Source organism: Cryptomeria japonica, chromosome 7, assembly GCF_030272615.1.
Source record: "Cryptomeria japonica chromosome 7, Sugi_1.0, whole genome shotgun sequence".
Classification (NCBI taxonomy): domain Eukaryota; kingdom Viridiplantae; phylum Streptophyta; class Pinopsida; order Cupressales; family Cupressaceae; genus Cryptomeria; species Cryptomeria japonica.
In genome coordinates, this window is record NC_081411.1 from 629,183,487 (window position 1) to 629,255,575 (window position 72,089).

The following is a 72,089-nucleotide window of genomic DNA, read 5'->3' on the forward strand; positions in this document are numbered from 1 at the left end:
CCTCATTCACCTTATCAATAGGTATTACATTATTATCAATAAATTTGGACAATGTGTCCAATTTACCTAAAGAATCAGTAATGTGATCTATTTTACAATTTGGTGCAATCAACTTAAGAATGGGTAGTATGTTATCAATTGCCTTATAGGCCAATGCATTGCAATTTTTTATCTTCTTAATTGAATCCAAAAGTACCTCTATAACATTGGTAGGCCTGAATTCACCTATAGATGTGCCAGATGTTTGACCAATTGTTTTTATTACCTCTTTTCTCCCATTAGATGTGTCAATTTTTCTTGTATTTTCTTTTGGTGAATCAGTCTGTGTTTGCATCTCAACCTTTAAAGGTTTCATAGATGGTTTCAATGTTTCTGTGATTGTCGGTTTCTCAATCTTCATGTGCACCTCTACCTCAGTTTATTTCTCTATCATTTTCTCTGTCTCCAGTGGCCCTGTGCTAGTACCTTTATCTTCAGTGGGTTTTTCAGTCTGTGCCAGTTGCTCTATTTGTGTTGATGTCTCAGTTTCAATAGTTTGTACTAGTTCCTCTTCTATGTTGCTATTGTCAATATTATCTGACTTAACTTCAAAGGTTTCCTTATCCACAACAATGTTTACCTCTTGAGTATCCACATTCACTATAAAAGGTATCTTCGACTCAGGATTAGTATCATCATGTCTTATTCCTTCAGTGTCAATAACCGGTGGATCTTCTGAGTGTACCGGTGCAGTATCCAAAGGTGGCGGTGGAAGATTGTCAGTATTCTTAATGTTTGGAACTCCACCAATTTTTCCTTTACCTTTGTCCTTTTGATAAACCTTAAATGTCTTCTTGGGTTTGTTCATTTCCTCTTGTTTTTCCATTTCTACAAAGAATATATCCCATTTATCCACTATTTCTTTTGCAATTTCCTTCACTCTTCCAGCCATCAGGCTCACTTGCCAGTGTCCACTAGCAAATACTGATTGGTTAGCCTCATAAATAAGTTCATCTATTTCTTCTTTGAAGTTAACCGGGTGAACAACCAAGAGTGCTTCAACTTTCAATTTCTTATCCAATTCTATCACAGATAACCTTTTAGCTTCTAGTCTCATGTAGAGATCATTTGGTAGCTCATCAATAACTTCAATCAAAACTTTCTTATAAATGTCTAAATGGAGAACAATGCTTTCTTCAATAGTTTCCCCATTAGTGTTATTGAAAGAATGATATAACTTGTTCACATTTGACAGATTAACTTCATGTGTAACCTCATTAAGTAGAAAATTCAGTGAAAGGGTAACTAGTGTCTGTTTTCTCTTTGGAGTAAGCTTCTTCTTTGGTTCCCTAACCACCTACTGTTTCTTCCTTAAAGTTCTTGTTTTCTTCGAGGTAGGAGAAGGTATTGGTGAGGCTTTTCTTTTCCTTTCCACTCTTTTGAACTCAACTATCTTCACACTATTATTGTTAGAAGATGTGTCAACCACTGAAATATGTGCCTCCTGTTGAAGTCCTTTTAGCTCACTAGCTGATATGCCACTAAGATTCATGACATTTTCTTTGATTTGTTGTGATTTCTTGGATGCACCCCTAATGAATTTGTCTCTTTTCTTCTTATTTTTCTTCATTGACACTTTACTAGCTATGGTTTCAGCACTTCCAAATATTTCCTCAGATGGTTCTCCAGGCACTTCAAGTAGTTCTTTTGCATATGTTTCTAGAATATATAGATCAACCTCATAACCTATTTCAGTAACCCAAATAGATCTAGGGCTTACTGCTTCCATCCAAGTTTCATCTCTTTTAATGACAAAATAGATTTTCTTGTCATATTTCTCAACTATGCTCTGAGGGATCCTTTCCCTAGCTCTCATCTTAGATTGGAAAGTTTTCAAGTAATTTGTTATGATTGTGAGATTTTTCCAAGATCAAGAGGCAATGGAATGCACAAATAAGAGAGACAAAATATATGATAGAAATAAACTATATTCTATCAAGATGAAAATACTGATCAACTAGATCATCAATCATTACATACAATGAATATGAGCCTGCTTATATAGGCAAGGCTATGTGGATATGTGAGCACACAAACATGACATGTGGTTCAATAAGAAACAAGGGTACATAGGAAATAGGTGTGGGTAGGTAGGAGAAACAATATAATATTCCACATGAGGTGGATCACTTGCTGAATGTGGAGTGTAACAACAAGATCGCACCATAAAAGGTGGAAATTCTCCTACACACACTAACCCAATGTGGCACAAACACCCAAGTGTCTCATACCCAAACTACTATGAAATGCATATACCTAAGTAGACTTAAGTAAGGTGTAATAATATCCAAGATGAATAATTATTTACACCAACACCCCCCCTTAAGTGCAACTTAGGGGAATGCACTTAGGTCTACAATGCAATTAAAAAATGCAAGATGGGTCGCAGCTATGAGGCCATGTTAGGTACCCATGTACAAATGTAAATGCATGAAAACCAATACAAGGAAATCTCTCACAAAGTGGGGAAAGAGAGAAGAACCCAATGGGAAAAAACCCTCCCCCAAAAGAGAGATGAAAACTAGATACAAAGAACTCTCATAGAAGTATGTGAAGGACAAAACCCCATGTGAGGAAAAAGTCCCCCCAATATGAGAGAAGAAGAAGAGAGACTAGGAATCCCCCCCTCAATATGGAATCTACACCAATGATAGAAGATCAAAGATGAATGAAGAAACTGATCCATGAATGTCGAACAACATTCCTCCCCTTAGGAAGAAACAAAACCAAAGGTGTATCCATGAAGTCTCTCCAACCATGAAGGGAAGATGAAGCAAAATTACTCATGATGAAAGTAATCTCTGAAAACTGCTCAAGTGTCCCCATGTTGATGCTGAAAGGTACCCCCTCCAAAGGTGGTAAACTATGCCACACTGCTGAAAAAGGCACTCCAAGATCTAGTGGAGATGAATGTAGAACAATATCCAAAGACTCATATGTCTCCTCAAAAGATAAAGAGACCTCATCCAAGTGTTTTACAAAAGTATCCAAAATCATGTCAACCTCTAAAGATTGATCATGTAGAGAATGCACAAGAGGGTGAGAGTTATCCCTCGCAACAATCAAAGAAGGATCATATTCATCAAAGAGAAGATGAATGTCATGAATGGTGTCTCCCAAATCTGCAATGTAGGACTCCACAAACAAACCTGCAATGTTTGTCAAGTAGGCATCCCAATCAAATGAAGCTAGATCATAAGAAGGCAAAACTGTCGCACTAGCTACATCATCAGGTGCAATAGGTGGTGTGATATCAATAGAAGGAGATGAAATGCAAGGCTCAAGATGGGGTCACATGTGAGAATCCCCAAGTTAGAATGCCCAAAGTTCTCCTCAAAATATGAATCATTAACATAGGAAGAACCAACCTTATCAATAGGACCAAAATCTGAAAAAGAGTACAACCGAGATGCATGATCAACTATCCCAGTCGCAATGATAGCTCCACTCTCCAAGTCTCTAATGATAACTAAATCAGGTGTGAACTCCACAATTTTCCTAGTTGCCCCATGTGTGATTTGATAGATGGAAAGAAGATTATTTGTCAAGTGGGGTACACACAACACATCATTGAAGGAGTTGTCCCCAATGGAAATAGATCCTTTCCCAATCACATCCATGTATGTATGATTGCCCATCAAAATCTGTGGCATGTGGCAAGGCTCAAATGTAGAAACATAGATTGCAAAGATGCCATATGATGAGAAACCCCTAAATCTAGAAGCCATCTCCCTAAATCATGACTTGTAGTAGCACAAAGAGCTTGTCCCTTTCCTTTATCTATCCCAAAAGAGTGATCCTTTCCTTTATCCTTGGAAGAAGAGGCCGATGTAGACATTCTAGAAGGTAGGTTGATTCTATTCTTCTCAAGAAGATTCTTCAACTCATCAATATCCTTCTTATAACAATGATGTTCATCATGTCCTGACTTTTTGCAATATCCATAAAAAAGATTGTCCTTATATGATTTCCTCTTAGGTGAGAATAGTGAATCACCTTGTTGTGGAGAGGAAGATTGTGCTCCATCTTGTTGTGGTTTTGACTTAGGTTGCTTTTGATTCTTGCCTTTTCCTTGACTACTTTGATTCCCTTTGTTAGCCACCAAAGCTTGTGACTTTGAAGTATTGAGAATCCCCATTGTGGTCAACTTAGATTGCTCAAGTATCAACATCTCTGTGAATGAATAAAATGAGGGAGAAGTGTATGAGGAACCTTGAGCTAACTTATGGGTGTGAAAGCTAGATACAAAGGTCGCATACTCTAAAGGAAGCTTTTCCAACAAGTTATAAATCAATTGAGAATCCTTTTTATCAATTCCACAATCCTTTAGCTTTTCTCTTAGCTCAGTTTCTTTTGTGACATAATCTTGGATTGTATCAAAATCCTTGGGATCCAAAGTTGTGAGTTCACTATCAAGCTTGTAGCTCTTAATCTCATCAACTTGACCATACAATTTTTGAAAAATATCCCAAGCCTCTTTAATTGTTGTACACTTATCAATGTGAAAAATGAGGTCATCTGATACATACTTTCTAAGAGTTCCAAGTGCCATAGCATTCTTAGTAAGCCATTCAATTTGAGCATTAGTATCAGCCTTAGGATCAGGTGGTGTTGTAATAGTTTCATTTACATAATGAATGAGTCCTTTTTCCATTAGTTTACTGCATGCCTTAATTTTCCATGATGCATAATTATGAGGAGTTAAAAGTGGGAATTTAGGAGAACCCATAGCACCAAAATGAAAAAATTCAAGATAGAGAGAGGCACAATCACACAAGACACCCCCCCCCAAAATACTCAATCAAGAAATCCCCCCAAAATGGTGATTTTGGCACTTCATACTTAGTGCGTATACAATGGGCCACTTGCAAAACAAGGCAAAGTGGACTTTTGATTTCAATTTACAACTTCTCAAAATGAGATCTAAGAGACTTCAACAAATACTGCTAGTTGTGAAAACTCTATTGCAGTTACTGATTATCAACCTCCTATCTTTAATAGATTATTTGATCAACAAATATTGGAAAAAAACACAACTACATCTTCACAAATAAAAATAGGCAGAAAGAAATATGTAACACAATGACACGATATTTCTAGACAATTGTCCCTAGAAAAACCCTGAAGGGAAAACCAGTACTGTAGATGAGGAATATATATTAACTATAGCAAATCAAGAGATACAAATATTGCTTACCTGTTACCAGCAGAGCTTCGACGACCTCCCAATTTCTCCTGTTGAGATTCCACCCCGCTACTATCCCAATGCTATCACTGCGCCCTTGCTAACACTGCAAGTTCTTCACACAATTCATTTATTCATTCATTCATTGTTTCCCAAATGCCCCCTAACCCCCTTATATACTACTCTCATTGGAAAACCAATGACCGAGATTAATTCTCAATCAATGACTGAGATGAAAACAACTAAACAACCCTAACCAAATTGGTTTCTAGAAGTTTCTAAAAAGAGTCAAATAATTAATAAGAATTGTTTGAACTCTAACTACATTTGTTAGCAAACAATTATTTACTAATTATTTAGCAAATGGACAAACAATTGTCCAAGCTGACAAACTAACAAACTAACACTCCCTCTTAATGAGGAAGTTGTTCTGCATGACACCCAACTTCTCTCTAAAGAAGATGAATTTTGCCTTCCCCAATGCCTTTGTCAGAATGTCTGCTACCTGCTGATTTCTAGGTATAAACTGTAGCTGAACAACTCCACGCAGTACACAATCTCTGATGAAGTGATACCTGATGTCTATATGTTTTGACCTATCATGAAACACTGGATTCTTAGTCAACTCAATGCAACTCTGATTGTCACAGTGTATCACTGTAGTCTCCACCTTTTGACCAAACAAGGCTACTAGCAACTTTTGAAGCCATATAGCTTCACATGTCGCCATGCTAGCTGCTATGGATTCTGACTCTACAGAACTCAGAGCCACAAACTTCTACTTCCTACTGAACCAAGAGACAACTCCTGAACCCAAACTAAAACAACACCCTAAAGTGCTTCTCTTGTTTGTTGTACTGCCTACCCAATCTACATCAATATAACCCATCAACCTAATTCCTTCACCTCAAGCATATCTAATCCCATACTCGATTGTACCTCACAAATAATGCAACACATGCTTTGCTACTATCCAATGCACTCCCTTTGGCTCAACCATGAATTGACTAAGAGAGTTAACTACAAATTCTATATCTAGCCTGGTATTGACCAAATACATGAGAGAACCAATCAACTTCCTGTATAAGGTGGGATCTACATCCTTCTCTCTGGATGTGTCTACCTTCCTCCAATTTGTGATCATAGGTGTAGACATGGCTTTGCAATCTTCCATCTTGAACCTCTTCAAGATTTCGATGCAATATTTCCCTTGCCTAAGGAAAATATCTCCATCTGTCTACCTTACCTCCATACCTAGAAAGTAGTGCATAAGTCCCAAATCTTTCATCTCGAACTCCACTGCAGGGTCCCTCTTGCACTCCTCTATGAGTCCTAGTGAACCAGTTAGAAACAAGTCATCCACATATAGGACAAGAATGAGAATCTCACCCCCAACCACCAAGTAGTAGAGGTTAGCATCCGCCTCACTCTTCACAAAGCCCATTTCTTGAAAGTAACTATCAATGCGTTCATACCATGCTCTGGGAGCCTGCTTGAGTCCGTACAAAGCTCTCTTTAATCTACACACGTGGGTCTCTTTGCTGTGTGCTACAAAGCCTTCTGGTTGTTCTATGTATACCTCCTCTTTCAACTCACCATTGAGGAATGTTGTCTTGACATCCATTTGATGGATCTGCCATCTCATTTGTGTTGAAATTGAGATTATAGCTTATATAGAAGTATACCTGACAACTAGAGAAAATGTCTCTTCATAGTCTATTCCCTCCTTCTGAGAGAACCCTTTTGCCACAAACCTTGCCTTGTATTTCTCGATGCTACCATTTGTACCATGCTTGATCTTATAGATCCAATGTGATCAAACCACAGCTCTATCCATTGGTCTAGGCACTACCTCCCAAACATCATTCTGCATAATTGAAGTATACTCCTCAACTATAGCATCTTGCCACACTTGATGTTGTGCAACCTCCTGATAGCTAGAAGGTTCACTATCTACCAACTAACTAACTAATGTAACATAGTCATCAAACTTGGTTGGTTGTTTTCATTGTCTACTACTCCTCCTAGGAGTACCCACTAACTTCTGAGTATTTCTTTGTGTCTGTTGAACCTTACGGTTGTTGCTGCCAACTGTAGAAGATGAAATATCAACCTCCATGTCTTCTTGATGCATCTCTTCTTGCACCTATTGCTCCATACTCTGAGAACTCTCACCTCTTGAGCCTATGCTTGTACTAGTAACTATACTAGAGCTTTGCTGACCTTGATTCGGTTGAGTGATCCTTGGAGCTTGTGTTGGCTACTCACTCTGATCATCTGCTAGCAAATCTCTAGACCTTCTAAATGCCTTGTCCTCCATGAACTTGACATCATGTCGAACAATAATTTGCCTAGTCCCTGGAATGAATATCCAATATGCCTTTGAGGTTTCACTGTACCCCACAAAGTACCCTCTTTCTGTAGTCTGATCTAACTTGGTATGTGTATCCTTTGGAATGTGACAATATGCCAAAATCCCAAAGATCCTGAAGTGACTAACATCTAGCTTCTTCCCAGTGAATGCTTCGTCTGGTGTCATCTTCCCTAGCACCTTATGTGGAACCCTATTTTGTATGTATACTATCGTACTACATGCTTCTACCCATAAGTAACTGGGCAGGTCCTGATCATGTAGCATAGCCCTTGCTGCCACCGATATGGACCGATTCTTCCTCTCAACAACCCCATTCTGTTGCAGGTTGTAAGGAGTAGTCCACTCTCTCTTGATTCCTTCCCTAGTACAAAACTCTTGGAATTCATTCCCTTTGTACTCGCCTCCACTGTCTGACTGAAGAACCTTTATCTTCCTTCCTATCGAGTTCTCCACAAGAGCCTTGAACTCTTGGAAGTGATTGAAAACCTCATCCTTGGTCTTCAAGAAGTATATCCAGGTCTTCCTAGAGAAATCATCAATAAAAGTACTAAAGTACTCATACCCTTTGAGAGATTTTGTCGACATTGGTCCACATACATCTAAATGTACTAGATCAAGAACACCCTTGGATCTAGTGTCACTCCTTGGAAAAGGTGCTTTCACAAAATTCCCCAACACACATCCCTTACATACATCATCATGCTCTGTGCTCACCTCTAGAACACCTGTCACAGTCTCATGAAGCAATTTAAGTGCTCCATGATGTATATGGCCCATCCTCCTATGCCATAGCTCTCCAAGATCTCTAGGATTACTGCTGCTCATGAGTGCCTTAGGAGTATCGAACTGCAACCTATAATGTCAACCCCTCCTAACTCCAATAGCTATGGGTGATTTCCAATCCTTATGCTTAATCAATACATGTGCCCCTCTAAAGAGTACATTGTACCCTTTATCGCGAAGGACAGATACAGAAATCAAATTTATCCCTAAGCCTGGAACATGCAACACATCATGAAGAGGAATCATCTTACCATTCTCACTCTAAAACTGAACAGTCCCTTTCCCAATTGAGTTGAGTTTGGACATGTTTCCCATAGAGATCTGGATTTTGGTGCTCTCCTCCTTATAACTAGAGAAGTATTCTCTAACTCCTGTCATATGAAATGACACCCCACTATCTATGTACCAAACACTCTGTGAGGTTGAGCTAACCATACACGCTATGAGTGCAAACTCATCTTCCATTCTATTCGAGAGCTCATCTGCACTTGCTGAAGCTGCAACTTGCTTCTTGCCTTTCTTGTCATTCTTCTTCCTTTCTAGGCAATCACTGACATAGTGGCCATACTCGTGACAGTCGTAGCTCTTGATCTTCAACAAGTCATTCTTCTTCTTCTCACCTTGTGGATTTGATCCTTTGTTGGACCCCTTCTTTGCTTTTCCTTTACCTACTAGGGCAACTTTCTCCTATTCTGCCTCACTTTTCTGACTCTTATTGTTGGCTCCTCCCGAGTGAAGTCACTCCAAAGTTGATCCCAACTTGGTAAGGTGTCTCGTCCATTAACAACTTGAACAAAGACATCCCATTGCTTAGAAAACCCATTTAGGGCTATCCGTACTAGCTCATCATCACTTGGTTTATCTCCAATAGCCACTAACTCATCCTTGACAAGTCCGAGACTAGTGAGGTAACTCATCATGTCTTCTTGCTTATTCATTCGGGTATTCCTCAGCTTTTCTTTGAGAATCAGCTTCCAATTAGTGGTAGCATTCTGGTATAGATTTAGAATGGCATCCCACATCTTCTTTGCAGTATCTAACTCTACAATATGTGGAACTATATGGTCCTTGACACCATCAAGGATTAGCCTCCTCACCCTAGAATCATCCTTCTTGTATGCTGTAAGTTGTGTTGCATTTGTAGGTACAGTCACAACAGTGGTAACATATTCCTTGATACCATTCTCTTCTAGCAATAAAGAAATTTTGGCTTTCCAGACACAAAAATTAGAGGCTCCATCCAATCTGTCCTGATCTCTTAAACCAACTAAGGCCATCTCAAAAGTTAAAGCAAATAAAAATTATAAAGAGGTGAAACTAGGTTTTATAAACCCTTATTTTCCTTCACCTAGGGTAAATCTCTTCTACCCTTAATAAAGCTTTGATACCATGTGAAAACTCTATTGCAGTTACTGATTATTAACCTCCTATCTTTAATAGATTATTTGATCAACAAATATTGGAAAATAACACAACTACAACTTCACAAATAAAAATAGGCAGAAATAAATATGTAACACAATGACACGATATTTCCAGACAATTGTCCTTGGAAAAAGCCCAAAGCGAAAACTAGTACTGCAGATGAGGAATATATATTAACTACAACAAATCAAGAGATACAAATACTGTTTGCCTATTACTGGCAGAGCTTCGACGACCTCCCAATTTCTCTTGCTGAGATTCCACCCTGCTACTATCCCAATGCTATCACTGTGCCCTCGCTAACATTGCAAGACTACTTGCTAACACTGCAAGTTCTTCACACAATTCATTCATTCATTGTTTTCCAAATGCCCCCTGACCCCCTTATATACTACTCTCATTGGAAAACCAATGACCGAGATTAATTCTCAATCAACGGCTGAGATTAAAACAACTAAACAACCCTAACCAAATTGGTTGCTAGAAGTTTCTAAAAATAGTCAAATAATAAATAAGAATTGTTTGAACTCTAACTACATTTGTTAGCAAACAATTATTTACTAATTATTTAGCAAATGGACAAATAGTTGTCCAAGCTAACAAACTAACAAACTAACACTAGTGATCTAAACTAAGATCCAAGCAAAATCCAAGTACCAAATATGCTAAAAATGGCCAAATACTGAAAGTACAATTTCTACTTAAAATCACTACAAGCAGATGGTATATTATGAAAGTAGATGAAAAAATATGCACTTTCAAAAAAAATGACACCTAAAAAGGAGTCCATATGAGCCCAAACGAAGCCTCCAAAGTTGTAAAAATTAGGAATTCATGATTTCTAAAAAACCCGTATCCAAAAATCAAAAAAATCCTACACCACTGTATAGATCATGAAATTCTACTCCAAAACCAAAAAAAAATCTCAAAAAACTGATTCCGAATGAGTGAGATATCGCTATTTGAAAAATGCCTACAAAATTATAATTTCTGGAAAATTTCCACCACAGCATCAAACTTCAAATGCCTCTAGATTTGGCATCTGAAGTTCGATTTGGACACAAAAGGTAAAATTGACTTTCTTGATCCTCTTCAATCCAATGGTAACCTCAGATTTGACCCATCAAGCTTCAATAGTAACCTGCAATAGAAAACTCCAAAATACACAACCCCAAATAACATCAAATTTCTCTCAATTAGAAAACCAATGACACTCTAATGGCTCTGAAACCATGTGATATTTTGCCAAGATCAAGAGGCAATAGAATGCACAAATAAGAGAGACAAAATATATGATAGAAGTAAACTGTAATCTATCAAGATGAAAATACTGATCAACTGGATCATCAATCATTACATACAATGAATATGATCCTGCTTATATAGGCAAGGCTATATGGATATGTGAGCACACAAAAATGACATGTGGCTCAATAAGAAACAAGGGTAGGTAGGAAATAGGTGTGGGTAGGTAGGAGAAACAATATAATATTCCACATGAGGTTGATCACCCACTGAATGTGGAGTGTAACAACAAGATAGCACCATAAAAGGTGGAAATTCTCCTACACACACTATCCCAATGTGGCACAAACACCCAAGTGTCTCATACCCAAACTACTATGAAATACATGTACCTAAGTAAACGTAAGTAAGGTGTAATAATATCCAAGTTGAATAATTATTTACACCAACAATGATATTATCTCTATCAGTTTCCATGCCGGTAAAATCTTCCTGTAGTCGTTTTCTTACCAGTATATCATAACCAAAGTCTTTGTTTCCTGTACCGAGGATCTCTTTGGTGAAATATAACATCAAACATACCAGAAGGTTTCCAAAGTGGAAAGTACCCTTTTTGTCTCCCTTAATCTTTTTCAAGTTATCAATAAGCTCATCTTTTAACCATTCACACACATCTATCTTAGCATTGTTGTTTATCATTTCATATGCACTATAAATACAAAGACTGGAAACAAAATTGAGTCTGTTAGCATGTGTGGCTTTGTATCCAAGGACCATACTTACATATCTCACATTAATGTCCTTAATGTCATTTACTCTAAGTGATCTATTATCAAATGTTTTTCTGGTTAGGATTGTCACCATTTTGTTGGGAATCTTCTTTGTCTTATCAGGTCTACTATCGGTTGAGGGTAAACTAGTAACTACCCTAATTGCTTGTTGGGTTATCTTACAAACAAAATCCAACCATAAGAATTCTCCATGTGCTCTACTCAATACAATCCTTACCACTTCCTCTGGAAATTGAGAGATATTTGGTATTCCACAAAACCTAAAGTTTCCACAATCTTATGTTTGGGTTTAAAAATTCCATGTTCATCACAAATGACATTATTAAACATTTTCATTAACTCCTCAGATCCTAGATCTTCTATATTGCAATGTATGTAAATCCTAGGGTCTTCTACAAATGCTACACCCTTAGGTATTTTTGAAAAAGCTCCTACAGAGTCATCTAGCTTTGCAATCTTAGGAATTATTTTGAATACAGGCCTATGGCATTTCACATCCTCCACAAGGGTGGGGTTTAGAATAAATTTAGGAACAGAAGATGAAGCAGCCATTATGAAAAATACCTCTTATCTGGATGTTTGCTGAATGCTTGAAAGACACTTCTCAGACTCGCCTTGAATGCCTTTGCTTGATTTCGCACTCACAAAAAGTTTGAATGTTCAGTGAGTTTGAAATGAGGGTTTCTTGATGCTTTATAGCCAAAAAGTTCTCTAAAACTTCATTAAATGCTTGTCGGTTAAGTGAAAAATTATCACACATGCCAGTAAAGAAGAAATGTATCTTCTCACCATCAACCGAGGGTAGAATGCATGTTTTTCAATTCGCTGCCATACCCCCCAAGGGATTATTCCTTAGTTAGATGAATAGGCTCCTGTCGGTGGAGAGTTACTCTATTCTACCGGTGAAGATATAGTTTTATCAGTTCTCTGATCACTCTTGCTGATCCATTGTTTAGAAAATTCTTGCTTTACTTCTTCTACCTTCTCTTTTCCCTTCAAGCTAGATCTCATACTGTTTGTTGGTGCATTCTTGCTTCTACAAAATTTTGCAATATGTCCAATCTTGTTACACGCATAACAAGTCACATTATTTCTCTGAATAGCCTTTCCATATCCTTGACCAGTTTGTGATCTACATTGATTAGATAAATGGCCAAATCTTCCACAAACATAGCATTTCACATTCATTCTGTAGTTTTCTAAATTATGACCAACTTTGATGCATTTGGAACATTGACCAGTGGGTGAGTTCATATTCCAATTATTTCTAAATCTACACTGATTTACTTTGTGACCATAATTGTTGCAATTGAAACATTTGCCATTAAATTTATAAGCATTAGGTTGTCTTACTGATTTGTTCTGATCTTTATTGTTTCCAGTACCAGAACTTTCTCCATGTTCAAATTCAAGTCCATTTGTATCTCCATTAGGCTTTTGACTTTTCAGCATGTCATCAAGCTCCTCTAAAATTTTCTTGAACTTGTCTTTGTGTTTATTTGCAATAGCCAACTCATTTTCTAGAATTCCAACTTGTCTCAAAAGCTCAGTTTTATCATGTTGCATGTGAATCAGATATGTCTTCAACATATCATTTTCATGACTAAGTCTCTGATTTTCATTTCCAGCATCATTAAATCTCGTAGTCAAGTCTTCTTCATTCTTCTTCCTATCTTCAATATCTTTACATAACCTCATAGTCATATCTTGCATTTCATTCTTCATATTATTGTTTTCTTGTCTCAACTTGTTTGCAATGTCTCTAAGAGTTTCTTTTTCATCATCATCATCATTTTGCATCTTCTCATGAAGTTCTTTTCTTTTATTTTGTGCTATAGCAAAGTTATCTTGAAGTCCTTTAATGAATTCCTGTGCAATCCTTAGATCATCTTCAAGTTTGATATTCTTCAATTTCTCTGCATCAAAATCTTCAAGAGCTCCTTCCAACTGTTTTCTTAAGTTCTCCATCTGTACCAGTGTCAGAATATTCCTCAAGTTGTTAGGCTTTTGAAAATAGAGGACCAGGTTCTAATACCAATTGTTGGATTTAATGATAATCCCAAAGATACTGAGAAGGGGGGTGAATCAGTGTCTAACCTGTTAGCAAAATATTTATACTTATTTCAAACTTTGCATCCCAAAATAGCGTACTGGTAAATAAGAATTAATGCAGCAAATAAGAATAATAGAGACAACATAAAAAACACACCATAACACAAGATATTTAACAAGGAAACCCAGTGTGGGAAAAACTTCGATGGGATTTGTGACCCACAATATTTACTCACTGGCCAATGAATAAATACTAATTACAATGAGGGGCCTGCACATACAGGGAGGCCAACAACCTAGAGCTCACTGCTCAATAAAGAGTCACACCGACTACAAAATGGACTATCAAAATCCAACACAATGTACTGCTTCAAAACATAATCTCGCATGCCAGGTTCAGTACCGGTTTAAGCTCAATCAATAACAAAAACCTTCGCTGTCAACTATATCACCTTATACAAAATTATACATCATATCTCGCTCTTCTCTATCTCTCATGCCATATTTAAAATTACCTATAAGATCTCATACATATATGAGTCTATTACAGTATACCATGTTGCCTTAAAAAATATATTTACATTAAAATACAATAAACAAAAGTTTATTCCATGTCGGCCTAAGTGTCAGTATGCATTGTTGTCGATGTCGATGAAGTGCCCACTGGTGTATGTAGAAATCTATTGCTGGTGTCGGTATCTACCAGTTGGTTGCCAGATGGTTGCTAGTTGGTTGCCATCAATGACAACATCAACTATTCTCATAAGAGTTTAGAATGCCAATAATGTTCCCCATGGATAGGTAAATGTAGTTTTATCTTGATCCTCTTGGGCTATCCTAATTTGATTATAGCCAGAGAAATCATCCATTAATGATAACATTGTGTGGCCTGTTGTTAGATCCACAGTTATGTCAATCCTTGACAAAGGAAAGCCATCCTTCGAACATGCGTTGTTGACATCTCTAAAATCCGTGCATATTCTAATGCTTCTGTCAAGTTTTGAAACTGGTACAATGTTTGAGATCCATTCAACATAGTCTATAGGTCAGATGAATCAGACATTTAATAACTTCTTTAGTTCTGCTTTGACAAATAATGCCACATGCGGATTCATCTTTCTTAATTTTTGCTTGACTAGCTTAGCTCTTGGAGCAATGGGTAAGTGATGCATGATTAGATTCAGATCTATTATGGGCATGTCAGCATAAGACCAAGCAAAATTGATTTTTTTTTACTTGAAGAATTTGATAAAATCTGGTTGTTCCTCTTTTGTGAGTGATTCTGCCAGATGTATGGTTTTGATTGCTCTCTCAGTACCAATGTTTATTGATTGAGTTGGGTCAATCAATATGGGTGACCTTTCTTGATGCTATCATAGTATTGATAGTGTCAAGTCTCCTATCTTTAGGTGCCTCAAAAAGGTTTTCACCCTCAAATGCATCCTTTATTTTTTGTGATCTAATACTGCCATTGACTAGTTTTGACCATTAGATCCTTTGTTTATTTCATTTTTACAACTGAGAGACTTGACACTCCCTTGATTGCAGGTTTTGTTATTTTGCTCACTAGTAGAGCATTTTTCTGGGTTGACCAAACATAGGTATTGGACAATGGATTCATCATCTAGGAATATTGGTATATCATGATGTTCAGGTTCTTCCTAGTCTATGCGATCAAGATATATGAGTAGTAAAGATTCATTTGGTGGGTTAAGATTAGCCATGGTAAGTTTCATGATAGAGTCATCATTATAGTTGTTTGGGATACTGGTGAGGTCTATGATATTGTCAAGGTCTTCGATGGTATTATCTTCGATTCTTACTTGTTCATATTGTCACTTCTTCTTCTCACTAGCCTCGTAGATATGTCGTGGTCCAAATTCAAGTAGTAAAGATTCTATGCCTTGTCTCTACTAAGAAAGGGATGTGTATCAGTGGATGTTATCTACCTCAATATCCTTAGTAACATCAGAACAACTACCCCACTCATATTCATTAGAATCAGTTTCAAAATTACTATCCCAGGTTATCTTGCTACTTCTGACAAGTATGTTGTATGGTGAGAAAAGATTTCTAACGATTGAGAAAATATTTTTTATGATTGACACCAGTTTTGTAGATTGTTTTGATTCAGAATCGGAGCTTGCTTGTACTCTTTGCATTTGTTCATACATTGTTTCCCTTCGGTGAGTAGTAATTTCTTTAGGGGGTCGCTCCACCTTGGTTTGATTAGGTTCTTGCACATGATGTACTTTCTTATAAGAAGCTTCCTCCCTTTGAATGGCTAGTTCTTCTTGTCATTTCTTATTTTCTTGATGATTTTGCTCTTTTCTTTTCATTTTTGCTACTTGGTATAGTGCTTCTTTCCATGAGTCTTCATTATATTTTTTCTTTGTTCTGCACTGAGGATTTTTATGGTTATTTTGTTTTTGCATAGGCGAAACATGTTTCCCATACCCAAGTCCTCTTTTGTCTCTTGCAAATTGTAAAGGAGGTTATAAGGGTTCTATAATATCTTCTTGGCACTTGCCAATAGGTCCTTTTCCATTATATCCCATCTGTTGCATGATCTAGAACCCATTTCCATACTATTTTGTTGGTATAGTCATTTCCATGGTAGCAGCTCTGACTTCTTCTTCATCCCTCTATAGCCAACTAAGGATGTCTTTGTCTTCTGATTCATCGACCAGTGTGCCCAGCTGGATAAATTTACCATCAAACTTGGTGATGGGTTGTGTTGCTTGATGTCTTGATGCAAAAGGTTGTCCATAAGATTTTGGTGACGTTGACAATTTTGATAGACATAGGGGTTCAAAACAATATTCCCCCATGCCTTGGTCCTTGATTTTCATTTTTTTCTTAAAGCCTATGGATAGAGACTTGAGTTCTTCTTGATGAGGATTGGATGCTAAGGAAGCTTGGGCCTTCTTATTGTGTGGAACTAGGCTATCTTGAGTTGCACCCATGACATTTCAATACTGAAAAGGGTTATTATCTACAAATACGGAAATTTGTTGTCCATTTTAAAGGAACTTGATACATTGATGGTATGTGGAAGGCAACGCTTGCATTTCATGGATCCATGGATGACCCAATAGTATATTGTATGTCAAGTCTATGTCCAAGACTTGGTACATGGTGTCCTTTTGTATAGGTCCTACCTGAATAGGCAATATTATTGTTCCTACGGATGACCTCTCTTCATCATCATAGGCTTTGATGGTGATTTTCTTTTTCAGATCAATAGACTGCTCAGAGAAGCTCAATGCACAGATAAGCTTTAAAGTATAGATATTGAGACCAGCTCCTCCATCTATTAACACTCTTTTTACTTGATGTTTATACACTAAGACTTTGATATGGATCAAGGTATTATGCAGATGTTTGATGGAGACATCATCGTGTTTGGAAAAGGATATGTTATGCGGCACTGTCATGTGAGACACCATGGCTTGGAATCGGTCAATGTCCAGATCATTTGGAACATTTGTTTCGATAAGTGCTTGTTCCAAGATATCTTTGTATTTTGGAAAAATTTTAAGTAACTCAAGTATGGATATCTGAGTGGGAATTCTCCATAGTTGATCAACTAAATTATATTGAGTCTTGGGGAGAGTTGTGGATGTTGATGTGTTCTATTTCAAGACATATTTTTTGCACTCTAGTTGTCACATTTATCGACATATGTTCTATTTTGTGCTTGATCTTTATGACATTTACCTAATTATCATATGTCGATATGTGATTGATGGTGTTCTCGTATAGGTGATTAATATGAGCTCCTTTGGTATTGTTTGATGTAGAAGCTCCTCCCTTGTTGTAATTTGGAAGAGGATTTTTTAAGGCTTCATGGTCGCCATTCATTTTGTGACCCTCTACTATTAAATCGCCCTTGTCGATCATGTCTTGAACTATTTTCTTTAGCCTCATGCAATCATTTGTATTATGTCCATTTTTTCGATAAAATGACAATAATGTGAGTCATTCCACCAAGGTGGTTTGACTTGCAGTTCAAAGTTGCTTGCGGCTGGCAATGTGATGATCTTATTGGCCAAGAGTTCTTGAAACAGTTATTCTAAGGTTTGTCCTAATGGCATGTAGATGCATTGATATGGGAAAGTACTGGTGTTGCCTCTTTGGTTTCTGTTGTTCCCTGGTTAATGTTGTTGCATTGGTTAGTGTTGTTGCCTTGATGATTTTTGTTGGTGTTTGATGTTGAAGCTCCTTGATTGGGATTTCACAAATAAGTGTTAGTGCCTTGATTAGAACTTTTTTGATCATTATGGGATGGTGGGTTGCCTGATAAAGTCAACACTGGCTATTTAGACTTCACATTGTTAGCATCAATTACCCCATCATTAACAATGTTTTTTTTCCTTGTCCAAAATCAGGATTTTTCCAAAGTGTTGTTATTGTTCTTATTGTTAAAGGTGTTAGTGTTTGACGAATTAACACCCTCTTTAAATAACTTCAATGATCCTTTCTTGATGCACACTTCCTCTACTTGGATTCTGTTTTCTATTAATTTGGAAAAAGGTGGTAATGCATTGGAGTTTGAGTTGATAACTCATCTCACTATTTAGATTCTTGATGAAGATTTCCATCTTTTCCTTTTCAAACATGTCTCGAGGATATCGCAAAACCATGTGCCTCCACTGTTGTAGAAACACCATGAATGTTTCACTGCTCTTTTGTTTTCTGTTACACACATCTAGCATGATGATTGTGTGTTGAATGCTAGAGGAGTATTGCGTTGTGAATTTGTTTACCAACACATCAAATAATCTTATGGGGGGTGTAAGTTTAGACAACCACTCCATTGTTTGCCCTCCCAAACTTATTGGGAATAATCTCGTTAAGTAAGTGTCATCATGAGCAAACTCTAGGCTCATGGTCCAAAATTCCAGAACGTGATCACATGGATCACTTTTACCATCGTATTTGTCATACTTTGGTATATCTAAATTTGGGGGAAAAGGTACCATGCTCAATCTCCTATCAAAAAGATAAGGACAGATTTTGTCCAAGGAGTATCGTACTATAGTTCCTTGTTGCATGTCCTGCATTTGTCTTTGCAGTATTTGGAGTTGTAGTGCAAGTGAAACCATGGGCACATTTGTCCTCCGAGGGAGACCTTCCCATCATTCATTAAGATTGTCTCGATTGCAGACATGTTCTTGTTCATGGGTGTTGTCCAGTTCATGGGTGTGATCTTGGTTGCATATGTTTTCTGGATCATGTGTCTCTTCTTCTCTTCATTGTTCTTTAAATTATCTCACCTATATTCCTCAAGATTTCTGTATCGAAATCTTTAGGAATATTGACTACTTTTCTAGTTAGCATGAGTAGATTTTTTTCCTTGTCTGCTTCTATAAGTCTTTCTACAAGTTTTTGGAAAGCTGGGTTTTCTTGACATTCTTGGAGAAGTTCTTTGGTGATCTTTGTTTCCCCCATATTTGCATATTCATCAAAAGGATTGGACAATCTATGACCCATACTTGATTCTTGTTGTGATTCCTTCTGTTTGTTTCTTTGAGATCGAGTGACAATGGGCATTAATATATTTGTACCATGATGAATTCTTCTTCTTTGATTGGAGTTCTTGGTGGGGTTGGTTGGATGCCTCTTTCTGAATGTAAGCCCTACTTCTCAAAGGTTCTTTGTCAAATTCATTTGTTTTTCCTTCAATATACAATCACATATGACACAAGAATGTACAATGTGATGCAAAGAGTTTACGATTGATATAGAGAAATTTATTCCTTTTAACAAGTGTCTTAGAACTAGGTTGTCTCTTCTTTAAATAAGTGTTTCGATGAAGACTTGTTCTTCTCAAAATATGAGGAATAGTTATACACAAATGATCAAAGGTTAATGTTGATGTTGATGCTGATGTTGTATGTTGGATACTTTGTTTGAAAAATCATGTTTACTTTATCAAGTAGAGGTTTAGTTCAATTCACCTCCACGACAAAGTGTGTCAAATGATATGGATAGTCTCCCGATATGGAAACTTGATTTGACAACTTAAGGACCAAACTAGGTATTTGTTTTGATAGGATCCTTTGGATGGTGAAACTTTGATCACTATTCTAATACTCCTTAATTTTGTTGGATGAAGTTTGATCTCAATCTAGTTAATATTTTGAAAAACTCATTCTAAGAGTGCCTTGTTGGATTTGGAAATTTTCTTACTGATGATCTCTTTCAAATTTTTTTTCACTATATTTGCTAAAGGACCCGAAAGGGTATTTGAAATTGTTGATAAAAATTTCCCAAAGTGATTGATTTGCTCTTTGTTTTTCCCTAATATTGATCATGTGCTAAGACAGAGACCCGATGCACTGAAGATAGTTCTTGAAGCACTACAGAATGTTCACTATGCACTATACTACCTTTCCCACGTACTACTTTAGACTATTTGATAATGAATTGGCTAGATGGGTTATGGCCTAATATGTCCTAGTTACATGCTAATTTTTATATGAAAGTGCTATAATATGTCTTGAATGTGCTAGGTTGGTGCTTGAATGTGCTATAGTGATGTCGATAAGCACTACCTGGAATTTTACCAGTCTGATACTGATTATGCACTAGGTTGAGTGATGAAAGTGCTAAGTTTTGGTACAAATGCGCTATTGAATGTTTGCGACACGCTAGGTTGTTTCTCCTATGCGCGAACTATCCTGATTTCTTTGTTTGATACTTTTGATGTGATGTTGAAAAATAACACTTGTGATTTGATGGATGATTTTCTGAAAATGACTTGAAAACATGACATATAGAAGAGATAACCATTTTGTCTATTCTAAACAAGTAGTGTATGTTCTTTTGAGGATTTTTTCAAATCCTCGATGTTTTCACTGGTTTGGATTACAAAAAGACAAATCAAGTAGACTCTTTATTAAAAGGTCATCAACAATATCATACCACACTTGTCTCGATATGACGTCAGCTCAAACAAGCTTGTCACCCCCTAGGGTGTGCCCATTTTTTTAAGCCTTTTGCCATATATTAACCCAAAGTGAATTGCTTCATAGTTGAGTAGTTATCTTGGGAGATATATGGTGAGTGATCTTGGGGATGGATTCTTCCCCACCCTTGCACTCTGATATTGCCAATGTTTGGTTACTGACTCAGTTCAAAGTTTCTAATGCGAAGGTTTTTAATCAGGCTTTTGTTCGGTCTTCAATCTTAAACTCCCTTGGGAGACTTCCCAATCTTTAGAACAAAGACTTTACGTATCTTAAAGATATTGGGGGAAGACTAATCACTAAGAAAAACCATTGAAGGGGACTTTCGTCAGCCTCCACATTTGATTATAGTGGGTTGGAACACTTGGCGATAAAGCCATTTCCCACTTAGGTCGTTCCCCTCTCACCGACCATTAATGGTGCCGTAAGGGCAACTAGGGAGGGTAGGCCTTCTAAAGGATTTAATTGCTTGAAGTAAAATAAGCATAAGAGTGGTTTGGCTTTTTGGTCACCCAATTAAGGGGAGAGCATATACCTTCCACTTTTGAGACAAGGCAAACAATTTTGTTTTTAATTTTCAAGGAAATGATTTGCTAAGATCTATTTGGAGATGTTGCTCCAACAAGCATGGTGTTATTTTTAGCCTTTCATAGAAAAAAGGTGTGTTTCAAAACTTTGGAAAATAAACATGGTCAACAAAATAAAATCATGCATTGGTCAACAAAATGAAAATTGTGCAACCAATCGTCAATGAAGTTCTTTTTATTTTGTATCAAAATGAAAGTGAGGTCCCTTTTTAACTTTACAAAATAAAGGTTTGTTTGTACTTGTTTTTAACCTTTTACAAAAATAAAAAGTAAGATCTTGTTTTAAGCACTAAAGAAATGACAAGGTTCTTTTTAACTTTGCACCAAAAAGAAAGTGAGATACTTTTTAACTTTGCAAAAATAAAGGTTTGTTTGTAGTTCTTTTTAACCTTTTGCAAAAATAAAAAGTAAGGTCTTGTTTTAAGCACTAAAGAAATGATGAGGTTCTTTTAAACTAACTTGAAAAAGCTAAGAAAAAAGAACAATCAACTTTCTAAATCTAACTCCTCCAATCTGCAAGAAATGATTAGTTACCTACAATAAAAGAAAGTTAGTGAAAAAAATTAAGGTCTTAGGCAGGCTTATACAAGCCTAATTTTATCTCTATTACAAATTATCCCTTCTCTCTGCCAGAGTCACTTGCTAAACCTTTGCACATATGCGCTATAGAAAGGTACAAAAACACTAAAGTATGACTCCTACGCACTGCTCTGATTTCTTAATGCACTATGTTGATACCTTGATGCGCAAGAAAGAAACAAAAAATGTTATGCACTAAAAGTAAGCTCCAAAGCGCTACAAGGAGTCTCCTATGCACTAAAAAGTGTGAAGAAGGCGCTACTGTTTGCTATAGATGCACTAAAGTATACTCTAGATCCACTAAAATGGTATTCCAGTGTGCTTGTAATCCTTGTCCTACACATAAAATGATGTTATTTATGGGGATGAGCCCCACGGTGGGCACCAAAAATGCATGTAGGAAAATGTGGTGATGAAAATGAATAACTCAAATCAAGAATACCCACAAACCAATGAGATTCTTGGTGCAAGTATATGAACCGATTCAATAAATTCAACTTCCCAAGGGGTGTCCCATTGTTCTCTATCTCACAGGATCCCTAAAGTCAATGTTTTTGCTCTCAGATCATTGAGCAAAGTGACCTAGGAATGACAACTCCAAGAATGAGTGATGTTTAATTTATATGCATGAATGCTTTCTAAGATGTATGATATTAAAACTATGATGATTAAGCTAGCATAAAGATGATTATATGATAAAAGATTAGAAATTATCCTAGCAAATGATATACTATCCTAGCATAAATATTCTATGATATATTAAAATGTTTCTAAATGGTATTATGATGATTTAACAAAGAGAGACTAAATGTTTAGTAATTTAGGCTATAATGTAGATGCATGAAAACTTGGAGATTATGAAAATGAGGAATGAGAGCTCTATTTATAGGGAAAATAGGGCAATGGATGGTCAAGATTGAATAATCTTAACAAGGGCCAAGATCAAAAGTTAATCAATCCATGTTTACAATTCTCACCAATGAAATAATGACAATTGTCAATAAGAGGTTTCTTGAGAGGAGATGTAAGAAGCATTAAATGCTTGAGAAGACATGAAGGTTGCCCTATGAGGTAAGGGTTAAGGCTAGGTTAGGGTTATCCAATGGATAAAGCTTTTACCCAAGGGGAAAACTCTTGTGCAAGGGTTAATAGGATAACCAAGGTTAAAGTCATGAATTCTTGATGAGACCCTTGGGTTAGATGAAGGTTAAGTTACAGAGAAAGTCTCTAACCATGCAAGAAGGTTGAGTTAACCATTAATGGTTAGGAAGACTTTGAGGGTTAACTTGTTGAAGACATAAAGCCTTCTATGCATTTCAAAGACTTTGGAGGCTTTGAGAAGTGACTTCTCTTTGCTTAGGAATACAACAATAATTAGGATATGAATTAGGCTAAATTGAAAGTGATTAGAAGAATCTAGAAGGGCTTTAGGAGACAAGTGGGAGATGTAGGAAAATGCAAGCGGATGGATGAGGATTTTAATTAAAATTAAATTACTTTATTTCAACCAAAATGCAACTTGCATAAATACAAGTAAGTAAGGGGATTTCATAAATAAATTAGATCTATTTTTTTGCACGGGTCAATTTAATTAAATGTAAATTTAATTAAAAAGGGAGAAAGGGGAATTAATTAAATAAAGTTTATTTTAATGAAAGGCTAGAAAAGGTTTAGGTGAATTTAATTAAATAAATTGAGTAATTCTTTTAATCAAATAGATGAAAATGAAGAAATTAATTAAATAGAATTTAATTAATAGGAGAAATGGGGTTAAAATAAATATTAAATATTTATTTAGGAAAGTGGTCAGATTTATACGTCTACACAATAAGTGTTTCTATATTGAAAAAAATCATATATGTAATATACAAATATATTAGTGGATACATGAAAATATGTATTAATTTATAAATGCCTTTGGAATACAAGATTTTTTAAAGAATAGTTAATTAAATATTTTCTATAAGAAAATTTATGGTTTATAAAACAGGGAAAATTAGAAACAAAGGATATATTAGCTCTAGAACATTTATATGTGCAATACTTCAAGAAAATGTCATAGATATATCTTATCTCTTTGATTCTTAGCACTTTCCCATGTAGTTTCAATGTCTTGAATAAAAGACACCACATTTAGGGAGAGGCATGCAATGAATTTTTAAGCATGTTGGTGTACTTTGTATCATTATTTATAAAAATATACATTATTTATATATAAATTTGTATGATTTTTGTATTTGATTGTTGAAGGTTGAAGAGACATAAAAATCTATAATGATTATGTAGGTTAATTGATGCAATAAGACAAATACCACAACAGAACAAACTCTATTTATATAATGGTGGATTGTATTAATAATAAGAAAGTTATTTAAGAAGTGATGATACAACTAACATTGTGTATGTAATAGAAATACAACTTTATGAGTCTTAACAATTTTTATAGGACAAAAATTACAACTTTATGTTTTACTTTTAATTGTAATATTAATTCATTTTAAAATTAATGTTTTTGGCTTGAAGTGTTATCAAATAAATAATGGACAAAAATATTTATAGCTTTGTCTCTTATAGACTAAATGAAATGACATTACAAAAAATTATAAATGCTCACAATTTAATGATAGAAGTAGAAACATTTGTTTCTATTGACCATTTGTTGGTGTATTATGTTAATATAGGAAGTACATAATGATATTTTTTATTCCTTCAATTGACAAAGGAAGGGGTCTAGTTACCATCCATGTTCCAATTACCATCATTGGATTTTGTTAATTAAAATCCTACTAAAAAATCTTTTACTGTGCTAATAGTCATTCATTGGTACATTCCAATAATTGGAAAATAAGTTAGTAATTAAACCAATTATGCAATTTTATAGGTAATAATAGCACACAATTATTGGTACATTTGTGCTTAACTATTGGATCAATTATGCAAATTTTGTGGTTGTCAAACTGAATGGTTAATCAAGCAATGGAGAATATGTGTGTGATACCAACTAAAAATGACCACTTTTTTACTTTTGTGTACATAAGGAATCCCACATTTGTCATAACTACTCCAAACTCAAAACAATAGCTATTTGCACTTAAGTCGACTATGACTTGACAAGAAAAAATCATCAACAATCTGATTTAATATGTAGATAGTTAGAATGCATGAAATATCACCAAATTTGTAAAAAAATAAAATCGTATATTAAATTACAGGTGAGGATTTATTAGATTAAGATGAAGATGAAATGAACTTCATCTTCACTTCTACTTCTAAATATATACAGTCAACAGTTGAGGGGACAACCTCGCTGCCTTGAACTTGTGGTATAACAAAATAGTCCAGTATTTGTATCCTGGCTTTTGAGTGTGAACACAAAAATTATGTAGGAAACTCAAATTTTATTATGGAAGAAGCCATGTGTTTTCCGTCAAAACAGTCGTTATATGTAAATGAAATGATAGAAGACTGTTAAACCGGGTGCAGGTTAGATGGAACCCATTTCTCCGTAAGAAAAGGGCAGTGGAAGAAAGGGCGGAAGAGAATCTTGGGCCTCAAGTATCTCAACCAGCTGCCTCATGCAAGGTCTTGCTTGTGGACGAGGATCACAACATAGGATTGCCCATTTCAACACACGTTCCATCTCATCCTCAACGTAATCACCACCGAGCATGGGGTCGGCTGCGTCCAACAACCGGTCTTTCCCATAGAGCAGTCGCACCCAATCAACTAACAAGATTTGGGCGGAATCAACAGCCCGTCTTCCACAAGCAACCTCCAACATCACTACGCGAAAGCTGAACACGTCCGTGCTGGTACTCGCTTTTCCTGTGTTTATGAATTCCGGGGCGATGTATCCAGGAGTTCCCACTACGCGGCTTGTGTGTGGATTTTCATTCTGTTCATACAAGAGAGCAAACCCAAAATCCCCTAATTTTCCATTCAAATCTGCATCCAGCAAAATGTTGCTGGTTTTGATGTCTCTGTGTACTACCGTTTGCTCCCATTCTTCGTGAAGATACAGCAATCCTGCCGCCACATCCTTCAGAATTTTGAACCGTTGCCCCCATGCCAGCACTCCGTTCGGATTCTCGATGATCACATTGTCCAGACTTCCATTGGACATGTAATCGTAAACTACGAATAACTCTTTTCTTCGCCTGCAGTAGCCTCTGATCTGCACAAGGTTCCGGTGCTTGAGACGACCCAAACTAGAAATTTCTGCTACAAATTCCTTTGCTTCCTCTTGACAGATAGATTTAACCGCAACTTGGAGCCCAGTACCAGGAAGAACACCTTTGTAAACACGGCCGGATACTCCGGAGCCCAAAATTTGGTCGTCTCTGAATCCTTTTGTTGCAATAGAGAGGTCCCTGTAGCTGTATCTGTGAAGCCAATATCCAGACTCCCATTCTTCAACAAAATTCCTACGCTTTCTTCTCTTCAACCATAGCAGAAGACCCACAACTATTACCAAGATTACAACAGTGAGACTCAGACTAACAATAGCTATCAGTCCAATGTTTACGGTCTGGTTATGAAGGAATGAAGGAAGATGAGTTGTATCCAAGGGAGAAGCTGCTCCATTTGTACTGAAACTCCAAGTAAGAATATAATGGTCTTCAACATAAGTTCCTGTAGCCGCAGAGAAACCAACATACATTTCTTCTTCGAGAATGGCCGACAGATTGAGTTCTCTCAGAGATATAAGTGGCTTTTCCGGCCTAAGCGAACCGGCTTTTACAATGGTGACATTGAGCTCCCGTTCAAGATGATCATAATCAATCCAAGCTTGAATATTCTGTCCACTGTTGAGATCCAAATCTTGGAACTCTCTTTTGTTAATCCAATAACCAGCAGGCTTGGACTCCTTAGAGGTGAGTTCGTTGATGTCCACACCCACATGATTGTCGTTGATGTCTTGGAATTCCTCGGTCTTGATTGTGTCAAACACGACAGCAAACAGATGATTGTAGGGTTGTCCGTTGCTCGAAAGATTAAGCAAACCCAGAAACTCAGTTGGTAAAACCCCGACAGGGGACTTGTGAGGGGTCATCATAAAAGCCAATCCATGGCCGCTTCGTGAATGCTCTGAAGAATAAGGTACCATGCTGAACACAAATGTGGTGCTGAATGAACGAAATGTTGTATTTTTCATTCTCACAGGTAGAGGGTATAAAGCACGACCGAAGAGGTACTCTGATTGACTGGTGAGGGAGACGACATTTGAATGCACCGAAGCATTTCCGAATAAGTCGAGGGTTGAGGAACTGAATAGATTAAAGGTAAAGCTTGTATGGCTTTCTGCAACGGCAAGGACAAGGGAGAATGCGAGGACTAGATTCCATCCCACCCACATGATAATCGACTTTAAATTGTATTGGTGTTTCCAGTCGATGCTCCAGCTTTGGAAACCGCGTTGCAGAGGTCGGTTGTCTAGAAAACAAGGATGCTTAGAATTCCGGGTGAGTGGTCCTTACTTCATTCCAGGTTAACACGACAAGTATTTCAATCGTGGCTGCACTCTTATCACACAAGAAGAGATTACGTATAGACCGGGAAAACGTATATAAGATTACGTATTTAAATAACCATTTTACAATATGTAATTCTTATTAAAAAAAAAAAGTTGGTAAGAAGGGTTAACAATTGTTAAATTTATCATTTAGTTGAGAATAAAATTCAATGGTTGTTATATGAAATGTAATTTCAATGTCAATGATAGAGCTTATGAATTTAATTCAATAATAGAGGTTATGAATTTAATTGTGCAATAATATTTATAAATGTTATTATAATTTCACAAAACCATAAACAAAATATAGTTTAAATTATACATAATTTCGCTTCTCTTTTAAATCCATCATGTTACTTATCTAGATTTCACTTAATTTCTCAAAAAAATCATTTTCCATTTTAGTATCGAATACACAAGTGTAGACCAAATCTAAATTAGGTTTGCAGTGTAAACTTGATTTTAAAAAGTTTTAAAATAAAAAAACTCAAATACTTTTGTCGTGTTCATGAGTCACTATTATCTTTCTAAAGTTTAAGTTGTGTCAAGTTATGCACTAGGATGACCTCTTTAAAGTATAGCCCTAATTGGAAAAGGATCGTTTAGGAGATCTAAGACATATGATATTCTTGTTAGACAAATCCAAAGTCGAATATTTTAGAGGATAAAATTAATCTAACAATGACTAATTTAGAAACACATGAAACCCTAGGTTTTTTGTGTGTTTATTGATCTTTTCTTTCCCTTTAATAAAATAGAGTTTGTTTAAAATTAATTTTAGTTTACAAAATTTTATTGCCTTTATTGAATGAATAAGGGGGCTTCAAACCATTGCACTTAATAAACAATGCCAAGGCATGTCTTATGATGTTTTGGTCAAGATATAAGAAATTATAATAGATATATTCTTATAATAGATAAGGAATTGAATTAACAAGTTTATAGTGAACCTATATTCTTACAAACCTTAATCAATTGATTTTTCTATAAATATATTACAAATTGACATATATATTTTAATATAACATGCCTTGAAATGATTGATAAAGAGAATAATAAAAAGTGAAAAATAAAATAAAAAATTAAACAATTTATTTTAAATATCAATCAAACCTTTTTAAATCAAAATATTGATCGCCCAACTTAACAAATCTAACTAACCGATTTAAGTTAAAAAATTATTAATAAAAATTAAATATAATTGTGGACCTTAAAAAAATAAAAAAATTCAAATAACATTAACATCACAATATCCAAAAGAAAATGGAGAGTGAGATTGGAAGAAGTAGCACTAGGGTTTTGAGAGAGGCCCAGGTTGTAGAAGATGCTAATGGGGAAGATGGAGACGGAGACAAGGATGGTGATGAGCTTTATGTTCAGCCCTTGCTTTGTGTGGGGTTTTGGTGGTGAAACTTGCACCCTTCTTCTTTTAGAGCCTCCTTTTGTGTAGGGGTTCTATTGGTGGTGTGCCCTGGTCAAGGGTTGCAGTGAGTCATTGTTTTCCTCCTTGGTGAGTTTTAGGTCTTGTTGGCCCAGGCTCTTCTTGATGATGCCCTTTCATCTCTGTAGGGTTCTATGTGTAGTAAGGTTAGTGTTTAGGGGCTTGGCTTGCAACTTAGATGCATTTGGTCTCTATGGTTTGGCACAAGATTGGCTCGATTGTTAATGTGACTTGTAGCTACTACAAAGGTGTGCCCTTTTCATGGTAGTTGGGATTTTGGGCATAAGGTTTGGTTCTCACGAGCTTACTTGGTTGCTAACCTTGATGTTGGTAGGATTTCTTCTTCCTGTCTTGCCTATTCTCTTCTTGGATTCATTTCTTGCAAGTTTGGTTGGCCATTTTAGGGATTTTCTATTTTGGATGAGGGTTTGGGGCTTCTCTTTCTTTAGTGCCTTAATGCCTAGGTGGCACCTACTTCATCCCTTTGTGAATGTCATCCTAGTTGTTTGGGTGGTGATGGGCCTTGACTTTTTCTTCCTTGTTCGATATCTGCCTTCTATCGTGTACTTTATTGTAGCAAACCTTTTGATGGCATCTCTTTCCTTTGCGTTGGTCCTTGTGAATCTTGCACTATTGGTCCTATTGAGCCAGATCATGTGGTGACTTGTCATATGGTCTTCACTGCTATTGATCCTACTATGGTGGGTACTATTATGTTTTTTTGTGATGTGAATCTAGCTTATGATCTTATGAAGGTGGTTTCTAAGGTAGATTGTAGTCCTATAGGTCCTATGGAGGTGGATCTTTTGGTTTAAGCTATCATTGTTAGGTAGTTATTTTCCCATAGTTTTGTTTTAGCTACTAATGATAGCTGGTTATTTTTCCTTTAGTTTGTTTCAACCACTAATGTTAGCTAGTTATTTTTTTCACAAGGTTTATAGGTCCTTCCAAAACCAATTATATTTTTAGATTTTTGTGGTCTCCTTCCTTGTGTAAGAATGTCTTTGGGAAAGGTGGTCCTTCGAGCAAAAGGTTATAGGTGCCTTTCAAAACCCACTATTAGTTTTTTGTCTCCTTGGTTGGTTTGTTTCCAATGCAACCGTTTTTGTTTGGTTTATGGTGTGGGATTCCTTCCATAACCACTTTATCCTAATTATGTGAGGGTTTGTAGGGTCAAGGCCCTTGTTCACATGGGTGTGAGCTTCCGACCAAATGCCTTTCTTTCATAAAAGGGTCTTCTCTTTTTTGGTGTTTCGGTTGGGTGCTCTAGTCAAACCTCTCTTTCAAAAAAGGTGTTCCTCTTTTTTGGTGTTGGTGGTCTCATTGCTTGCGAGTTCCTCCTTGTTATTTTAAGGGTTCGATCCCTTGGCCACTTTAATCAATCAAAACATCACAATATCCAAAAGATAGTATAATCACCTCCTATGGACAGAACCAAGAATTTCAACTCCTTAAACCTATTGTTAGTGTTTAAATACAACTATAGTGAGTTATGATCCATTTGAAGAAACTAAAATCTATGTGTATTAGAGTGAAGTGAACATGCCACATGACTTGGAAATTGGCAATCAATAAATAATGACCACAAACTTGACAAGTGATAGAATATATCTCCATTAGTTGTGAAAAGTTTGAATTGTATCAACTTCTTCATTAGATTAAAATATTTAAAGAAAAACCCTAACTAAAAAAGGACCATTTTATAGATCTAAGACATCATAGGATATTCTTGTTAGACAAATTTAAATTCTAATATTTTGGAAGATAGAAAGAATCTAAAAACATCTACGATAGAACACATATGAAACCCTAGGTTTGTTATATGTTTGTTTGATCTAGACCTTCTTCCTCTTTTATATACTATAATTTATTTTTAATCACTATTAATTTACTAAATTTTGTTTTCTTTAATGAAGAAAGAATGAAGTGACATTTTTATATTTGTGATTCTATTTGTTAAGACTTCAAAAGATTGCAAATACAAATATTGAATAGTGCCAAAACATGTTCTTATCATATTAAAGAATTGAATTAGCAAGCTTTCAACAAAACTATATCCTTACAAAGTATAATATCCTCTCATAAAGGAACCAAGAAATTTCAAACTCCTTAGACCGATCGTAAGAGTTTAATTACAACCATTGTGAATTATGATCCATTTAGTAAATCGTCACATATAAAAAACAAACTTAGTTGCGTATTCATTATAATTTGAAGATACTAAAAGCTATTTGTATTATAGTGAAGCGAATATGCCACATGATTCTGAATTCGGTAATCGATGAATAATGACCACGAATTTGTCAAGCGAGAGAAAACAAACACGGCATTACAGAGCAGAAATATCTAGGGGACTAAGCACACCAACGGAGGACTAGGCCATGAGTGAGAGATAGTACATGCCTTCCGTGCTTAATCTGAATCATTTTTTCCTAGAAAGAACTGGAGGGCCAAGTACAAGAAGCTGTAAGACTATCACTTTCTTTCAAAAAATTATCCATTCCAAAGGAAATTGGAAATGGAAAAAATTCAGGAATAGAATCCTCGCCTTCAAGTATTCGGACAACTTGTCTAATGGAGATTCTCGCCTCTGCATTGGTATTACAGCATAGCAGTCCTAACTTAAGCACCTTCTCCAACTCCTCTTCAGCAAACTCACCATCAAGATTGGAATCAGCTGCATCGATCACTTTATCGTTGGCATAGAGCTCGCGCACCCACTGGACCAAAATTTCTTGTGAATCCCCACGAGAAGGATCAACAGGTCTCCTTCCGCATGCAACCTCCAACATAAAGACACCGAAGCTGAATACATCATTTCCGGGTGTGGCCTTTCCTGTACGTATCAATTCGGGGGCTATGTAGCCAATGGTTCCTACAACACGGCTAGTTTGTGGATTTTCGTTATGCTCATACAAACGAGCAAGCCCGAAATCCCCTAGCTTTCCCCGAAGCTCCGAATCCAAAAGAACATTGCTCGATTTAATGTCTCTGTGTAGCACCGTCTGCTCCCACTCCTCGTGAAGATACAGCAATCCTGCCGCCACGTCCCTCAGAATTCTGTGCCATTGTGGCCACCCAAGTAATTTCTTAGGCTTCCCAAATATCATCTTATCTAGGCTTCCATTTGGCATGTAGTCATAAACTATGAATAAATGTGTTCCCCGCCTGCAATACCCTCTGATTTGCACAAGATTCCGGTGCTGCAAACGACCAAGACTTGAAATCTCAGCTACGAATTCCTTCATGCCTTCAGTGCTGTGTCTGAGAATGAATTTGATGGCAACTTCAAGCCCATTTGAAGCTAAAACTCCTTTGTAGACCCGACCAAAGCCTCCAGAACCTAAAATTTGGTCGTCTCGGAAGCCCTTGGTTGCAATATACAAGTCCTTGTAGCTAAATCTGTGAGGCCAATACTCCATTTCCCATTCTTCAATATCATCTTTATACATGTTTCTTTTCAGCCTTATACAAATAACCGCTGCCGCAACACAGAAGAAGACAGGAACAACCAAAGCTACAACTATGGCGGGTCTTAGCCATGACTTGGACTTGTTGGGTAGTAAGGAAGATGGAAGATTTGATATATTTAAGACCGGTGCCGCGCCGATGGTACTGAAGCTCCAGGCGAGTATGTAATGCTTTTCAAACATGGTTCCGGTAGCTCCTGAGAAACCAACGTACATTTCTTCTTCCAGAATATCCCACAGACTCGTGTTTTTCAAAGACAGCAGAGGTTTCTGTGGACGAAGCGAACCAGCTTGTGTTATTGTAACATTCAGCTGTTTCTGAGGATGGCTGTAATCAATCCAAGCCTGAATGCTCTGTCCATTGTTGAGAGTTAGTTGTTCGAATTGATCGCCAGTCCAGTAACCGGCAGCCTTAGAGTCTACAGAAGTAAGATCGTTGAGATCTACCCCAACGTGGTTGTTGTTGATATCTTGAAATTCTTCGCTTTTGCCTGTGTCAAACTCCACTGCGAAGAGATGGTTATAAGCCTTCCCGATGGTGGAAATATTGAACAGACCGAGGTATTGACCTGCTAAAGCTCCCACCGGAGACTTGTGTGGGGTTATGATAAACGCCAGGCCGTGCCCACTTAGTGAAGGATTTGAAGCCGAAGGAACCATGTTGAACACGAAAGTTGTGCTGAAAGAGAGAGAATCTCTCATGCGGACTGGGTATGCATATAGAGCACGGCCAAACAGCGAGGGGGATTCACTCGTGAGGGAGATGAATTTGGACTGTATTGAAGCATTCCCATAGAAAGCCAGGGCCGAGCCATTGAACTCGTCAAAGATAAATGTTGTGTTGGCTCGCACAGGAAGGGATGTGGAGAGGAGCAAGATTCCAATGATGAAAAACATTGCCAAGGAAGGACGATGCTATCGATTTTGGTCTCAAAGAAATGTAATAAAACAATGAACATGAGGTTAGGAGGACGACTCGTTGCATGCTAATGTTATCAAGTCAAGGCAAGGCAAGACTAAAGGGTATGATAGTAATTGAACATGAACAAACCTTTTTCCAGTGGTGAAAAATGAAGAACCTATTGTTTTCATTCGTTTCCACTAACACATATCTAAATTAGTACTCAAGTTTTATTTTTCAAATTTGTTTACTTAAATCTTGCACATTCTCTCGAAATAATATTTGTTGAGTTTATTACATTGTCTCTTGAAATAATTTTTTTTTTTTTTCGATTATATTAGTCTTTGGCTTTTTCATTAGTAGTGATGATGTTTTCTTTTAGGATTGAACTTTTAATTATTTCATCCTTATTTTCTTTAATTTTTAGCTTGTTTTTCATTAAGTCTAAAATATTTTTTTAAGGGTCTTAAAATTTAATAAATAGCAAGAAAGATAGGTCAAAAAGGAATGTCTAACTAATATCTAGAAGAAATAATAGACTAGTAAGAGGATTGGAAATAATTAGTGAGCCATCAACACCCTAGCATGATGGTTTGAATATAAGTGACTAAAGGAATAAGTTACCTAAGAATCACAAAATACCATCTAAATCAAGGTGATTTGAAATTAAAACATTTAACGGAGTAGTGAACAAGGTGTTTCATTTAAGCTTACAATAAGTTAGTTTCTTGAAATTACTTTTAATTTTCATAGTGTTCTTTTGAGGTAAAGAGGAGCAAAGGGCTAAGATTGTCTATCAATTTCATTATCATTCTCTCTTCATTTCAACTAGGCAATTTGGCATAGCCATCAAAGATATATAAATAACTTAAATATCCCAAATACTCCCAATTTTTATTATATTTCTCTCATGACAAACCTTTTGTTACCATTCTTTAGAGACCTTCCAAATATTTTGTACAAAAGGAAGTGTCTTTTTCTTCAAATATGGTTGTAAATACCTAATATTTAAGTGTCTAGCTATAGCATGACCGATCTTGAGGCAAGTATTGTATACCATAAGTGAGTCCACAAACATGATCTACTACTTCCAAACACTCAATTTTGATGATAGTGATATCCTTATGTGAATAACCTTGTCTATCTCCTTAATAACACATTTATCTGGCATAAAGTAGTTCTTTTCTCTAGATTCAGTAACTACCTTTACTTTCTAGAACTATATCTAAAAGATTACCAATTCCAGTATGAATATCCTTTCTTGAGTATTTGAGTAGTAAACTAGGAAGAATAACTAAAAAATATCTTATTGATATTTATATTTTATGATAAAACATGGAACCCATTACTTGAGGGATTATCATTCCTTTTGAATAAACTAAGGTCCATATAAAGGGTCTATAAGAAATAATCAAGTAAAGGAAGTTCTATAACATTGCTCAAATTTCTAGCTGGCCTATAGGATTCCATTTTTGTTGAGCCCACTTATTGACCACATTAATATTTGGTTTAGATTGCAGATATCTTTTTTTTATTTTTTTTATTTTTTATAATTAAACTACTGGTTAGGGTCAGTCCCCTTCATTGCTTATGAAAGAGAAAAGAGTTACAACCTTCATACATCCCATCAAAATGGACAAAATAGACTTTTTCTTCTGAGAATTCACTATAAGTTGTTCTAACTATAATATCTATTGTCTTAAACATTATATATTTTTACAAAATAGCCTATCAGCTCATACATTCCTTAAACATCAACCTTAACAGTTGTTCATGGTGAAAATGGATAACAATAATAACAAAATTGAAAGGCTAAATGAATTCAACCACCAAACCCTAGCCTAACAACAACAAAGATCCACCATAACATATGAAGATTACCTAAGACAATGCAAATAAAATAAAATCACAAAGATTATACCATCACATGTCCAATAGGGTTTTGATCTCCATTCTTCCTATCTCCATTGATTTTGCTTGATATATTTGCTCTCAGATTTTATGTGCACAAGAGCTCAACAAAGAACGGAATGTGGTTACAAGTAGGATCATAGTGTAGTCAATTGCATAAAAGATGATTAGGGTTTGATAATGAAGAAAGCATCTCCTTAAATAGAAGATACAATATAAAACGGAGGGATAAGATTGAGAGGTGTAAAAAGGAGGTCGGCTATGATTAGAGGGTAGGTAGAAGAAATAATAAAATAATGAAAGGGGTAGGTAGTGTAGGAATTAAGAGATGAATGACATGTGTCATAGGTGGAAAAGGTTAATGAATTAATTAAATAAATAAAGATTTATTTAATTAATAGAAGAAATGAGATCAATTAAATAAATAAATATTTATTTAATTTAGGAAAAGGATAATTTAAATAAATAAATGTATTTATTCAAATGAGAAATAAGGCTAGAAGAGGATAAATGAATTAATTAAATAAATAAAGATTTATTTAATTAATAGAAGAATTAGGCTTAAATAATTAAATAAATAAAATGACAATTTTGAGTGTCTACATTTTGCCCCTTTTTGAGACAATGCGGCTTGTCACGTTGTTTCAAAGAAGATAAGATGAACTGATACAGAGTTGCCCCAAGATGGGAATGATATGCCCCCTCGAGAGATTGGATGAAAATGTCTGAAAAAGATTGCAGACAATCTCTCGATAAGAAAGAAAGGCTAGAATGGACTGACCGGATAAAGTGACAAAGTCATGGGATAATGAAGACTGACTCGGGAAATGAGGGTGAGGGTTAGGGTAGGCTATAAGATAGACCACGGGGGAAAATACATCCTCATTGTCATCTACACATCCACGAGAGCAGATTGTAGAGCGAGAAAAGAGCAGTAGCAGTCAACAGCAATGGCTTTCATTCACAGATTCGACCGCGTTCGCTGATTCCAGAGGCCAGCAAAGGCAGGAGAGCCGGTAAGTACCACCAAACCTCCTTGTACTTTGACGCATTTAATTTTTTCATTAATGCATGCTAGGTAGAGAAATAAATGCGCATAGAAGTAGGGTTCAAAAATGTCAAAAATTGTTTAAGCATGTCTGCATTGGTGCCAGGCGCGTCTGTGTTTGCCAGGCGCGTCTGTGTAGGTGCCAGGGGCGTCTGTGTCTAAAATCGCGTTTATGTCAAATGCGGACGCGTGTGCATCATGCAGGGGCATCTGTGTCACCCAGGCGTGTATATGCACAACATAGGCACGTCTGTGAAATCTGTAAGCGCGTTTGTGTGAGAAAAGTACGTTTATGTTCAAAAAATGTGAATTTGTGTCTTCTAGGTCAAATTGGCAGTTCTGTGATGAACATACGCTGTCGATTGGATAAGCTGCTGAGAGGATACACTCAAGCAAGTCCTCTAGGGAAGACTAGGATAGATCAAGGCACTTTGTGATGAACAGTGAGTACCAAGATAGAGTACATTGTGATGAACAGGGAGTACTTAAAGTATAAGCAGCACCTTGTGATGAACAGTGAGTGCAAATGTGAGCAGCACTTTGTGATGAACAGGGAGTGCCAAACACGTAATACTTTGTGATGAACATGGAGTACGACTAGAATAGAAGCAACACTTTGTGATGAACAGTGAGTGTCACTGGGATAGATAGCCATATGCATTTAGATAAAAAATAGCATTTTGTGATGAATAGTGAATGCCACTATAACTGACATGATTGATTTGCTTGACTGCAGGAGTATTTGCCTATGCTGGAGTCATGGGAGAGATTCCCATCGACGCAGAGACTGCGACCTGAGTTGTCGTTTGAGGACAGAGCTGCCATCGAGGAGATGGGTTTGAGACATGTACTGTATGTGCCTGAGTTTCGAGCGAACATGGGTTTGCTGACTGTGCTGGCTGAGAGATGGCACTCTGAGACATGCACATTCCATTTACCGATGGGTGAGATGGCAGTCACCTTGGAGGATGTATATAGGATTCTGCGGGTACCGATTGATGGGGCGCTGATCCCATACGATCGAGACGGTGACAGAGAGGCCTTGAGATGGGTGTTTCAAGACCCTGGACTGAAGATGAGGGCAGGACATGTGGCATGGGACACCATGACAGCCATAGGACTAGCGCTGCCGGTAGTGATAAGAGGAGCTATCAGTGGGTTCCTGTGTCTGGATAGGGCGACGTGGGGTTTGGCTTTGGGCTAGGAAGGAGCACTGGAGACACTGCAGATGCAGCACACCAGATACGCTTGGGGACCGTGTGTGCTGGCCCATTTGTATTATGAGCTTCATCAGTTTGTTTATCATGGATCAGTGGGATTGGGCTGTGGAGTGACACTGCTGCAGGTATGGGCCTACGAGCATCTGCTGGTTATCTGACTGATACACTTCAAGGGCAGAGGTCATGGACACAGCTTTGTACATTTGTATGATATGATCACATCACAGCTGCGGATTCACATGTTAGAGTATTGGCGGCGAGTGTTGGACGATATCGATGTGGTCATATGGAGACCATATCTGGGCTGTGAGGAGTGGGAGGATGATGCAGTGGAGCTCCCCTACACCTTCCGAAGAAGGTACCTAATTGGGTGGATGCCCTATGTGTTAGAGAGACAACTGGTGGACAGGGTTGGCCGACAGTTTGGCCGGATTTAGAGGATGCCCCGGGGCTCAGGCATGTATGCTCGCACAGTTAGAGATTAGGCATAGTTTGGGCCATTGCTGTCATATGATCAGGAAATCACACAGCTGGTGGAGATGATGCCCCTACCCTGGGATATGTGGCCTGAGATCGAGGATGCCGGCATGGATGCCGAGTATACAGCTTATTGGGCAGAGCATCCGTTCCCACGGTTGACAGATCCAGGAGAGCATTGGAGGGAGATGGGGGAGAGATGATGAGGAGGGTGGAGGTGATGGGGGCAGAGGGCGATGGAGGAGGAGGGGAGTAGTTGGAGAGAGGCGGGTTGCACCTCGGAGGGAGAGTGGAGAGGAGAGGTAGGCTTGGGTGGTGAGGGGTCGCGGTGGATTGCCTTTATAGGTGCCAGCAGCACAGGGTCCCAGGAAGGTACAGATACAGGGTCAGGGATGAAGATAGGTACCCGTACAAGCACCAATATAGGTATAGGTACAGGCATAGGCATAGGGGCAGGCACCCGCAGAGGGGGAGCCATAGGCAGAGGTAGAGGGGGCTGACCCAATGGAGGATGAGCTACTAGATCTGAGGGAGATCTGCTAGGGCCAGGCAGATGAGATCCAGGAGCTGGAGAGGGAGAGGGATCGGCTCAGGACGAGGCTCAGAGATATTGAGCGGGAGTGGGATCAGGCTATCCAGTGCTATACAAAGGCTGAGACAGCACTGAGGGCAGGGAGACAGGCAGCTGAGGATGCAGGGGTAGGATACACTTATGTCCTGCGGGCGAGAGAGGAGATAGCCTACTGGAGGGACCTTTACTATGGTGCAGTGCCAGCAGATCAGCGGGTGAGGAGCTTCCATAGACCGTCGCGTACAATGACAGCTACGAGAGGGAGTTAGAGGAGACAGGCATCGAGTGGTGGGGATATGGGCCCTCCACCACCACTAGATAGAGGGGACAGGCAGGGTGATCCTAGGGCGGGTCCCTCAGGGGCTCAGATTCCATCGAGGCCAGGCGACTTCGAGGGAGGGAGTTCATCATAGCCATATAGGGTTCCCTTTGTATCAGTTTTGTACCATTTTTTGTATGATGATGTAGACACCTACGGGTGCTTTTGTAGCCATATGATTTTGACATCATTGTATCATGACACTTTTGATTATATATATGAGATGATTCATTTTTGCGGCAGCTATATGCATGTGTACCTATGTGATGAGATGTTCTTATGATGTATGTTTTGTGTGATGCTTATAATATGGATGCAAATATGTATATAATGAAATGCAATATTTTTGTTCTTTTATGTTGTATATGTGTATGCATGATGCAAATGTGAATGTATGTAATGCAAATGAATATGATAATGTAAATGTAAATTGTGCTAATAGGTATTGTGTGCAGGATATGATGCAGTTGTGATATCTATATGTATGTATGAAATGCTTATATGTGGTAATGCAGGTGCAACTACATGAAATGCAAATGTTTTTGATGTGTCATTATACTCAGTCATGTGATAGCAGGCTATGCGGACTCGAGAAGGATAATGGAAGTCAATCAAGAAAGGGGGATGAAAGACAGAAGATATGAACGTGAAAGAGCTTCTTGTGTGTTATCATCATTGAGCTTTATTATGGCAAGTAGCTTATGACAATCGAGGCATATGTTTGACCCAGAATGTCATTGTACCTATTTGCATGCAGATAAGATAGTCACAAACAAGGAATGCCCCAGTTCACACTAGACTCATAGTGTCCTCATATCCTTGGACAAGTCATAGCATTACTAAAAGACAATCCACAAATAGAAAATACAAATAGGTGACGATATCCCATTCTCGCCTTTCTAGTCAAAGATATCCTGGAGATAGAATCTCTAGTCAGAGACATCCTAAAAAAGCTAAAAGACATGTCACCAAAAGATAAAATCAAAAGAAAACTAAGACTTGACACCAACATCCACTGTAGTCCTCAAGTTTAGTGTCTCTTGTCACTTGTATAAGTCTTATTTGATTGTGGTCACAATGTTTACTTTCACAAAATGGATAGATAGCACTGAACCATAATGTTGTCTGAGTCTGTTGAAAGATTTGATTTTGTTGAAGCCCATTGTTGCTGCTGTCTCATCTGAAACTAACTGAATCCATGAAACTGATATTTTATTGCGAAGAAGACGAAACTTTATTGCGGACTGATGATGCAGATGTTGCTTTATTGCGGATTGTGCGCAAATAGATTGAAGGAAGTTAGAAGAAACTGTACTCCTTGAAACATGTGATGTTCTCAGTTCCACACCCATCACTAGACGTAGGATTTGCCTTAGCCACAGATAGGATCTAATTTATTATGGATGGAAAGGGATGTTTATTATGAATGGATAACCAATCTTGGGTAGATCAATAACAAGCCATGATGGGAATGGGTAAGTTTATTATGGATGAATTGGTCGTGAGTGTGTGCAAAGTGAATGGATGAAAGTGAAATCCTGAAGGAGGGAGGAGCAATGTCTCTACACATGGTGCTGGTGACCCAGTTTTCACCATGGTACTTGCCTAGGGTGCCACCAAAGTGGTTTTCACCGTTGGATGAAATTATTTCTCTTTACTTTTTTCGATTTTTCAATGTTTTTTGTGTCACAAGGTGCCTGTTTGCCAAGTTTTTACCAAGTAACGATTTTTTTTTGTTTTTACAATTTTTTTTTTTGTATTTTTGAATCTTTTGATTTTTTTTTTGTATTTTTGAAATTTTTGATTTTTTTGTATTTTTGAATTAGGATATTCCGAAGAGCTATGTGTATAACCTGCGAAGGTGCATGCTGTTGATAGGATCCTCCAAAGGTTCACCTTCTGTAGTTGAGAGCTGATATGCCCCGGATCCATATACTGCTGTAATGATGTAAGGACCAAGCCAATTTGGTTCGAACTTGCCCTTCTTCTCTCTGTCTTGCTGATTCTTGGGGTTTTCTCTAAGGACCAAATCACCTACCTCAAATGTGCGAGGTTTGACCTTGTGATTGTAGTTGCGACTTATTCGTTGTTGGTAAGCCTTGAGATGATTAAAAACAGTTTGTCTCTGTTCACCCAGTAGTTCAAGTTCTTGTAAGTGAGAGACCCTATAATTTTCATCACCGATGATATTTTGCAAAGAGACCCATAAAGAGGGTAACTCGGCCTCAATAGGCAAGATGGCTTCAGTGCCATAGACAAGTGAATAAGGTGTAGCTCCTATAGGTGTGTGAACACTTGTGCGATAGGCCCAAAGTGCAGGATTAAGGTGGATATGCCAATTACGGCCAGCGTCGTCGACTGTCTTCTTAAGGATTTTAAGGATTGTTTTATTAGATGCCTCAGCTTGGCCATTACTTTGGGGGTAATATGGTGTGGAAAAATGATGGGAAATATGGAAGCGGTCACAGAGTTCACGAACATCCTGATTTTTGAAAGGACGCCCATTATCAGTGATAATGGAAACAGGGATACCATATCGGCAAATGATATAGTTAAGGATGAATGTAGCAATCTATTTTCCAATGACTTGTGTGAGAGGCACGACTTCAATCCATTTTATGAAACACTCTGCGGCAGTGATAATGAATTTATGACCATTAGAAGAAGGAGGGTGAATCTTGCCTATGAGATCGAGTCCCCACTAACAAAAGGGCCAAGGAGACACAAGTGGTTGTAGTTCTTATGCTGGCGCATGTATGAGGTCTCCATGAATTTGACATTGCTTACATTTCTTGACAAACTGATATGAGTCTTTTTCCATATTGGGCCAGTAATATCCATTCCTAATGAGTTTCTTGGCCAAGGTAGGACCACTAGCATGTGGACCACATATCCCTTCATGTACTTCACGTAATGCCATTTGAGCTTCGTCGCTTTCTAAAAATCTAAGAAGAGTGCCATCTAGACCTCGCCGGTATAGGATATCAGCTAAAATGACATATCGAGAGGATTGGCAAATGAAGGTGAGACGTTGGTTATTTGATAGATCAGGTGGTAGGGTATTGTCATGAAGGTATGTGAAGATGGAACCATATAATTGAGATTCACAACCAACAACACATATCGTTTCAGTAGGAGTGATCTCATATGCAGGAACCAAAAGGTTATCCACCAAGAATTCATAGCAGGTCTCATTTGGAGGTAGATCGATCAATGAAGCAATTGTAGCCATGGCATCTGCGGTGCGATTCTGCTCTCTTGGTATCTGCTCAAAATCTATCTTTGTGAAGTGTTGTTTCAGATCATCCACCATTTGTTTGTAAGGCATTAATTTTTCATCTTTTGTTTGGTAATCATTAGTTGTGTGACGGATGACAAGTTGAGAATCCCCAAAAACATGAAGTTCTTGGATCTTCCACTGAATTGCAATCCATAATCCAGTGGTTAATGCCTCATATTCCGCTATATTGTTAGTGCAAGGACATGATAAGCGGTATGATTTTGGTATAGAGTCCCCTTGAGGAGTTATAAAGAGGATGCCAGCTTCTGCCCCATGCTGTGTGTATGAGCCGTCAAAGTACAGTTGCCATGGCTTTGCATGTGATATTGTTAAAATGGATTCATCTAGAAATTATGAATTTAGAGGAACATCATCAATCATGGGGGCATCTACTAATTGATCTATGATGGCTTGTCCTTTTATTGCTTTTCTGTCCACATACTCGATGTCAAATTCACTTAGGATCATTACCCATTTGGCTAGTCGCCCAGTAAGTGTTGCTTTGTTGAGAAGGTATTTCAACGGATCTATCCTTACAATCAACTTAGTCTTATGAGTGAGCATGTAATGTCATAATTTCTGTGAAGCAAAGACCACAGTGAGACATGCACGCTCGATTGGTGTGTAGTTTAGCTCATATCCCACCAATGTGCGACTGATATAGTATACTACCTTTTCCTTGCCCCCAGCAATTTCTTGTGCCAAGAGTGCCCCCAATGCTGTTGGAGTAGCTGAGATGTATAGTAATAAAGGCTAATCTGGAACTGGTGGCATCAAAACTGGCGGATTCAAAAGATAATCTTTGAGCGTCTGAAAAGCCTGTTGACAGTTATCATCCCATTTGAATTTGATGTTTTTATGTAGCAGGTGCTGAAAAGGATTACACTTATCGGCAAGTTGTGCTATGAATCTTTGTATGGACTAGAGTCTACCTTGTAAGGATCGAAGTTGATTGATATTTCTAGGTGGTGGCATGTCCATGATGGCCTTGACTTTTGTTGGATCGGCTTCGATTCCTCTTTTGGACATAATGAATCCTAGGAGCTTCCCAGAGGTTACTCCAAAGACACATTTTTTGGGGTTTAATCTTACTTTGTATTTTTCCAACCAATCAAAGATGACTGAAAGTATGTCCAAATGTGTATCTCTGTCTACTGGTTTACCCAAGAGATCGTCAACATAATCTTCCACCGTTACATGCATGAGATCATGAAAGATAGTAGTCATGGCTCTTTGATATGTAGCACCTGCATTTTTTAGCCCAAAGGGCATGACATTCTAATAGAAAGTTCCCCAAGGACAAGTGAATGATGTTTTGTGTTGATCCTCAGGTGTGATCCTGATTTGATTGTAACCAGAAAATCCATTCATCAATGATAACATTTTGTGACCTGCCGTGAGATCAACAATCAAGTCAATATTTGGTAATGGGAAGTCATCCTTTGGACAAGCTTTGTTGATGTCTCTGAAATCTGTACATATTCTGATGTTGCGATTCAGTTTACTGATGGGTACTAAATTGGAGATCCATTCAGGATAATCAATTGGGCGTATGAATCCGACATCCAATAACTTCTCCAGCTCTGCTTTGACTAGTAATGCCACTTGTGGATGCATTTTTCTTAATTTCTGCTTCACTAGCTTTGCCCCCGGTTTGACTGTCAAATGATGAATTACCAAATCCAGATCTAGTCTAGGCATATCAGCATATGACCATGCAAAGTTGATTTGTCATTCTTTGAAAAAACTTATGAATTGTGACCTTTTGGACTCTGTCAATGATTTAGCCAGGAATATGTTATGTGGAACCTCTTCCATACCAATGTTTGTTTTGATAGTCTCTTCTACCAACATGGATGACTTTTCCTCATATGATGCTGGGAGAATGTCGAGCCTTCCATCTTCGGGTGCCTCAGAGAGGTTTTCGCCCTCAGATACGTCCTTTCTTTTTACTTTTTTGGGGTCAGATAGTGCCACAGTGTGGTTTTCGCCATAAGACCCTTGGTTTGTTCTTATTTTCACATTTTTGTGACTGGAAGGTCCGACACCCTCACCAAAATATGCCATGTTGTTGAGTTCTATAGTGTATCCTGCTTTGTGGTCCCCAGGGGGAAGATCATCTCATATGCCAAGATAGTCAATAACAGCTTCATCATTTTGGAAGGTGTCAAACTGTGCTGGTCCTTCATAATCCCAGTCAATGAGTTGGTGGTGAACAAGGGGAAGGCCTTTAATATCTTCGGAGTTTGCGGGGCTAAGAGTGAAGATGCAGTTATATTTGGGTATGTCAAGGTAATTATTGAGGTCATCGATGGCACTCTCCTCATCAGTCTCGATCGTGAGAGAATCCAAATTGTCATCACTAGTAGCGCATCCTGGGACAAGTGTTCTCATCCTATGTGATTTCAACCTAGAACCTTGAGACAAAGACTGTGTGGAATCCTCATGGGTTATTTCTTGACCAACTCTGAATTTTTTATAAAATTCCTCTTCTTCTGTGGGTTCATCTGGTTCTCTGAATGTCTCAGTGAGCTCGTAGTCGCTGGAGGATTTGTCTGAACCCCATTCCCATTTGTTGGAGTCTGTGGAATAGCGATCCTCTTGTTGAACTTTGGTAGCTTTTATTTGTAAGGCTTCCTCTATCTGTTTAGTGTGGACCTTGGAAGTCAGGAAACCAAGTCCCTTCGAGCGTTCCTTTTTGAAAGTCAATTCAGGTTGTAAAGGTTCAATGATGCCTTCCTTTCGTAACCCAAGAGGGCTTTTTCCATCATACCCGAATTTTTGTAGAATCTTGAAGCCTTTGCCATATTTCTCACAGGGTATATTGATGTGATCTTGTGTGTCATCTTCAATGTCTTTGTAAAGCATTTTGTATAAGTTTTCTTCTTCCAGTTCGCCCCATCTTTGAAATGTAGTAGGGTCCCATTCGAGTACCACGATGGATACTTGCTTGTTAGGATGTGGTCTTCCATATTCTTTTGGAGAACTCATGAATTGTCATAATTACATGGTCTAATTTAAAGTGTACTCTCCCATGCCTCTGTCTTGAAATTTGCCTTTAAGCTCGCCTTGCTTTGATGTCGAAGTTTTTAATGACTCAGGATCAACATATGTCGAAGAAGGAACAGCTTCACGATTATTGGGAATGATGGTTTCCATTTGTGATCTCAAGTTATTGCAATATATGAACAGATTAGGATCACCGTTAACTGTTACTTCGACTCCATTGTGAGGAAACTTAATGCATTGGTGATATGTCGATGGGACTGCCCTCATTTCATGGATCCAAGGATGTCCTAGCAATATATTATAAGTGAGGTCTAGATCTAGGATTTGACAAACCACATCCTTTGTAACTGGCCCAATTCTTAGAGGTAAGGTGACCGTGCCTTTGGATGAGTGCTCTTCATCATCATATGCCTTGATGGTGATTTGATTTGTTGAATTCACAGCTTTATCAGAATATCCCAATTGTTTAATTGTGCTCAATGTACAAATGTTTAGACCAGCTCCTCCATCTATCAGGACTCGCTTTATTCTATGTTTGTGTATGAAGGCTTCAATGTGTAATGGTGCATTATGTGGCTGACTTACGGAGGCATCATCGGCTTCTGTGAATGTAAGGGAATGTGGAATGGAAAGGTATCCCACCATGGCTTGAAACTAGTCCACATTCAGATCAGTGGGAATGGTGGTTTCACTCAAGATTTTGTCAAGAATAGCTTTATGTGCAGGGGATATGCGTAAGAGCTCAAGGATGGAGATGAGTGCGGGTGTCTTCCCTAACCATTCTACAAGGTCATACTCAGGTTTGGTTGATGAAGAAGCGGTATTTTAGTGGAGGCACCTGGCAAATTAATTTTACCTCGATGAGTTGTAACATGACATTCAGAGGTAGGTTCGGAAGAAGATCCAACACCTCTTAGGACAATCTTGGGTTGCTGGGTAGTACTCTCAGGAGTTTTGTCCTTGATGATAATAGTAGAGACATGATTTTCCATCGAGATGTGATTGATAGTTGAATCATAGTTGTAAGGTGCTCTAGTATAGTTGGCTTGATCATCTATGACTTTAGCTTTTACCTTATCATGCTTTGGGAATGGTTCCTTAAACATCTCATGTTCTTGATTGGATGAGTGTCCCTCAATCTCAATGTCACCTCTATCAATGAGATCTTGCATGATGTTCTTTAGTCGATGACAATTTCCTCTCTTATGACCCTTGCTCTTATGAAACTCACAATAGTCATCATCATTCCACCAATTTGGTTTAACCTTTGGTTCATATGGAGGAAAATCTGGAACTGTGATTACCTTGTTTGCCACTAACTTTTTGAAGACTGACTCAAGTGGTTCTCCCAATGGAGTGTACTTCCTTCGTGATCTAGAAGTTGTTTGAGTATTCACTTGATTGTTTGTAGAACTTGTTCCTAAAAAGATGAATTTGGGTCGCACTATGTTGGCATCAACAACACCATCATTGACTGTGTTCTTGTTTTTATTCCAAAATCTTGGCTTGTCTTTTCCTTTAAAGTCATCTTTATTTTCCTTGAATATCTTAATGACTCCTTGCTCAATTAGGACCTTTTCTGTTGCTAAGCCTTTTTCAATAACGTCCCTAAAGGTGGACAAACAAGATTTCCTTAGATCATAGCCAATGTCTTTGTTAATGTTTTGGGTGAACATTTCTACCATTTGTTTCTATGGAATTTCACAAGCACATCTGCTGGCTAGATTTCTCCATCTTTGTAAAAATGATGCAAAAGACTCTCCCTCTTTTTGCTTGGTGTGGCATAAAGTAGTGACTGATATGTCTGTCTCTATATTGTAGGAGAAATATTGAATAAATGCCTCTGCTAAGTCACCCCATGACTTAATACCAGGTGGGAGTTGGGAGAACCATTCCATAGCTTGATCGCCTAAGCTTTGTGGGAATAATCTCATCAAATATGTCTCTTCTACTGCTACTTCAATGCAAGCTATGAAAAACTGTCTTATGTGTGCCTTAGGATCCCCTTTTCCTCTATACTTATCAAATTTAGTTGTCACAAAGTGTGTAGGAAATGGAGGCATTGGAATGCTCTTGTCGAATGGATAAGGACATATGTCTCTCATTGTGTATGTTGGCTTCGGTGTATTTATGTCCTCCATTTTCTTTTGTAAGTCCCTGATTTGTTGCTCCAAATTGCTCTTAGGTGGAGATCGACTTCTTGGCCCATACCCCATGCTTGAGGCACCAATTGGAGGAGGAGCTTGTTGCATATATGGATGATATTGATCATACACATGTTCATATGGAGGAGGTCTATAGTGATGCTACATATATGGACCACTTGGTATAGATTCATTTTGAGGAACACCATATCTATTTTGTGCATGTATGCCATACTCTACAGGTATGTCATGTTCTATTGTGTTGCCCCCAAATTTGACACAGGGTTTCCTTGTGTCCAAATTTTGAGCATGCCTTTGAATATCCAATTGTTTTGGTTGATCCGTAGCTTGAGTATGTGATTGAGCATATCTGTTTGCATAAGACTTCCATAATGGTCTACGAAGGTGAGTATCATATACTTGACCATGTGTTTGTGGGACCTCTAGTTTTTGAAACAAAGATGATGGTGATTCAGGTACCATATATGGTCCTCTATTTCCTCCACTATTAGGCCTCCTTTGATCCATGTTGGAGTGAGTTTGTTGCAAAGGTCGATTTTCCATTATTTGAGACATGTCAAAATCATGAGGTATCTTGGCTCCACTTTGTGCCATCATTTGTAAGAAGTATTGTCTATCCTTCCTCATTATTTCCTCAACCAACCGATTGAAATGGGGATTCATAATGGATTCTTCCACATCTGCTGAATGTATTGAAAAGTTGTCCATATTGTCATTGTGTGTAGCATTGTTGTTTGTAGTGTCCATGTTCTCAACATTTGGAATGTTTCTATAGACATCCATGTCAGGTAATGTAGTGTGATCAGTATTGAAAAATATATCGTTGTCATACTCATAAGAACTCATGTTTGCAGACTCTTGAGCCTCTTTAGTTTCTCTCCTAGATTTTTGAAGATGCGTTTCAACCATGAACTAGGTATTGACCAAGATGTGTGAGACTAGATGAAAATGGAAAAAGTATGGAAGACCAAAAGTTGGATGGAGTGTAAATGAATCTGAAGTGTACTTGCAATGTCCAAAGTGTAAGACCAAGTATGTATGTAGTAGAGTAGGTGTGGCTTCCAAAGAGAGGATAGTTTCTCTTGATGAGGTAAGTTGACCTTGACTCTAAGTAAGACCAAATGAGACCCAAAGGTAAGAAACCTTGATGAGGGACCACTTAGCAAAGTGTTGTTGTATGTAGTGTGTTGACAAAGTATGATGAGGACAAGCAAGTGACCTTTTGACTCAAGTTTAGACAAGTGTGAATGTGATGCAAGATGTGAAGCAATGATGGACTGTGTGAGACCCAAAGACAGGTTGAACGCTAGATGAAACCTGGAGAAACAACCTAGGAAGCTCAAGAACTCTGAAATTTAGTGTGTTTGTTTGCTGGACTGTGACAATTTTTCCAATTCTGAACACAGACACGCCTATATACTTCACAGACGTGGTTACCCGAGATAGACGTGATTCTGTCCTTCACAGATGCGCTTTTGAGATTTTTGTTTGTTTGAAATGCACTGTTGATTCCGGGGACATAGACACGATTATTCCATTCATAGACACGGTTATACGGCACAGACGCGATTAGAACAGACACAGACGCATTTCTGTAAAATTTGTGCAATTTTTTCCAATTCTATGAAGTCATTTTGTTGTGACCAAATTTGACTATTTGACTATTTTTCGTGACAAGAGGACACAATGTTGATGAGGACTCAATGTTTGCAAGTGTTTAGACTGACAATGACTCTAAGAAAAGTGTGTTGTTTGATGTAAAATTGTTTTGCATACACTTGAAGACACAAAAGACACAATGTTTTGCCATTTGGTCTTGTATGTTTGAATGTTTAAAATAAGTCAAGCATAATTCTTATGGCTAGCCAAGACAATAGTTGTTGATCCCACATGGGGTTTTACCCCCGAGGCTATGCTATTCAGAGCGGATACTTAGATGCTTGACCTCACTGGCTCCACCCTCGGCACTCACTTCTCGGGTCAGCCAAGCATCAGTACCCATGAAAACTCCCCGTGGTGAACTTTGTATCTCCACTAAGAACTGTATGTGTGTGGGCCGCTACCAAAGGTCTGACCTCCTGCCCCAACAACTAGAAGGATTTGGGCTTCTAAAACAAAAAGGTGCTAGTAAGGGCATCCGCTCATGTGGCCATACATGCAGCACTTTCAACTCTGTAAATACAGAAGGATCCCAGCCGGTAGGGGTTACGCCCTACAAATGATCAAATAAATTTGATCAAACGGGTTTATGGGGAGACATAGTGTCGGTATGAACTAATCAGCACACGTTATCCATAGTTTTCACCATGAATACGTTTGTTTATAGTGGTTTGGAAGAGGTGGGTTTTCCTCGCTACCACTTGGGTCGTTCTCTTCTCACTAGTAGTCCTAATGACCACACGGGAAGACAGGCCCTCTAAAGATTAAACAAAAAGAGCCTATTGCTCAAGACACAAAAGACAATGATTCAATTTTAGTGCACCAATGGAAGTGTTTGCTAGTCTATGAAAACAAGGCACACAATAAAATCCAAAAAACCCTTGCTAAGGACCTGCAACAAAAGGTTGTTAGCAGTTTGGATTGTTTCAAATAATCACCCCTTCCTGCAAGCACACAAGTTAGGTAAATTTTAAAACCCAAAAGACTTTGTGAAAATAGAGGCCTTCAACCAAATGTTTTGCTTCCAAGACAAGCTGCACCAATTTCGTTAGCGAGATCTGAAAACTGTTAGCGCAAAATAAACTAGATCTAAAACCCAAAATGCAAAACTGGAATTTAAATGAATAAACTTAAAAATTTTGAATTTCTAAACATAGACGCGATTATCCCAGACGCAGACACGATTCTGAGATGCAAATGTGATTCTGTGAGACACAGACGCGACTATAAGTCACAGACGCGGCTATAAGACACAGACGCGGCTCGAACAATCACAAACGCGATTCCAAGGCATAAGCGCAAGTTCCAAAACCTGCAAAATAAAATGTCACTGATAACATAGACGCGATTTAAGTTGTCGCAGACGCGCCAGAAAATAAAAAACGCGATCCAAAAGTATGCAGACGCGGAAATACCAAAAATGCTGTTGAAAACGTCCAATCTGCAACTTCAAAAACACAAAATCTGCAACAAGGAGGTTAATTGCAAAGGGACAAGAGTCCCACCGGGCGTGCCAAAATGTTCATGGTGAAAATGGATAACAATAATAACAAAATTGAAAGGCTAAATGAATTCAACCACCAAACCCTAGCCTAACAACAACAAAGATCCACCATAACATATGAAGATTACCTAAGACAATGCAAATAAAATGAAATCACAAAGATTATACCATCACATGTCCAATAGGGTTTTGATCTCCATTCTTCCTATCTCCATTGATCTTTCTTGATATATTTGCTCTCAGATTTTATGTGCACAAGAGCTCAACAAAGAACGAAATGTGGTTGCAAGTAGGATCGTAGTGTAGTCAATTGCATAAAAGATGATTAGGGTTTGATAATGAAGAAAGCATCTCCTTAAATAGAAGACACAATATGAAATGGAGGGATAAGATTGAGAGGTGTAAAAAGGAGGTCCGCTATGATTAGAGGGTAGGTAGAAGAAATAATAAAATAATGAAAGGGGTAGGTAGTGTAGGAATTAAGAGACGAATGACATATGTCATAGGTGGAAAAGGTTAATGAATTAATTAAATAAATAAAGATTTATTTAATTAATAGAAGAAATGAGATCAATTAAATAAATAAATATTTATTTAATTTAGAAAAAGGATAATTTAAATAAATAAATGTATTTATTCAAATGAGAAATAAGGCTAGAAGAAGATAAATGAATTAATTAAATAAATAAAGATTTATTTAATTAATAGAAGAATTAGGCTTAGATAATTAAATAAATAAAATGACAATTTTGAGTGTCTACAACAGTATTTTTTCATCATATATTTATATTCCATGACAGCCTATATGCTAAGTCTTAATTAAGTAAATTAATTAAGTCTATTATTTTACATTCTATTCTGCCATAAAAACTAAAAATAGGGCATTGCCCTTTTCCTAATCTTCAGTATGGTCTCTCATTTCTTCAATCTAATCATTGTCCTCTATTTCCTTTTCATTTTCTTGGTCCTGCATCTCCAAACCCTCCTACTTAATGAAATTTGTTAACCAGTTCGGCTCTAGGTTTATCACCACATTTGTCCAGTTTAGTAAAAAAATTAAATTCCTTACTGCTTTCTCCTTATAATTCTGATAGTCTGCTTCATCATCTAGTAGGATAATTGACAATTTTTGAATTTCCTCATCTTTATTTTCATAGTCCTTGGGTAGGCATATCCAAAAGTTCTCATAATTTCTCAATATATCTTTCATTCCACCCAGGAATTAGGCTTTGAAGATTGCCTTGCTCAAATTTCTTGCCATTTCCTTACTCAAAAACTTTTTCCAAAGCAAGAGCTGGAGAAATTTACAATATGTTTGTGTTAACTCAGTATCTATGATATGTTGTTATGAAGTCCTCTCTTAGAACCACTTTGATTGCATATACTACCAAGGGATGCTCACTCTTCAGAATGGAGCAAAACCATTTGTTAGCAATCCTTTCTAGAAAGGCCATTTCCCTTTTCTTGGCTATTAATTGAAACGAGGTCTCCATCCTTCTGGGGATATAATTATCTTTCTAGAGCAATTTCTATGTTTCACTTTCTTACCTGCTTGAAATTTGACAAGCTCTTCTATATTTAGCTCTTTATTCCTTCTCAAACTTTCAAAGGTTTTCCAATCCTTTACCTTGTTTAAATTTTTTCAAGTCTAACTTAATCTTTCATTATTTCACATTACTTGGGAGTACCAAACTTAAGTCATAAATGTCATCATTATTGAGGATGTCACTTCTCGAGGATCTACTACATTGGTGTTCATTTTGGTTGATATTTGGCTATGTGCCTAACCTAAACCTACTCCTTCACTCTCTAATATATTTTCCTTATGATGTTGGGTCTATTGGTCTTTAGAAAATTAAATCCTTCTCAGCTATTCTATCAACAATAGTGTTTCCACTGAGCGGACATGGCCAAGTTCATCATGAGGTATATTACACTTGATGGAAAATATGCTAGTATCTTTTCCTACCATTTTACAATTTTGAACCATTTTAGGCATGGTAAAATCATTTGCATCCCTTTCTATCTGGACTCCTCTTTAGAGAAGTCTTGAAAAACATATGGAGAATCCAAATAATCATGTTCTCCATGAAGGGCTTATTGTGATCATCATGGAGTACGCTAAGACCCTTGAAGTTGTGCCCTCTCTATTTGAGAAAGGCCAATATACTAATATTCAGGAAGTCTCTGACTCAGAAATGGATTTGGAGGATAGTGGGGGTGCCATTCCTTTTGATGACCCTGATTATAAGCCAGTGGAAGAAGGTGAGATGATGGTCACCCTTGGTACATTTAGTAGTAAGAATCCCCCCAGATGGGCGGCCAACAAATATAAATCTACCAGCAAGCTAATTTCTAAGGCTGAGCCTCTTTCTAAAAAGAAGAAGCTTGCGGCCAAGGACTATGGTCCAAAGACTTCGGACTAGGAAATTAAACTAGACATTCCTATTAACGTCCTAAAGGAAAAGAAGGAGACCATGCCTAAAGAAGCAGACAGTCGGTTACAGAGGAATGGTACTCTGATGAACCTAGTGATGGAAGCGACCAGAAGCCAGGAGAGTTGTTGGAAGTGGGTGGAGAGAGAAATTGATACCCTCAAAGTGGGGGTTAAGGAGAGAATAGATATCTTCACAACTTTGCCAGAGCCTAGCAAATCTAAGAAGCTCATGATTATGACCCAGAAGATCTCCCAAGATGTCGAGGTTATGAAATGCAACCTTGAACAAATAATTTAAAAGGTGGAACAATCTATGGTAGAGTTAAAGAAAAACCTCAAGAACCTGGTCGACATAAGCAAGGAGGCCATGAATAATAGTGTGGAGGGGATCGAAGAGATCAATGTCATGGTTGTGGAGTATAGATCCATTCATAGTGAACCTGAGAAATATCTTGGAGGTGAAGACATTGCTGCTGGAGGCAACAAAACCACATGCCCTAGTTCCAGGACCAAAAGAAGGAGCAACAATAAGGGCACTTCCAAATTCATTATGGAAGAACTTGAGAAAATCAATAAGATTACCATCCAGAAGAACAAGGAGTTGGTGCACTCTCTTATTAGAGTTCTTTTGCTTTTCTATCTGTCTCTTTTGCTTTCGTGTCTGTTCTAGGGTGCTCCCTTGTTTTGCTGTTGGTTTCTATCTATTTGGCTGATGGCCAACTTTTGTAAAATTTTTGGTTTTGAGTCCATGTAAAACCCAATTATCTTTATCAAAAACAACAATGTTTCCACCACTTTCCTTGGAGACCCATCTCATTTAATGATGGTATAATTTTACCAACTAAAGTATCACATTTCAACCTAAATTTGTTTAAAAAAGAAGTCATATTTAGAGAACAAGAAAAAATCTATAATTGTATTCAAAGAAAGAGTAAGAGGAGATGCAACGAAGAAATTGATAGTGCCAATATTTTAATGACTTACAACCCAATAAAAAACTATCTTAGAAGCTTTTTGGTATCCTCATCCTTGCCTATGTGGAAAATTTAGGAATACAAACTTAAAGCATGGTTGAAGTGGCAGCTATTTATCTTGGGTTAATCACGGCCAAGGATAAGGGGCTTAAACACATCATTAGGGAAGGTGATTCTAGATATACCATCATGATGCTTAAAGGGTAGGGAAAACTGGATTAGAAATCTTACCCTCTCATTTCCAAGTGTCATATTTTCCTTTTTGTTATGGGAGATGTCAAATTCTGCCACATGAGACAAGAATGCAACTGTGTGGTAGACACATTGGTAGGGATGGGGGCATATGTTAATGATTTCAAAAGTTAGATCCACTTGCATGAAATATTGATAGATTCTCATGTCATGATTTTGAAGGACTCGTTCATTAATGATGAATAATCCTAATATTGGCTTTTTGGTAATTACCTTTCTTGCCTTTTCCTTTCCTTGTTGGTTAAGGCATTGGGACTGAAATATTATTGATAGTACCACCTATTATTTTATTCCCCATGTGTGTCACTTTCTCAAACTAGTTTTATATTTTATGATTATGGGTAGTGATTTGATTTAGATTGAGCCCGACGAGTGCTCCAAATTTAAGAATAATGGGGAGCTCTGGGATAAGGTGGTTAATGAAAATATGGATAACTATATTGAAGGGATGAATGACCATGATCCTAAGCTCTTTGATGCATTTTTAAGGCACAGAATAACATAAATGTGAAGATTGGCAGTTTTATTTTCGTGGTTTTAGTGGAGACTATTGTGAAGGTGACAAGGCTAGCCCTTGATGATATGTATTTTTCCAAAAACCTAAAGAGAATTACAAGGATGACTTTGATTGGTTCTTTCAATTGGGTAAGGGTGTTTCCAAGCTTCAAAGTGGATACTATAGACCCTCAAAATTGTCATGTCTAATTAAATAAATATTTTATTTATTTAATTATCTAAGCCTAATTTTTCTATTAATTAAATAAATCTTTATTTATTTAATTAATTCATTTATCCTCTTCTAGCCTTATTTCTTATTTGAATACATACATTTATTTATTTAAATTATCCTTTTCCTAAATTAAATAAATATTTATTTATCTAATTGATCTCATTTCTTCTATTAATTAATTAAATCTTTATTTATTTAATTAATTCATTAGCCTTTTTCTACACATGACACATGTCATTCATCTCTTAATTCCTACATTACCTATCTCTTTCATTATTTTATTATTTCTTCTACCTACCCTCTAATCATAGCCGACCTCCTTTTTACACCTCTCAATCTTATCCCTCCATTTCATATAGTGTCTTCTATTTAAGGAGATGCTTCCTTCATTATCAAACCCTAATGACCTAATGAACTATTTTTGATCATTTGACTATACTACGATCCTACTTGCAACCACATTCCATTCTTTGTTGAGCTCTTGTGCACATAAAATCTGAGAGCAAATATATCAAGCAAGATCAATGGAGATAGGAAGAATGGAGATCAAAACCCTATTGGACATGTAATGGTATAATCTTTGTGATTTCATTTGATTTGCATTGTCTTAGGTAATCTTCATATGTTATGGTGGATCTTTGTTGTTGTTAGGCTAGGGTTTGGTGGTTGAATTCATTTAGCCTTTCATTTTTGTTATTATTGTTATCCATTTTCACCATAAACATTTTGGCATGCCCTGTGGGACATGGATTTTTGTTAGATCTATGTTTTTTGCAGATTTTTCTAACCCTATATTGTTGTTTTGTAAAACAATTTGGAGAATAACCTTGTGCAGTTAGGGTTTTGGACCAAAAATCAAGATCTTGGAGAGATTTCATCATATCTCACAAACGGCTAGGAAATTTTGCACCAAATTTTTTTTGAAGGTTGAAGAAAGTATCAGGAGCTCTCAATACAAAATTTAGATTTTGTGGAGCACATTTTCATTTTCTATGAATTTTTTATGATTTTTCATAAAAAAATTAATTTTGAGAGAAAATGAGAGAATTTTTTGGATTTTCTTACATTTTTGGAAATCTATCATAATTATACATAGGAATTATTCTTTTTTATTTTAATTTTGATGCAAAATATTTCCCTAAAAATCGGATCTTTAAAAATTAGGGTTTTTCCTTAGTTTGATCATATCTCACAAACGGCTTTTAATTTTGGTATCAAATTTTTTGTGCTGGTCAGGAAAAGTATCAGAAGGATCCAGTACAAATTTTAGATTTTTAAGATTGATTTTGCAATTTATATGAATTTGTTATGATTTTTCATAAAAAATTAATTTTGAGAGCAAATTAGCAAATTTTTTGGATTTTCTTACATTTTTGGAAATATCCCAAAATTATACAAAGGATATGGTGTTTTTGATTTTAAAGTTGATGCAAAATAATTCCTCAAAAATCAGATCTTTGAAAATTAGGGTTTTGCATTATTTTACTCATATCTCACAAACTACTTGGATTTGGTGTAGAAAGTTTTTTATGCAGGTTTGGAAGAGCATCAGGACTCTCCAATAAAACTTTCAGATTTTTTGGATCGATTTTGCATTTTATATAAATTTTTTATGATTTTTCATAAAAAATTTATTTTTGGAGCAAATTAGCAAATTTTTTGGATTTTCTTACATTTCTGGAAATCTCTTGAAATTTTACAAGTGGTGTTTTTTTTATGATGAGTCAGATCTTTGAATTGGTGAACAAAATGCATTATTGAAGGCCCCTATTTCACAAAGTCTTTTGGATCTAAAATTTACCTAACTTGTGTGCTTGCAGGAAGGGGTGATCATTTGAAACAATCCAAACTACTAATAAATCTTTGTTGCAGGTCCTTGGCAAGGGTTTTTGGATTTTTATTGTGTGCCTTGTTTTCATAGACTAGCAAACACTTCCATTGGTGCACTAAAATTGAATCATTGTCTTTTGTGTCTTGAGCAATAGGCTCTTTTTTGTTTAATCTTTAGAGGGCCTGTCTTCCTGTGTGGTCATTAGGACTACTAGTGAGAAGAGAACGACCCAAGTGGTAGTGAGCAAAACCAACCTCTTCCGAACCACTATAAACAACTATATTCATGGTGAAAACTATGGATAACGTGTGCTAATTAGTTCATACCGACACTATGTCTCCCCACAAACCCGTTTGATCAAATTTATTTGATCATTTGTAGGGCGTAACCCCTACTGGCTGGGAGCATTTTGTATTTACAGAGCTGAAAGTGCCGCATGTATGGCCACACGAGCGGATGCCCTTACTAGCACCTTTTTGTTTTAGAAGCCCAAATCCTTCTAGTTGTTGGGGTAGGAGGTTGGACCTCTAGTAGCGGCCCACACACATACGGTTCTTAGTAGAGATACAAAGTTTGCCACGGGGAGTTTTCATGGGGATTGATGCTTGGCTGACCTGAGAAGTGAGTGCCAAGGGTGGAGCCAGTGAGGTCAAGCATCTAAGTATCCGCTCTGAATAGCGTAGCCTCGGGGGTAAAACCCCATGTGGGATCAACAACTATTGTCTTGGCCAGCCATAAGAATTGTGCTTGACTTATTTTAAAGATTCAAACATTCAAGACCAAATGGCAAAACATTGTGTCTTTTGTGTCTTCAAGTGTATGCAAAACAATTTTACATCAAACAACACACTTTTCTTGGAGTCATTGTCAGTCTAAACACTTGCAAACATTGAGTCCTCATCAGCATTGTGTCCTCTTGTCACGAAAAATAGTCAAACATTCAGATTTGGTCACAACCAACAACTTCACAAATTGGAAAAATTTTATAGTCCAGCAAACAAGAGCAATTAGTTTCGGAATTCTTGAGCTTCCTAGGTTGTTTCTCTAGGTTTTCATCTAGCATTCAACTTGTCTTTGAGTCTCACATAGTCCATCATTGCTTCACATCTTGCATCACATTCACACTTGTCTAAACTTGAGTCAAAAGGTCACTTGCTTGTCCTCATCATACTTTGTCAACACACTACATACAACAACACTTTGCTAAGTGGTCCCTCATCAAGGTCTATCACCTTTGGGTCTCATTTGGTCTTACTTAGAGTCAAGGTCAACTTACCTCATCAAGAGAAACTATCCTCTCTTTGGAAGTAACACCTACTCTATTACATACATACTTGGTCTTACACTTTGGACATTGCAAGTACACCTCAGATTCATTTACACTCCATCCAACTCTTGGTTTTCCATACTTTTTCCATTTTCATCTATTCTCACACATCTTGGTCAATACCTAGTTCATGGTTGAAACTCGTCTTCAAAAATCTAGGAGAGAAACTAAAGAGGCTCAAGAGTCCGCAAACATGAGTTCTTATGAGTATGACAATGATGTCTTTTTCAATACTAATCATAACACATTACCTGACATGGATGCCTATAGAAACATTCCAAATGTTGAGAACTTGGACACTACAAACAACAATGATACACACAATGACAATATGGATGACTTTTCAGTACATTCAGCAGATGTGGAAGAATCCATTATTGACCCCCGCTTCAATCGACTGATTGAGGAAATAATGAGGAGAGATAGACAATACTTCTTACAATTGATGGCACAAAGTGGAGCCAAGATACCTCATGATTTTGACATGTCTCAAATAATGGAAAATCGACCTTTGCAACAAACTCACTCCAACATGGATCAAAGGAGGCCTAATAGTGGAGGAAATAGAGGACCACATCTTGTGCCTAAATCACCATCATCTTTGTTTCAAAAACTAGAGGTCCCACATACACATGGTCAAGCATATGATACTCACCTTCGCAGTCCATTATGGAAGTCTTATGCAGAAAGATAAGCTCAATCACATACAAATGCTAAGGATCAACCACCAAAGCAATTGGATATTCAAAGGCATGCTCAAAATTTGGACACAAGGAAACCCCGTGTCAAATTTGGGGGCAACACATTAGAACATGACATGCCTGTAGAGTATGGTATACATGGACAAAATAGATATTTCGTTCCTCAGCATGAATCTATACCAAGTGGTCCATATATGCAGCATCACTATAGACCTCCTCCATATGAACATGTGTATGATCAATATCATCCATATATGCAACATGCTTCTCCTCCAATTGGTGCCTCAAGCATGGGGTATGGTCCAAGAAGTCGATCTCCACCTAAGAGCAATTTGGAACAACAAATCAGGGACTTACAAAAGAAAATGGAGGACATAAATACATCGAAGCCAACATACACAATGAGAGACATATGTCCTTATCCATTCGACAAAAGCATTCCAATGCCTCCATTTCCTACACACTTTGTGATGCCTAAATTTGATAAGTATAGAGGAAAAGGGGATCCTAAGGTACACATAAGACAGTTTTTCATAGCTTGCATTGAAGTAGCAGCAGAAGAGATATATTTGATGAGACTATTCCCACAAAGCCTAGGTGATCAAGCTATGGAATGGTTCTCCCAACTCCCACCTGGTATTAAGTCATGGGGTCACTTAGCAGAGGCAGTTATTCAACATTTCTCTTACAATATAGAGACAGACATATCAGTCACTACTTTATGCAACACCAAGCAAAAAGAGGGAGAGTCTTTTGCATCATTTTTACAAAGATGGAGGAATCTAGCTAGCAGATGCTCTTGTGAAATTCCACAAAAACAAATGGTAGAGATGTTCACACAAAATGTTAACAAAGACATTGGCTATGATCTAAGGAAAGCTTGTTTGTCCACCTTCAGGGATGTTATTGAAAAAGGCTTAGCAACAGAAAAGGTCCTAATTGAGCAAGGAGTCATTAAGATATTTAAGGAGAACAAAGATGACTTTAAAGGAAAAGACAAGCCAAGATTTTGGAATAAAAACAAGAACACAGTCAATGATGGTGTTGTTGATGCCAACACAGTGCGACCCAAATTCATCTTTTCGGGATCAAGTTCTACAAACAATCAAGTGAATACTCAAACAACTTCTAAATCACAAAGGAAGTACACTCCATTGGGAGAACCACTTGAGTCAGTCTTCAAAAAGTTAGTGGCAAACAATGTAATCACAGTTCCAGATTTTCCTCCATATGAACCAAAGGTTAAACCAAATTGGTGGAATAATGATGAGTATTGTGAATTTCATAAGAACAAGGGTCATAAGACAGGAAATTGTCATCGACTGAAGAATATCGTACAAGATCTCATTGATAGAGGTGACATTGAGATTGAGGGACACTCATCCAATCCAGAACATGAGATGTTTAAGGAACCATTCCCAAAGAATGACAAGGTAAAAGCTAAAGCCATAGATGATCAAACCAACTATACTAGAGCATCTTACAACTATGATTCAACCATCAATCACATCTCGATGGACAATTATGTGTAGATACTATTATCATCAAGGACAAAAACCTTGAGAATCCTACTCAGAGACCCAAGATTGTCCTAAAGGGTGTTGGATCTTCTTTTGAACCTACTTCTGAATGTCATGTTACAACTCATCGAGGTAAAATCACCTTACCAGGTGCTTCAAATAAAAACAACACTTCTTCATCAACCAAACCTGAGTATGACCTTGTAGAACAGTTAGGGAAGACACCCGTGCTCATCTCCATACTTGAGCTCTTATGTATATCCCCTGCTCATAAAGCTATTCTTGACAAAATCTTGAGAGACACTACCATTCCTACTAATCTGAACGTGGACCAGTTTCAAGCCATGGTGAGTTACCTTTCCATTCCACATTCCCTTACATTCACAGAAGCCGATGATGCCTCTATAAGCCAACCACATAAGGCGCCTTTACACATTGAAGCCTTCATACACAAACATCGAATAAAGAAAGTCCTGATAGATGGAGGAGCTGGTCTAAACATTTGTACATTGAGCACAATTAAACAATTGGGATATTCTGATAAAGCTGTGAATTCTAAAAATCAAATCACCATCAAGGCATATGATGATGAAGAATGTTCATCCAAAGGCACAGTCACCTTGCCTCTCAGAGTTGGGCCAGTTACAAAAGATGTGGTTTGTCAAGTCCTAGACCTGGATCTCACATACAACATATTGCTAGGACGTCCATGGATTCATGAAATGAGTGCAGTACCATCAACATATCATCGATGCATCAAGTTTCCACACAATGGAGTTGAAGTGACTATCAAAGCTGACCCAAATCCATTCATATATTGCAACAATCTATGATCGAGATCATAAATAACAATTTCAGCCAATCGAGAGGCTATTCCTTCATCGGCATATGTGGATCCAGAATCCTTAAAAGCTTCTACATCAAATCAAGCAGAGCTCAAAGAAAAATTCAAGGTTAAAGACCTGGGATGTGGTGAGTATAAATTTCATGTTGATCAACTCCCATTATCTCCTAAGGTATTCAGTCAACAAGAACAATCTATAAATAATTTGCAAGCAATTGGGTGTGAACCACCTAGTGTTGTGGCTACTAAGTCTGAAAGCAAATCTCCTCTAGTGGTGCAAGCAACTCTTGATATCAATAGTCCTAAGAGTGGTTCCAACAAAGAATCTATTGAGCGTATCGCCAGCCATCTTGAGAACTCACATAGCTTTACCATATCATCCACTCAGTCCATTTCCACTCCACTTCCAGACTTGGATCAACAAGAATTACAAAAGCCCTTACTCATTGGGGATCAAAAATCAAACTTTGAAAGGAAAAATCTAAAAGTCAAAAATAAAGAAAAGTCCTTTAGTCCAAATCAAAATCAAAAGCTATTGGACTCTGCAAAAATCAAAGTCAAGGATAAAAATCCTATGAAAGAAAAAGAACAAGAGTTGATCTCCCCTAATATCAAAATAACTAGGGGCAAAAGTTCTAAAATTTCAAGTCAAAAAGCATACTTGTTGATCCTAAGTCTCCATCATGTCATGCTGCTTTCACTTCTTTTCACAGTCATAAGCCTTCATCACTCATCCACTTGTTCCACACATCATTTCCCTTTTGGTGATACATCATGGACCTTTAATGGAGCTTCCTTGAAGGACTTTGTTATCAGGAATTCCCAAACTTCTTCAGGTGACACGTATACGGGCCTATGTAGTCCACACACTAGTAATTCTATCTCAGTTCCTTCATCAAGGAAGACAGTCACTCAAGATACACATCATTCAATCAAGGAACAACATAGCTACAATCATAAGGTTAAGCCTCGCACATTTGAGGTAGGTGATTTGGTTCTCAGAGAAAACCCCAAAAATCAGCAAGAAAGAGAGAAGAAGGGCAAGTTCGAACCAAATTGGCTTGGTCCTTACATCATTATAGCAGTATATGGATCTGGGGCATATCAGCTCTCAACTACAGAAGGTGAACCTTTGGAGGATCCTATCAATAGCATGCACCTTCGCAGGTTCTACACATAGCTCTTCGGAATATCCTAATTCAAAAATACAAAAAAAATCAAAAAAATTCAAAAATACAAAAAAAATTATAAAAACAAAAAAAATCTTTACTTGGTGAAAACCTGGCAAACAGGCACCTTGTGACACAAAAAACATTGAAAAATTGAAAAAAGTAAACAGAAATAATTTCATCCAACGGTGAAAACCACTTCGGTGGCACCCTGGGCAAGTACCATGGTGAAAACTGGGTCACCAGCACCATGCATAGAGACATTGCTCCTCCCTCCTTCAGGATCCACTTTCATCCTTTCACTTTGCACACACTCATGACCAATTCATCCATAATAAACTTACCCATTCCCATCATGGCTTGTTATTGATTTACCCAACATTGGTTAGTCATTCATAATAAACCTCCCTTTCCATCCATGATAAATCAGATCCTATTTGTGGCTAAGGCAGTTCCTCTGTCTAGTGATGGGTGTGGAACTAAGAACATCACATGTTTCAAGGAGTACAGTTTCTTCCAGCTTCCTTCAGTCTATCTACGCACAATCTGCAATAAAGCAACATTTGCATCACAGATCCACAATAAAGTTTCATCTTCTCCGCAATAAAATATCAGTTTCATGGATTCAATCAGTTTCAGATGAGACAGCAGCAACAGTGGGCTTCAACAAACCAAATCTTTCAATAGACTCAGACAAAATATGGTTCAGTGCTATCTATCCTTTTTGTGAAAGTAAACATTGTGACCACAATCAAATAAGACTTATACAAGTGACAAGAGACACTAAACTTGAGGACTACAGTGGATGTTGGTGTCGATTCTTGGTTTTCTTTTGATTTTATCTTTTGGTGACATGTCTTTTAGCTTTTCTAGGATGTCTCTGACTAGAGATTATATCTCCAGGATGCCTTTGACTAGAAAGGCGAGGATGGGGTATCGTCACCTATTTGTATTTGCTGTCTGTGGATTGTCTTTTAGTAATGCTATGACTTGTCCAAGGATATGAGGACACTATGAGTCTAGTACGAACTGGGGCATTCCTTGTTTGTGACTGTCTTATCTCCATGCAAACAGGTACAATGACTTTCTAGGTTGAACATATGCCTCAATTGTCATAACCTACTTGCCATAATAAAGCTCAATGATGATAACACACAAGAAGCTCTTTCACGTTCATATCTTCTATCTTTCATCCCCCTTTCTCGATTGACTTCCATCGTCCTTCTTGAGTCCGTGTAGCCTACTATCACATGACTAAGTATAATGACACACCAAAAACATTTGCATTTCATGTAGTTGCACCTACATTACCACATATAAGCATTTCATACATACATATAGATATCACAACTGCATCACATCCTGCACACAACACCTATTAGCACAATTTACATTTGCATTATCATATTCATCTGCATTACATACATTCACATTTGCATCATGCATACACATATAAAACATAAACGAACAAAAAAATATATTGCATTGCATCATATACATATTTGCATCCATATCATAAGCATCACATAGAAACATACATCACATAGGTACACATGCATATATCTGCCGCAAAGATGAATCATCTCATATATATAATCATAAGTGTCATGATACAATGATGTCAAAATACATATGGCTACAAAATCACCTGCAGGTGTCTACATCATCATACAAAATGGTACAATACTGATACATAGGGAGCCCTCTATGGCTACGATGAATTCCCTTTCTCAGAGCCGGCTGGCCTCGACAGAGTCTGAGCCCTAGAAGGACCCGCCCCAAGATCATCTCTCCTGGCCCCTGTGTCCCCTACAACCACCCCTCGTGTCGCCCTATCTGGACAGAGGAACCCGCTGATAACTCCTGCCAACACTATTGGTAGTGCTAATCCTGTCCATGTCATGGTATCCCATGCCACATGTCCCACCCTCATCTCCAGTCTTGGATCCAGAAACACTCATCTCAGTGCATCCCTGTCTCCATCTTGATCGTACGAAATCAACTCCCCATCGATCGGTATTTGCAGAATTCTGTATACGTCCTCCAAGGTGACTGTCATCTCACCCATCAGCAAATGAAATGTGCAAGTCTCGAAGTGCCACCTCTCTGCCAGTGCAGTCAGCAATCCCATGTTCACCCAAAACTCAGGCACATACAAAATATGTCTTAATCCCATAGCCTCAATCATAGCTCAGTCCTCGGCTGTCAACTCAGGTCGCAACCTCTGAGTCGACGGGAATCTCTCCCGTGACTCCAGCATAGGCAAATACTCCTGCAGTCAAGCAAATCAATCGTGTCAGTCATAGTGGCATTCACTGTTTATCACAAAATGCTACTTTTTATCTAAATGCATATGGCTATCTATCCTAGTGACACTCACTATTCATCACAAAGTGTTGCTTCTATCCTAGTGGTACTTCCTGTTCATCACAAAGTACTATGTGTTTTGCACTCCCTGTTCATCACAAAGTGCTACTCACATTTGCAGTCACTGTTCATCACAAAGTGTTGCTCATATTTTGGTACTCCCTGTTCATCACAAAGTACTCTATCTTGGTACTCACTGTTCATCACAAAGTGCCTAGATCTATTCTAGTCTTCCCTAGAGGACCTGCTTGAGTGTATCCTCTCACCAGCTTATCCAATCGACAACGTATGTTCATCACAAAACTGTCGATTTGGCCTAGAAGACACAAATTCACATTTTTGGACACAAACGTGCTTTCATGACATAAACGCGCTTATAGACTGCATAGACACACCTGAAAAACATAGACGCGTCTGAAAGACACAGACGTGCCTATGCTCTACACAAACGCGCCTGGCACCAACGCAAACGTGCCTCACCATTTTTTGACATTTCTGAACCCTATTTCTAACACACATTTATTACATTACCTAGCATGCATTAATGACAACAATAAATGCATCGAAGTACGAGGAGGTTTTGTGGTACTTACTGACTCTCCTGCCTCTGCTAGCCTCTGGAATCGACGAACGCAATTGAATCTATGAACGAAAGCCATCGCTACTGACTACTACCGCTCTATTTTCGCTCTACACTCTGCTCTCGTGGATGTGTGGATGACAATGAGGATGTCTTTTTCCCGTGGTCTATCTTATAGCCTACCCTAGCCCTCGCCTTAGCCCTTATTTCTTGAGTCAGTCTTCTTTATCCTGTGACTCTGTCACTTTATCCGGTCAGTCCATTCTATCCCGTCTTTCTTATCGAGAGATTGTCTACAATCTTTTCAGACATTTTCATCCAATCTCTTGAGGGGGCATATCATTCCCATCTTGGGGCAACTCTGTATCAGTTCATCTTATCTTCTTTGAAACAACGTGACAAGCCGCATTGTCTCAAAGAGGGGCAAAATGTAGACACTCAAAATTGTCATGTCTAATTAAATAAATATTTTATTTATTTAATTATCTAAGCCTAATTCTTCTATTAATTAAATAAATCTTTATTTATTTAATTAATTCATTTATCCTCTTCTATCCTTATTTCTCATTTGAATAAATACATTTATTTATTTAAATTATCCTTTTCCTAAATTAAATAAATATTTATTTATTTAATTGATCTCATTTCTTCTATTAATTAAATAAATCTTTATTTATTTAATTAATTCATTAGCCTTTTTCTACACATGACACATTTCATTCATCTCTTAATTCCTACATTACCTACCTCTTTCATTATTTTATTATTTCTTCTACCTACCCTCTAATCATAGCTGACCTCCTTTTTACACCTCTCAATCTTATCCCTCCATTTCATATAGTGTCTTCTATTTAAGGAGATGCTTCCTTCATTATCAAACCCTAATGACCTAGTGAACTATTTTTGATCATTTGAATATACTACAATCCTACTTGCAACCACATTCCGTTCTTTGTTGAGCTCTTGTGCACATAAAATCTGAGAGCAAATATATCAAGCAAGATCAATGGAGATAGGAAGAATGGAGATCAAAACCCTATTGGACATGTAATGGTATAATCTTTGTGATTTCATTTGATTTGCATTGTCTTAGGTAATCTTCATATGTTATGGTGGATCTTTGTTGTTGTTAGGCTAGGGTTTGGTGGTTGAATTCATTTAGCCTTTCAATTTTGTTATTATTGTTATCCATTTTCACCATAAACAGATACAATAGGGAGGATATCCTTGAAATCTATAAGCATGTGGCTCTTTTGATTATTAGGTACTTCACATTGGATGAGAGGAAAAGGAGCCTCCATTTGTAGGTTTTCCCTATATTAAATCAAGTTCGACATGGGGTAGGAATGAACTTTCCTTTCCATATTATGTCTTCTTTGTCTTAGTCTTTTTCTAAAACCCTTGAGAAGGGTAAACCCCCTCTCCACCAGGTTCTCATCCATAGAATGTACAACTTCCACCTAGCTTTATCTCCCTCTGGTGAGCTCCCTTTTATTGAGATCGGATCTCCTATGATCATAATTTATATGTTCACCTCATTGTTGCCCCTACTAATTCTAGGGAAATGTCTCACTCGAGTTTTAAAATGACCACTAGGAAAAACCTTGCTAGAATGGTCAAATTTAAGGCTATTGTTGCCACTAAAAAGGATCAGGATATTGAAGACCTAAAATGCAATAGAATATGGTTAATGATGTTTTTGTTGATTTTGACTCTGAGTCTCTTTCTTTGGAGGATTTAGACTTAAAAACTTTGGGGTCAAGTTGGGCCCCTTCTAATATGGATGGTAACCCTAACCCTCCCCTCCTAAACCATCCCTCCTCTAGTACAACCAAAACTCTGATCTCCACTTTGGTTCAAGTTAAAATTGTGAAGGACCTATATGATGGCATTCAAAGACAGGAAGTGTTTATTTAATGGCTCTTTAGATATATGAATGTGGCCATCAAGAAGATAAATTATCTAGAGGCAACAACTAAGGTCGAGGCTAGGGTGAATAGATGAGTAGATGACTTGGATGAAGAATTTTTTTGGAAATCTACTAATGATCTTGTGAACATTATGGGGTAGTTAGGAATGGTTGGCAAAAATATTGAAGATATAAATCAATGATCAAGATGGTGGGGAGAAAGCTCTAGTTTGAAGAGGTTAAGAAATCCTAGGAGGCCCTTAAAGGAAAATTGAAGAAGTCAACTTTTCTTGCAAGAATATGGCTAGTAAGTAAAATACCTCCCTTCAGGCTATCCATGATGAGATGGAGAGAAGGGGTGAAAAAAGAAAGTGCATAGAGTATCTATCCACGGGTCTTGGCCCCATGGCTTCGCAAGTTAAGGCCACCTATGATTCTATGTTGGTCTCCTTTGGCTCTATGTTTAGTTCTAGCAAAAAAATTCTTTTATGATAAAGTGCTTAGTTTGTGCTAAGATTGGCAAGAAAAGAGTACCCGAATGTAGTAGACCATCACTTTGTGTATGTGCTAGGTGGCTCTTTTGTGTTTTGGTAGTTCTAATTTTTATTTATTTGTTGGTTTTCTAGTTTAGTTGATGGATCTCTATTAACACTGCTACGTTTTTGTTGTGCTATGGTGGGGAGTTTTTGTTCTACTTATACATTCCTCATGTGCTCAACTATCTCTTTGCAAATATATAATGGTATAGGCCTATCTCACTTTTATTAATAATTATTATCTTAGAAAATAGATCAATAATAATCTATGGATAAAAATAAATTTAATTGTCCTACCTAAGGATCCATATCAATAGTATGAAAGAACTAAAAGTCATGTTGGAGACTAGGATTCTCAATAGTTAATTTGGATAATGTAGCAAGAGAGGTAATATTTGTGTTTCCTATTAAAACCTTAGAAATAATCAAATCCTTAAAAAATAGAAGTATGTGGATCACATTTCTTATAATAAAATCAGCTTTGAACTAATTATTTAAATAAACCAAATTATTCCAAACAACCTATTTGAACACCTTATCTACCAAGCTATACAAATAAGAGCCATCAAAAACTTGTAAAGGTACTAGTTTTGAGACTTATTAATATCATCCCCTCATTTATCAATAACAATCAAACTAGTTCTGAAAGGCGCTTTGCTAAGCCAAGATGGTAGACTCCAGTTGCTCAAAGCCTCGCTTCAGAGTCTCCTAGTTTATGCTATGAGTCTATTCAAAATCCCAGCCAAAATTGCTGATAAATTGGAAAGAATTCAAAAAAGAAAATTGTTGACTGGAACTAAATCTAAGAATAGATTACATCTTGTGGCTTGGAATCAAGTTTGTCTTCCCAAATCCATGGGGGGTTTGGATATCCAGAATCTGAGAGATTTCAATAAAGCCCTGATGGCCAACTAGCTATGGAGATGTCTTAAAGAGAATAATGAATGGATTGACATATTCAAACATAAATACCACATTCTGGATATCCAAAACACTCTGGAAACTTATGATCTTCCCAACACGATTTTTTATTTATGGAGCAATTTGTTTGGCTCCTCCATAGTTATCTTGCATGGTTGCAGATGGATGCTAGGGAATGGTACCAAAATCAGATTTTGGGATGACTGGTGGACTGGTGATGACCCCCTATCAAACTCTGTTTGGGTTGATCCCTTCAAAGAATTATGTCTTAGAAAAATTGGCATCTAGGTGGCTAATTATATTAGAAATGAAGTCTAGTTGGACCTCAATTTTGTTGATAATGCTCTGTTACCTATGCAATCCTAGTTGAATTGTATTCACATCCCCCGCTCTCAAGGTGAGGATGAAGTGTTCTGGAATTTCTCCTCTTATGGGAAGTTCAAAGTTCAAGGTTGTTGATGCTTATAAGTTCATCTCTAGAAGCTTCTCCCCCACCCCCTCCCCTTTTGGGTTGGTATCTGGAACAAGCACTTAATTCCCAAAATTAACATTTTTTTCTAGCTATTTATGTAGGATAAGATCTCTACCATTCACAATCTTTGCATAAAAGGTATTACTCTTACCAATAGATGATTTCTTTGTAAAGAGGCAAAGGAAAATGATGGCCATCTACTGCTTCATTACACCTTTACCAAGGATATCTAGAATCACTTCCTTAACATCTGAAACATTGATTGGGTCTTCCCTGATACTATCCAATGAATTTGGTTTGAATGGAAATGCCCCTCTGATAATCAGGCTTAAGGAGTTATGTGGAACTTATCTCTTCTGCATATTGCTTTGGGCATCTAGAAAGAAAGAAACAATAGAGTCTTTAGGGATTTGGAAACTCTTGCTTTTGTTATGGCTACTATAATTCGCATTACTACCAAGGAGAATTTTCTCCACTCCTGCCCCAACAGAAAGAATGACCATCCCATCCCTACTGTCGAGGAGGATTGGGATACTATCAATTGGTGGCAAAATGATTGGAATATTGCCAATCTAGTGCATAAAACCAAGCAGTGTAGACAAAATGTTCTTTGGCTTCCTCCCCCTATGGGTTGGATCAAAATTAATGTAGATGGGTGGCTAAAAGGAACCCTAGGCTAACTGGGTGCGGGTGAGTGGCTAGGAATCATTCTGGTATGCTGGTTTCTGCGCTGGTGCTCCCTTTGGGTATCGAGTCTAACCACTATGTGGAAGTCAGTGCTGCCCACATTGGGTTACACATGGCTAAAAGAGAAGGCCTTACTAAAGTCTAGTTGGAGTCTGACTCGCTAAACACTGTCAATTGTTTGAGTGGACACATAGATACTAGCTGGACGGTAGCTAACTTAATCAAGAATTGTTGAGATATAATAAATGAGGTGGCAGATTTCAAAATCTCGCACGTATACTATGAACGCAACAAGGCAAAAAATCTATTAGCCAATGTGGCAATGGGATACATGGTGACTAAATGATGGAGTAGCAGGGATGCATTCCCCAAAAATTTGTGCGAGCTGTCCCATGATGATTACTACGTTAATCAATGATCTTTCATCATGATTTGATTGAGTTGATAGGGAAATGACTCTTTTTGGTTTTCCCTAACCGAAGATCTAGAAACTTCCCTAGTGACTAGATTTTTTGTCTTATTGTGTGGCCCATTTTTTCTACTGTTTGGAGACTTTTCTGGTGTGGCCCATTTCCTACAACCTGTTGGTGCCTTCTTTGGTGTGGCCCATTTTCTTCTATTTGGCAACCAGGAGCATAATGGGTGGGGACAAGAATAGGCAAGAGCCTTCTACTTCTGAGAAATAGAAGAAAAATAAGGATGTGTGGCAGGAAGTTGTCGATGGGGGAATCTTCCCCTTCTTGGATTGACTTCATGGCCCTTCTCTGCTACTCACGGAGGCCTTTGTCAATGAGGGGAAAATAGGGAGCCTCAGGGCTTATGGCGTTGAGTCTCAGATTGATGAAACCCTAGTGGTGACGATCACTGGTCTGGCGACAACTAGCAGAAGATTTTATAGGGATGGGAAAACTGGGGAGGAGGACTTGATGAGTTTCTTTGACAAAGACAAGGAGCACTCTAGAGTTACCAAGATGGCTAATGGTGGCTACAACAAGAAAGATCTTATGGCTCCCTGGGCTGACATGGCCAAGTTCATCATGAGGTATATTACGCTCGATGAAAGATATGCGAACATCTTTTTGTATCATTTTACCATTTTAAATCACTTTAGGTATGGTAATATCATTTTTGTTCCTTTCTATCTGGCCTCCTCTCTTGAAAATAGCCTGGAAAAACATTTGGCGAATCCAAACAACCCTATTCTCCATGAGGGACTTATTGTGCTCATCATGGAGTACACTAAATCCTTTGAAGTTGTGACCCCTCTGACTGAGACTGGCCAACAGACTGATACTGAGCATGTCTCTGAATCAAAAATGGATTTGGAAGAAAGTGGGGTTCCTCTTGATGACCTTGAATATATACATGCAGATGAAGGGGAAATGATGGTCACCCCTGGGATATTTAGCATCAAGAATTCTCCCAGATGGGCGGCTAGTAAATACAAAACCACTAGCAAACTGATCTCTAAGGTCAAACCCCTCTCTAAAAAGAATAAGTTGGTGGCTAAGGACCATGGTTTGAAGATTTCAGATTAGGTAATTAAATTGGACATTCCTATCAACGTCTTGAAAGAAAAACAGGGGACCATGGCCAAAGAAGAGAACAATGGGATACAGAGGTTGGTAACCTGATGAATCTGGTTATGGAAGCTACCAGAAGCCAAGAGAGCTATTGGAAGTGGGTAGAGCACAAAATTGATACCCTCAAAGTGGGGGCTAAGGAGATTATTGATATCTTCACTACTTCCCCTCAGCCCAACAAATCTGAGAAACTCATGATTATGACCCAAAAGCTCTCCTAGGACATCGAGGTGATGGAATGAAATGACAAACAAAGAATTGAAAAGGTGGGATGGTCTATGGAAAAAATTTAAAAAAAATCTTAAGAACCTGGTTGACATAAGCAAAGAAGCCATGAACAACAGTATAGAGGGGCTTGAAAAGATCAATGTCATGGTTGTTGATTAAAAATCCTACCATAGTGAACCAGTAAAAGATCTTGGAGGGGAAGATATGGTTGCTGGAGATAGCAAAACCATTGTTCCTAGTTCTAGAACTAGAAGTAGGAGCATCAACAAGGGTACCTCCAGATTCATTATGGAGGAGCCAGAGGAAATCAACAAGATTTCCATCCAGAAGAACAAGGAATTGGTTCTCTCTCTTAATTGAGAGTCTTTATTTTGTTTTGTCATGTTTGTTTGTGTCTCTTTTGCTTTCGTGATTGTTTCAGGGTGCTCCCCTATTTTGCTGTTGGTTCATGTCTGTTTGGCTAATGGCCAGTTGGTGTAAAACTTTTGGTTTTGGGTCCA

General features: G+C 37.6%; 2 protein-coding genes across 2 annotated transcripts; both read right to left on the bottom strand.

Annotated features, from left to right (window-relative positions):
- Positions 1 to 25,518: 25,518 nt before the first annotated feature.
- On the bottom strand, positions 25,519 to 27,390 carry LOC131032617 (L-type lectin-domain containing receptor kinase IV.1-like). The gene has a single exon (XM_057963634.2). The coding sequence runs from the start codon at positions 27,388 to 27,390 to the stop codon at positions 25,519 to 25,521; it is 1,872 nt and encodes a 623-aa protein (XP_057819617.2).
- A 3,838-nt stretch (positions 27,391 to 31,228) lies between these two features.
- Positions 31,229 to 33,434, bottom strand: LOC131032601 (L-type lectin-domain containing receptor kinase SIT2-like). The gene has a single exon (XM_057963617.2). It carries the CDS (start codon positions 33,352 to 33,354, stop codon positions 31,420 to 31,422), a length of 1,935 nt encoding a protein of 644 aa, XP_057819600.1. The 5' UTR covers positions 33,355 to 33,434; the 3' UTR covers positions 31,229 to 31,419.
- Between the last annotated feature and the right edge of the window lie 38,655 nt (positions 33,435 to 72,089).

Coding starts and splice junctions, on each gene's coding strand:
- LOC131032617 (XM_057963634.2), bottom strand. CDS start 27,390: ATGTGGGTGGGATGGAATCTAGTCCTCGCATTCTCCCTTGTCCTTGCC.
- LOC131032601 (XM_057963617.2), bottom strand. CDS start 33,354: ATGTTTTTCATCATTGGAATCTTGCTCCTCTCCACATCCCTTCCTGTG.